This window comes from Nelumbo nucifera, chromosome 1, assembly GCF_055504915.1.
Source record: "Nelumbo nucifera cultivar China Antique chromosome 1, China Antique-T2T, whole genome shotgun sequence".
Lineage (NCBI taxonomy): Eukaryota > Viridiplantae > Streptophyta > Magnoliopsida > Proteales > Nelumbonaceae > Nelumbo > Nelumbo nucifera.
This window is the reverse complement of record NC_142649.1, coordinates 136765725-136837813: the sequence shown is the minus strand read 5'-3', so window position 1 is coordinate 136837813 and position 72089 is coordinate 136765725. Positions and strand designations below refer to the sequence as shown.

The following is a 72089-nucleotide window of genomic DNA, read 5'->3' as shown; positions in this document are numbered from 1 at the left end:
TTTTAATTTTTTTTGCTTTTTTTTTTAAATTTGGCATTTTTTGCATGTTTTGAATTTTTGTGCCTTGCTTCAAAAAGGCACATGCCTCACCCTGTGCCTTGGGAGCAAATTGCCCTTGCACTTTTAAAATACTGGATATAATGCAAAAACATTTTTTTTCCTGAGATGGTTGTTTTGTCTGTATTGATTAGTCTTCTTGGTTTTGGCTGTTTTTACAACACTAGTCGTAAACTGCTGGACTTAGTTTCTTTTCCTCTATCATAGTTTTCAAGATGCCAAGGTGAGGCTAGGTAGGGGGTGCCTTGTGTTCTAGGGTAGTTACCTAGGTTCCAATAGCAACTAGTGATCATATTTCATTAATAATTACCTATAATTTTCATAAGAAAAGTATTAAATTCAAGTTAAAGTATAGCAAAGTCAGCATATTCATGAGAAAGTAAAGAAGAAAGAAAAGAAATTTCAGAAAATATAGGGGATGAGTCCCTATTTTTGTCCTAGGAGAAGAAGAAAAGAAAAGGTGGAAGAAAAAGGAGAAGGAAAATGTGTTGATTGGACAAAATTTTATGTTCTTCTGTATTGGTTCAGGTTTTGAAGTCTTTGAGGGTTCAAGACAGCATACAACAGCATGTGTGTTGATTGAACCCTAACAATTAAGAAAATAAAAAAAAGCCTACTATACAAGCATGCAAGGGGAATGTTTTAGTTTAATAATGTATATTTTATAATTATAATCTCGACAAATTAAGAACACAAAGGTATTTCGTAGTGCCATGTACAAATTAGCTTGGCCATTAAGTGAGGCAACCCTCCAAGGCTGCCTCGTTGCCTAGGTGTCACCTTGACACTATGCCACCTATGTTCTTCATTGTTATGTGACAATCAACTCTTATGTTGTCTCACAATTTTGTTTTCCTATTACCTATCATGCAAGTTTCAAATATCATTTTCCTTTATTTTATTACTTTATAGATAATGCCCATCAATAGTTTGAAGATTATTTTGCCCGATGGAAATGTGGGTGTTGAAACCATTGTTGTTTTGATTATTGGCTTTTAAACTGTGAAGCGAACCGGTAGCCTCAACGTCCCTTGTTGTGTGTATGTGTATAGACATCTACTCAACTCAACAGACATAAGACCAATCACCAAACTGTGTGGGGTTGGCTTATATGCATAAATGTCACAACCTTAAATGTAGTTTGTAAATTCTTTTAGAAAAGGGAGGTCAGAATAGTGATCTTCAATTTGAGTTGGAAATTTCTAAATTGCAAGAGCTATGAGAAGCTGCAAGTACAGCTAAAGTTAACAAAGCCTTACTTCCAACTCATCTTCTCAAGGGTTTTGGAAAATCTTACTGTGACAGCTTTCAGTCTTTTTCCTTTCTTGGTATAGGCTGTGCAAGACAATCTCAACAATGGGGGTGTTCAGTTGTTAGTTGTTACTCAAACTTTTAGAATTGATATGTCAAGTACCTGATTTCCCTTGTCATGCTAGCAGGTTTAATCCAGCACTGATAGGCCTGAGATTATGAACGAGCTGAAAGCTGGAGGCTATTCTGCATTGTTTAGGATATGTTACAAGACTCATCATTCATAATCCAGTTAGATTAGGTCTGGAATTAGTTATTATTTTTATTTGTTTCCAACTAGTCATGAATCATTCTTGTGGATTCTCTCTACAACCGTACCAGAAATCTGTTAACTTGGCAGTCCCATAAGAGTTAGGACTATAATGATTTAACTTGATGATGGATAAAATTTCATTATGTGAGCCTGGATGCAGTAGTAGGAAACTGTGTTTTGAACTAGAGTTCTATTTTCACCAGGGTTGGGAGGGGGGGGGGGGGGTTAAGGGAGGGGGATGGGCTACCCCTTGTTGTGTAGTCCCATGAAGCAAAAAAAAAAAAAAAAAAATCTATTTTCATGTTGCTATACAAATTTGCTTATGAGAATTTTATATTAGGCATTTTGAGAGGATGGCGTGTAAGCCTATTGTCTTCATATAACCAGTTATAGGTTCGCAGTAGATGTAGTAGGAAACCATTGTTGCAGTTAGATGATTAATTGAATCTATTTTTAATCTATGACATAGTGGATTCCCAACTTACTATATTGCTCTTCTCGTCATGTTGGTTTTAGCTTTTCTCTCTTTTCTTTTTTTGATGTTATAATGTTTTGATAGTTGGTTAAAATTTGTTGTGTAACAGGATAATCAAACAAAGAATGGAGGATACCTCACACTCCATGCAAAGGTTGGGTTTTGAATTTGACAGAGACAAACCTGAACATACTACCACTACCAATGATTCAAATGAGGTAAATCCTTTACCCAACAGGGGAGAACCAGCCAAACCTATTGATGGTTTGCCTACTTCTGAAGAAACAAGAGGCTTTGATACAAGTATACAAAATAAACTCAAGGAAAAATCGAATCCTATTCCTGAAGAGTGGATCCCAAAGATTGGCATGATTTTTAATACGGTTGATGAAGCATACGAATTTTATAATACATATGCTGGAAGGGTGGGATTTAGTGCTCGAAAGGATAATAGGGTATTATGCAAGCGGACTTGCCAAATAAGATTCAGCAAGTTTTGTTGTTCTAGAGAAGGGAGGCGACGTGATACAGATAAACGTAGGCTCAATGTCAAGAATCGTCGAGCAGAGACAAGATGTGGTTGTATGGCAGCTATGAAGATAAGTCGTTGGAAGGATGGTTGTTATCGTGTCATTGATTTTAATGAGGCTCATAATCATATGATTACAACCCCTACTAAGTCACATGTGTTGAGATCACAAAAAATGACCGGCAAGGTAAAAGGTAGTCAAGCTAAAATGGCAAATGACGCATTAATAGCTTCAAAAGAATCAATGGAATTAATGGCCATTGAAGCTGGTGATTGTGAAAATATCGAGTTTACTTCTGTAGATTTAAATAATTACTTAAGTACATACCGGACTGGGAAAATGGAGAGGGGGGAGGCAGGTGGTATTCTACAATATTTTGAAGATAGGCAGTCACAAGATCCATCCTTCATTTATGCAATACAACTTGATCAAGCTGAGTTGATTACAAATGTGTTTTGGGCAGATGCACAAATGATAGCAGATTATGCTCATTTCGGTGACGTGGTATGTTTTGACACAACATTTAGAATTAATAAGGAGAATAGACCATTTGTAGTATTTGTGGGGGTGAATAATTATAAGAAAATGGTTATTTTTGGTGCTGCATTGTTGTATGATGAAACTACAGAGACATTTGAATGGTTGTTTAAGGTGTTTCTAAAAAAAATGGGGGGAAAAAAACCAAATACAATTCTAACTGATGATGATGCAACTATGGAAAAAGCGATTAATTTGGTGTTGCCAGAATCACATCATCGGTTGTGTGTTTGGCATATGTACCACAATGCTGTAAAACACCTTAGTGGTGTATTTGAGAAGTTCAAGACATTTTCTAAGGACTTTAGTAGTTGTCTATATGATTGTGAAGATGTTGATGAATTTGAAAATGCATGGGAGAGCATGTTCAATAGGTATGAACTTCAAGAGAATGATTGGTTACAAAGATTGTACAATAAAAGGCATAAATGGGCATTGGCATTTGAACGACAAACATTTTCTGCTGATATGAGCACAACACAAAGAAGCGAAAGTTTGAATGGTTGCCTCAAGAAATATCTCAATATCAGGTATGATTTGTCGAGATTCCTTCGCTATTTTGAGAGAGTGATTGCTGATAGGCGGTATGAGGAGTTAAAAGCTGAACTTGCAGCAACACAAAGCACCCCAACCATGGCAGCACATGTGGGAATATTAGATTTTGCCGCTCATGTGTATACACCACCCATTTTTTCAATGTTTCATAATGAAGTATTGCAACAGTTGAATTGCAGAATTGAAGATGATCATGTTGTGTCTGAAACAATAGTTGAATATACAATTTGTGCATATGGAGGGAATCATCGATTCAAGGTGATTTATGATTCAAAAAATGATTCAGTCAGTTGTAGTTGCAAAAGGTTTGAATTTGTTGGGATCTTATGTAGGCATGCATTGAAAATACTTGATTATAAACGCGTGGAGATGTTACCCTCGTGCTATATATTGAAAAGATGGACTATTGGTGCGAAAGCATCTAGAAGTGAAGCATCTCATGCCTCTAGTTGGTATTCTGATCAAGCTACAAAGATAGCAACATATAGGAAAGAGATGTCTCATTTGCTCATCCAGATAGTAAATAAAGCTGCACCTAGTGATGATGCTTATAAGATGGTTATGCAGGTAGGAGAAAAGCTTTTGGAAGATGTGACAAGGTGTTTAAAGCAGACAACATTTGATCAATCATCTGAGAGTATGCAAGTTGAAAATGATAACATTGGGTCTCCTTGCATAGATCTTAATGGAACACAAGTTGAAAATGATAGCATTGCTAGCGCTGGGGCTAGATTTGTGGAAGGTGGGTTTTCAAAACAAGTAAAAGGATTTAAAGACAAGGTTTCCATTGTACGCTCCTCAAAAAGGCCAAAAAATTCCTTTGCAAAAGCAACAACCAAGAGGAAAAGACAAGAGGACCAATATATTGATAAATGCTCTATACAGGTATTTTTTTTTAACTTATCTAAAACGTTTATTTATATAAGTATTAATTGATTTTTATGATTCAGGAATGTAGAGATGAGGGGAATCTAAATCTTGTGGGCAAGAAGGTGACAAACACAAACACACAAGAATTTGACCACTCTCTCACATACACACAGGTATTAAGGTTTGATAATTTTTGTATTAAATTTTGATATATTTTGTATTGAAACTCTTATAAAACTCCTATAACATAGGGTCCAAGATTTGGAGAAAATATTCAAACTATTACAAATAGAAGTGATCCACAGAACACCATTCCAAATCATGTTCATGTAAGTTATTCAGGCAACTCTGTTAGTTATTTGACAAACTGTACTTTTTCTTCTAATTTGATATTATAACAATCCTTAAAATTGAAACATATCTTCTAACATGGGCTACACTGAAGTTGGATTTGCAGAATTTTCACACCATTTCCCCACAATTCCAGGTAGTTGTTTCAAATTATAAATTTCTAAGAGAATTTACTTTTAAGATAACAACATTTCTAATATTTTTATTATGTGTTTGTGTCACAGCCACCATATTGTTTCATGTACAATTCCAGCTCATTTGTTACTAATCTTCACATACAAGTAAGTGGTAGTGGATGTGGATTTTTTGATACTTCATAAAATCCTTTGTGGTAAATTAACTGGCTGATACGATACTACATACTAGTAGTTTTAATTTATTTTAGTTAACTAATTCTGTTTCTTTTTTTTTTTTTAAATCTAAATGATTAAATAGCTGATTTGATATTTTCATCGAAAGCTCTGAAGATCAAGCATCAAGGGGGTGAAACCGTAAAACACTCCTTATAACATCAGCAATTTGATTTGCTTGTTATGATGTGCATTTAACTTTTTATGTCTTGCAATCAACCCAAGAATTCGTAGGAAATTCAACTTTCTTTCTGTGCCACCTTTGGATGTAACACTATTTGGTTGGCATGGAAAAAGGAACCTAGGTTGGCATCAAGGGGTATTTCAGAGTCGATTCCTTTAGTTGGTACTGCTTTGTCGAGTTTCACTCTTTGTGGATGCTTTTACCTGCAACACTTTGGCATGAAATCTCAAGTGATGAGTCCTGTATCTGTGAATTAATTCCCGGGCAACTACTTTGATCGTTTCAGGATACTGGAGATGGGCCTCCCACTTGAGCCATATCAATGGTACCTTGATCTAAGGCGTTATGGGACTGTCAAACACTGGATTTGCCTAGGCTTTGGGTGCATGGTTCTGTTTGTCACTGGCATTGACTTAGAATGTGATTCCTTTCCCTAGATATCCAGGGAGGGCAGATTTTTGACGTTCTCCTCAAGCATCTGAATGCAACATGCTTGAACAAGGTTCCTTTATTATTCAACCCCTTGTAATTCATCATTACTTATTGATGGAAAAGAAAGAAGTTAATTCCCAGCCTCGACTGTCCAAATTCCAAAATATTTCTAATGCTTCAGTTTATTGAACGACAGGACGACTGAACTGTAATGACTTCAAATTTGGGTCGGAGCTATATGAGTGGTTAAATGATTATCTGGCAAAACCTAGTCATCCAGATGATCATAACCACATAGAGGCATGCAGCCCTGGACATTAAGATGATTAACAGATTCTTTGCTGTTCTTAAATGGGAAATGTGAGGAAATATTTAACCAAACTGTATCTAATGAACAGAAGGCAAGATGGGGAATTCCATGAAGTTTCTAAGATATGAGATACTAATAACAAAGCACTTCAACTACTCCAGATGCAACCTCGAACGTGAAATTTCCTATAGACAGGATTGCATCGCCAGCAGCACAAAGAATCAGATGGTTGTCATTTGTCATTGTCAGAAAGCTAGGCGGGCATTGAGAACAATCACTTGGGTCGGTTCCAACTTCCAAGCATGTGTCTTGGCAAGCCCCAATGACAGATTTAACGTGTCTTGGGATAAGGGGCTAATACCCAGAACTATATGGATATTGAGAGGTGTGCGCTGCATATGGAACTCACCTTGGCAATTTTTTGCAAAAGTAGCTCACAGACTTGAACGATTTTATCACTTTATCAAGCAATGGGCCAATGGGCAATAATCCGTCAGGTTCTGCCCTGATATAGACTCGTTAAATAGCACGAACGAGCGCCCTTTTCCAAAACTCTCAGGTATTAAGGTATTAATGGGATCGAGCTTCAAGCATGTAGAAAAGAAAAGAACATTGGGAGTTTGAAACAATTAGAGAAAGAGCCAATAACATATTCATGGTGTTAATTGGCACATATTGTGAAAGCCATTCATTTATTGTCTCCTTTGGATAGGGTGAGAAAAAAAATTGAAAAATCAAATCGATCGAAACCAAACTGAAAAATCGGTTAACTGAATCGGTCGGTTCGGTTTCGGTTAACCAATATAAAAAATCGATAGTTAACTGAATCAACTGGTATACATATATTTATATATATTTATATATATTATATACATTATATATATGTATTTTATATATTATAAATTAATAAATATGCATTATATATAAAATATATATTTATAATATATTATATATTATTATTTAAAATATAATATTTTATATATTTATAATATTTTATTATATATTTATATATATATATATTTATAATATATATTGTAAAAACTAAAAAACCAAAAACCTGACAAACCGAAGTGACAGTTAACTGAACCGGTCAACCAATTAACCAATTGATTTCGGTTCGGTTCCGGTTACTAGTTTTCCAAAAACCGATACTACCAATTTGGTTCAAAAAAATGCCCCAACCGAGTCTTCCCATAGAGGAATCTCCAAGAATATTAAAGCATGACAAGACAACTATTGAAGAACTAAAAGGTTTTGGTGCTTCTCAAGAGGTTAACTGCTATAACAACTCATCAAGGAGGAAGACAACAACAAACTGTACTTGAAAGAGTTATTCTTTAGGATCCTGATGTAATCAGTTGCATAAGATGCATTCTCTATGATGTTCAACAAGATTGAAACTCGGTTTAGGCAACCTTAGAGACTAATGGCTAGAATAAGTTTGGTTCCCAAGCTTTCTTGGACTTAAACAAATGTTACAATTTTAAAAGGGCAAATTTCTTGAAATACCCCTATTGTTTAGCTAATTAACTAACTATACCCTTAATTTACATAGTCTTAAAGTACCCTTAAGTTTTATGACAATTGTCTAAAACCTCCTTTACTATTAACTTTCCATCATACTCCATTCACATGTAATGCCACGTGACTGTTTTTAAAAAGATCCTAAAATACCCTTTGTAACAATCTCCACGAGGTGTCATTCCTAAAATACCTTTTTATCATCACAAGGAACTCAATCTAACCAACACCACCATCAATTAAACACCGTTGAGATGTTATAGCATGAATTGATAGGAATGGCAAGTTAAACCATGTTTTAACATCTCACCAGCCACTATCATACAAAGAGTTACTACAATGGCGGGTCCTAGAATTGGTCGCATTGCGGGCAGAGTACTGATTTAGCAACCAATTTCAACATTGATAGCATTAATAAAAGAAGAGCAAGAAGTCTTTGTCCTCCACTCTGTGTTGCTACTCCACCAACATCTCCAGTAACAGAAGGCGAAGAGGAGGAGGTGGTGGAGAGGGAAGAGAATGTCCTCCAAGTTCTCATGGAGGGACCACTGGTACCTTGTCTCTTTGATAAAAAAAACAGAGCCAACAACAAGTAAGGAGGCAAACGGATCAGATCAGATTCAAATAAGGGTATATTCGAATCTGACTCGACACTGTTCATGTTGGATCCGGCATATATATGTATTATACACACACACATATATATTTATAAAATATATATCGGATCGAATCATGATCCGATCCATTTGCACCCCTAACGGCAAGTGGATTGCCTTTGACGACAAATGCCTCATCGATTCACCAGTGAGTGGATTGTTGTTCTTTGGAAAGACAACCATCGGTGAGTGGATTACCTTCGATGAGTTTGAATTTCAGGGTTTTTGGTAGTTTAAATTGCCTTCGATGAGTTTGGATTGTTGGTGATGACAAATGACTTTGACGAGTCTAATGGACCTCCCAAACTTTGAGGTGCATTTGCCATTAGCTCTGCATTTTTCTACTTAGGGACTCTTATCAACTCTCGTGGGATCAATGGAGATGTTGATGCCCATAGTCTTGGTGGAGGTTCCGATGCCGGTGATGGTGGTGGTGGCGGTGGTGCCTCTTCATATAGGAAACTGAGTTCTCCTAAGCTCCACCTGCTTTTGCTACTCTCCTATATTGGAAAATAGTAAAGAAAGTAGAATGGAACTTATTTATGATCGTTATTCAACCAAGAACTTGCAAATCTATAGCGGTGTAGAACTATGAAACTGAAAACTTGCAGAGAGAAGGAGGGATGAGTCATGCCACTTGGTCACTCTCCTTAAAACCGCATTTTCCCCATACGGTGCAGTCGGGTGATTGCAAATCGGTTGCCAAGATAAAACATCCCATAGGCCACTGGTAGGCATGCACTCGCTTACCAGACCTCTACAAACCACAAAGAATGATGCTTAGAGAAGAACAATTGACAGAGAAGAGAAAATTGTGTCGAGTGCACTGGCATGTGTTTTTGGATCGACCAACACTCTTTTTATAGAGTGTTCTCAGTCATCCGAATAGACACAGAAGTGTCCTTTTAAACAAAGGCCTTTTCAGAATAGTGCACATGTTCGAAGAGACACAAACAGATAAGAAAATATTTTTAAAAAATAAATTTTAAATTTTAAAGTCAAAAGTTTAATCTAGTCAAAAACAAAACTATCCGGTGTAGCGTGCGTACACGTACGCGTACGCGCCCATGCCCCAACCTAACTCGGCTCGGTGTGCGCGGGTGGAAAGCACCCCCAACCCCCCTTACATGCATGAGAACATTTATAGTGCTTTCATCCTATGGGTCCCTACCCATAAAGAGAGCAAATCTATAGATATACTCCAACTCAACTCCTTTCCCAAGCAATGTGGGACAAGGAGTCTTCTCATGCATTCAAAGGTGGGAAGAGGAAAAAGACAAAACTAAAAAGTACAAGGGAGGGAGGAGAGATTCTTGAAATTTTGAATCTCCCTCCAACAATCCCCCATAATATTCAAAATTACAAGATCAAACAATCTGCGCATCGTGGTGAGAAAAAGTATTCATGGTGATGTCCTTTGGACTTCAATCAACACTTAGGTATGACAAACTATGTTAAAGAGTACGGGTGGAGTTAGACTCATTCAACCTTTCCTTTTTGTCGTAACTAGCTAACCTGCCAACCAACTCAAATCACCAGTTCTTTAGTGGTTCTTTCGTTTTGGAACATTTCAGCCTTGTTCCCCTCTTAGAATCATGAGTGTTTTAGAGAGTCATCCCTAGATCTCTCTTAGAAATAGCCACACTTCACACTCACTTAGGTCAATTATTTAGTGTGCATTGCACACACTATTCTTAACCGATTATGAGCCTCATGCTCAACCTCCTTAAATGGCAGTGAGCACTATCTTACCTTTCCCAAGTCATCTAGCAATTCATTTTTATCCATTCAACCTAATTCCATGGATCTCTTTTCACATAAGTTGGGTGTCCATCACTAATGACTTATGTAACGGGTTTCAACCACATTCCTACCGATGCCTCATAAACCACCTTAGAAGTATGTGGTTTGGTCAACGAATCTATAAGGTTCTTTTCAGACCTCACAAAATCCAGAGCGCTTGTACCTTCGCTGAGGTATTGTTTTACCAAGTTATGCCTTAAGCGGATATGCCTTCTTTTACTGTTGTAAGTTTGGTTATTGGCTCTGGCTATTGTTGCTTGACTATCACAATGGAGAGATATAGATGGAACAAGCTGAGGCCAAAATGGCATATCTACCAATAAGTTCTTTAGCCACTCTGTTTTGGACCCTACCAATTCTAATGCATTGAATTCCTCCTCCATTGTTGAGCTGGTATTACAGGACTGCTTTACTGATTTCCACGACACTGCTCCTCCACATAGGGTAAATACATATCCACTGGTGAAAGTACTATTCTTTGAATATAAAATCTAATTTGCATCAGTAAAGCCTTCTAAAATAGGAGGAAAATCTGAGTAGTGTAAACCAAAATTTATAGTTCATTTTAAATATTTTAATAATCTTACTAGAGCTTCCCAATGTTTATTTCCGAGATTATGAGTATGTTGACTTAATTTTTCAACAACTATAACTATATTTCGTCTTGTGTAGTTCATTAAGTAAGACACAAATCCAATTATACTTGAATACTCCTTTTGTGAAACAAGTTCTCCTACATGTTTCCTTAAGTGAATATTATAGTCAAAAGGTGTTTTAATATGTTTGCAATCATAGTGTCCAAATTTTCTAAGAATACTCTCTATATAGTGTGATTGGGAGAGAATAAAGTTTCTTTATTGTTTATGGATTTTAATCCCCAAGATTACATCAATCTCACCCAAGTCATTGGTATCAAATTTGGACCTTAGAAATTGTTTTGTTTCTTTTACTACCTCCAGACTTGTTCCCATTATTAGTATATCATCAACATATAAGCAGATCATGACTCTTTTATCATTTACAAACTTGGTATAGACGCATCTATCAGAATCATTTCTGTTATATCCATTAGTTACTAAAACATTATCAAATTTTTCATGTCATTGTTTAGGAGCTTGTTCTAAGCCATACAAAGATTTAATTAATTTGCATACTTTATTTTCTTGTCCTGGCATTATGAGGCTTTCAGGTTGCTTAATATATATTTCTTCCTATAATTCCCCATTTAAGAAAGTTGCTTTTACATTTCTGTATAATAGATCGTATAATTTCTTTAATTCTTTTGTTAATTGTATACGATCTTACATGTAATATTTTATCAAATATGAGCCAGCCCGGATGTCTGGCCCAGCCTGTCCGGGACATGTATTATCAGCCCATGACCATCCCCAAACCCAACCCGTAAAAGCTCGAGTTGGGTTGGGCCCGCCCAAGTTCGGCCTTACCCAAACGGCCAAACCCTACTTATTTTTCCCTTCCCTCTTGCCTTTTCCCGCCATGAGAAGGTCTAGAACGACTAGAACTCTTTTCTCCCTTCCTTTTTTTCCGTTGAGTTTCTCCTTATTTAACTCATTGGCTTTCAACCATCCTTCCTTTCCATTGATTTTCTTTGAGTGTATAGTCGATTCATTATTGTTTCTTATCAAAGTCATGGAGTTGAGCAAGCGTAGAAAGAATAAGAAATGCCGAGAAAAGGAAGACAGGATAAGCAGATTTCCAGAGTCGGTTTTGCTTCAAATCTTGTCTTACTTGCCTACCACAGATGTGGTGAAGACCATGCTTTTTCGGAGATGGGGACGACACCTCTGGGCCACTGTACCTACCCTAGATTTCGATTACGACCCGTTCAAGGACAAATTTCCTGAGAAAGTACAACAAGCTCGGTTTTATTAGGTTCATCAACAACGTTCTAATTCAATATCAGCGTCCCTCCGTTCATAAATTCTCCCTCAATATCTAATGAAGGATATCTGATGAAGGGTGATTTGGCCCGACCTAGTAAACAGGGGACATGTGGACACGACATGATCAAGAGATGACAACTCAGCCAGACATGACCAGTCCGCAATAGATCAAGCTCGGATATCCAATTACCTCAGGATAAAGTGACCTCGCGACAAGGTCACCTTGGAACAAGGTCACCTCGGGACGAGATCGCAACAGGATCACCTCGATCCCAAGGCACTTTGGCATTCAACCCAATTCGGAACTTAGAGGCATCAGCTCGGGGATATCGACTCGAGACTACTATGTGGTGATCCCCGAAATCCCTCCAACGGATTTCGAACCTCACGGGATCACGCCGCGTAACAACTAGCATTATCTCCTCCCCGCCCAATTCGGGCGGAATTGATAAGCCTTATCGGTTGGCAAAGTTATCTTCCAATTAACGCGGAAACGGATCCCATCGTGATGAAGATTCTAGAACCGATCCGCAAAACCCGCGAGGACTTAACTATATAAAGGCTCCACCCCCGATGGCTCAAGGTACGCGTGACCTTCCAAGTTACTAGATTGCCACCAAGGAAGGTACAATACCCTGTGGTTGACCTTCTGTTTGACACAGATCCGGCCCAATCAGCATCTGTATATCCTTCTATCTCAAGAGTTCCTCTACTCTTGTATAACAGACCACGACCTGGAGAACTCTTCAGATACTTAACTATCCTTAAGACTGTTTCCCAATGTGGGACCCAAGGATGTTGCATAAACTAACTCACCAAACTTACAAGAAATGATATATCTGGTCATGTGATTGTCAGATAATTCAACTTTCCCACCAACCTCTTCTACTTTCCAGGATCATCAAACTCTTCACCTGCATCAACACTCAACTTAGCATTTGGTTCCATAGGTGTCTCGGCTGGTTTAGCACCTAACAGTCTTGTTTCTTCAAGTAGGTCAAGAATACATTTCCTTTAACATAAGTTAATTCCATGCCTTGACCTTGCAACTTCTATTCCCAGGAAGTACTTCAGCTTACCCAAATCTTTCGCATTGAAGTGGTCCTATAGGAATTTCTTCAACCTGTTAATCCCATTACTATCATTCCCAATTATCACAATATCGTCCGCATACACCACTAGCAAGATTTTCCCATCTTTTGAGTCATGGATGAACACAAAATGATCTACCTGACATTATTTCATCCCAAAGTACTTCACTACTTCACTGAATCTGCCAAACCACGCATGTGGAGATTGTTTCAGTTCATAAATTGCCTTTTTGAGTCTACAAACCTTACCGTCCTCCCTTTGAGCAACAAACCCTAGTGGTTGCTCCATATATACCTCTTCAATGAGATCACAATGCAGGAAGACATTCTTGATGTCAAGCTACAAGAGAGGCCAATCATACATAGCTGCTAATGAAATCAATACCCGAACTGAGCCAATTTTAGCCACATGAGAAAATGTCTCCATATAGTCCACACCATACAACTGAGAATAGCCCTTGACTACTAATCTGGTCTTTATTCGTTCCACACTACCATCTAGAAGATACTTCATTGTGTAGACCCACTTACACCCAACAACATGCTTACCAGGAGGGAGAGTAAGTTCTAACGTGTGATTCTGTTGTAAAATAGGAAATTCCTCTTCCATTGCTTATCGCCACCCTAGAGAGGTAAGGGCTTCTTGGATATTCTTGGGAGTGGAAACAAATGATAGCAAGGATAAAAATGGCGATGGGAAGAAGAAAGGTGAGTAACTGAAACATAATGAGAAATAGGGTCGGAAGGAGGAAGCGCAACCATAGGATCTGTCAACGATGACTAAATTGGAGCAGAGACCACTTGTATGATTGGTGGTCTCTTAGTATTAACCTGTATAGGTGAAGGTGGGGATGGAACAGAGACCACAAGAATGGGGTCCTCTACTGGAATAGGAAGTGGAACCACAGGAGCAAGAGAAGGAGCCTTAGTACTCGAGAAAAAAGGAACTGACTCAAAGAATGTGACATCTGAACACACAAAGGACTGATGAGAAATAAGGTTATAACACTTATACCATTTTTCGGTCCTGGAATATCCAAAGAAGATGCATTTGAAAGCACGTGCATCTAACTTATCTAAACCAGATCCTAAATTCTAAACCAAGCAAACACAACCAAAAACTCTAGGAGTAAGAGGGAATGGAGAAAGAGTAAGGAACATGATTGAGAAAGGTGATTGACTTCCAAGGATGGACATGGGCATCCGATTGATGAGGAAGCATGATATTAGGACAGTATCATTCCAAAAACACTTTGGAACATTCATTTCGAGCATAATGGACCTTGCGGTTTCAAGTAAGTGTTGATTTTTTCGTTTAGCCACTCCATTCTGTTGTGGGGTATAAGAACAAGAAGTTTGATGAATGATCCCATGGTTCTCTAAATATTCCTGAAATGGTGTTGAGGTGTATTCTTTTGCATTATCTGAGCGGAGAATTTTAACATGAACTCCAAATTGAGTATGTATTTCAGCATAAAATTTTTGGAAAATAGAGAACAATTCACTGCGATCTTTCATAAGATAATGTCATGTCATCCTTGAGAAGTCATCAACAAAAATTACAAAATATTTATAACCATTGTACAACATCACTTTGTTTGGACCCTAAACATTTGAATGAACTAAAGAAAAGGGACTCAAGACACGATTATCAACTCTTGGACTAAAGGAGACTCTATGGTGTTTTCCAAGCTAACACGACTCACAATCCAATAATGAAAGATGACTTAAGGACGGAATCAACAACTTCAGAGATTTGAGAGATGAATGACCAAGTCTACAATACCATTGGAGGGGAGTAAGAGATGACTGAAAGGCTACTGGTGGGCCACCACCACCAAGGTAATACAATCCACCTGCTTCATGTCCTCCATCAATCTTCATCCCCGTCTTAAGATCCTAAAATACACAAGAGTAGGGGTAAAAGGTTATAGAGCAATTAAGTGACTTGGTTAGTCTATTAATAGACATAAGATTAAAGGGAAACTTAGGTATATAAAATAGATGATAAAGATAAGGAGTTCAAATCAACATCACCAACACCACAGATGGGAGAGGTAGAACCATTAGCAAGTGTAACTGTTTGGGATGTAGAAGATGGGGGAAAAGAAGAAAATATATCTGAAGTCCCAGACATATGATTCGAGACTCCAGAGTCAATGATCCAGGATAAGGGTTTGGAAGCCAAGCAAGACATGCCTGAATGGGAAAGAGTAGTTGTATTTTGCTGAGGGGATGTCTGAAGGAACTTCTCATATACCTTACGTGGTACACTCACCATCTCCTTCCCAGAAGCACAAGTAGATGTGGAGGGAGTATGATCAGTTTGCTGATTTTCATTAACTGTACCACTGCCACCAGTCATAGCATGGTTAGCCTAAGTGTTGGGTGGACCATGTAAATCCTAGTTGCATTACTTATTCCTCTACCACGACCTCCCCTTAACTCTCAACCACCATTGTGACCACCAAACCGATTAACCATAGAACCACCTCGATTTCCTGAAAACCCACGGCCACCACCTCCACCTCTATTTTCACGACCTCCCCCTCTAGTTAGCACAAAACCAGATCTTTCCAAGAGAGGAGGAGACTCTGTAGGCTCAAAAGATATCCTCCGAAGACGGTTAAACACTTCTTCAAGGGAGGGAAGAGCTGAACCCCCCAATATTTGTGTTCAAACAGGTTCATATTCAACCTTCAGACCCACTAGGAACCTTGTCACATCAAGTTGCTCTCGCTGTTGTTGTTGAACCTGAACATCTTGAGTCAAAGGATGATATACATTAAACTCATTTATGATATTCCTCATGCTTGCATAGTATTCCTCCAAGTTTGGTTACCTTGCTTCAAATTAAAGTACTCTTGGTACAACTGATGTACCCTAGTAGTATTATCTTGGCCCGAGTAAAGTTTCTTAGCATGGTCCTAAATTTCTTTAGCTGTATTTAGGAACATAAAATTCACACTAATTTTAGGTTCCATGCTATTCCACAACTAGGTCATGATTTGTGCATCCTCTTGTTCCCAATCACTGAACCCTAGAGAATCAGAGGAGGGTTTCTCCTCTCTCACATGTTTTACCTTTTTCTTGGCTTTTAAAAACACTTCCACAGATTTTGCCCATGGCACATAGTTCTCATCATTCAACTTAATAGATGTCATTTGAACATTTAGGTAATATGGAGAAATCATAACACCTATTTTATTGTCATTCCCATCTCTAGTCGATGCCATCTTAACTAATCCACCTTACTTCACAAAGAAATTACTATTATAAGCAGAGTATTCACCTTCGAATATTCAGCACAACTTCACGCACCACCACAAAACCCTAACTCACTTTCAGCACCACCAACTTCTCCAAATACACATCACACATCTACCCCAACTCACTTTCAACACCACCAACTTCTTCAAATACACATCACACACCTAATACAATAGTTATAATCACTCAAGCCATTAAATCAAACACCTGTACTGCACACTACATAACCAATCACACACATAATACAAGAGCTGTAATCATTTAACCACTAAATCAAACACCTGCACTACACACTACAGAACCAACCTATACTTAACTGAACACTGTTCCACCCGAACCTGTTCTCTTCGTATCATCGAATAGAGAGCATCCTACCATTCACCACAAACAACCACTGCACCGCACACCAAAAGCATGAAGGCCTCCTACAGAGAAAAAATGATCACTCCTTAGCATCATTTCCCTTAATCTCCCAGTGATTCTTGAGAAATATGTGAAACTCTAGAAAAGAGTGCGGTAAAAAAAAAATGGGTAAACCAGAAAAAACAAGATGAGAAGATGTGAACTTGTTACATTCGCTCTGATACCATGTAAATTAATCTTATTCAGTTCAAACCTGAAGTATGAAAAGAAGAAGAAGAAGAAGAAGAAGAAGAAGAAGAAGGGTTCGGCTATTATGGAAAAGCCGCTCTCACCTAGCCGACCCACTTGTATGTATATTGCATATAATCTGAAATACAAAAGACTGAATTGTCCCTCATTAAGTATGGGACACATAACTTAAACTTAAACAGAATAGACTATTCACTCTCAACTAGATAGACAAATAACTAAAATGCCCTTGTACTATCGACTCTAACACAGATAACCCAATAATTAAAAGCCTTGGAAATGTCTATCCAAAGGTTTGAGACTTCTTCCATTGCATTTCAAAAATGAATTTTTAAAAAGAGCAACTTTCTTAAACTACCCCTACTATTTAGCTAATTGACTAACTATACCTTATTGTTTAAATATTGTCTTGCATTACCTTACTATTTGTAACAATTAACATTGTCATTAAGTGCTAACAGAAAAAATGAAATGTCAAATTTGCCATCCACTATTCCTCAAATGTTCAAAATAAAAGATAAGAAGCTAATCACTTCTCTGTCTCTGTCTCCATCGCCATTTTTGTCTTTGCTTCTATCTTCATCTTTCCTCTTTGTCTCCATTTTTTGTCTCTTGCCTCATGTCTTTGTTTTCTAGTGCAAAGTTGTAGTAAGTTGACAAATCTATGCCTCAACCTCAGCTCATTTTAGTAGCTTCTTACAAGGAGAAGAACCTAAACCACAGAAATCGATTGGAAATAGGGAGTGTTAGTAGCACCAGAAATTGGGCTAGATAATAGGTGTATCAAGCTAAATGTTGGTGGTAAGCTATTTGAAACCTTTGTTTCAACAATCCAAGCTAGTGGTCTCGATTCTACTCTTGCGGCACTAGCAACCCGAGAGTTGATGATTCAAACCCAGTTTTTATAGATCGAAACCCTGAAATCTTCTTAGTCCTTTTTGTTCTCATCTTTACTAGAGGGTCCTGAGGCATGTGTTGGTCGGTCTCCCAAAGTGTGCTCTACCAAACTCCCCACCCTTTTGCCTGAAACTTTGACAGGATATTGGAGGGAGATTCAAAATTTCAAGAATCTCTCCTTCCTCCCTTATACTTTTTAGTTTTGTCTTTTTCCTCTTCCCACCTTTGAATTCATGGGAAGACTCCTTGTCCCACATTACTTGGGAAAGGAGTTGAATTGGAGTATATCTATGGATTTGCTTTCTTTGTGAGTAGAGACCCATAGGAGAAAAACACTATAGATTTTCACATGCATGTGAGAGGGCGCGGTTTTAAGGAGAGTGACCAAGTAGCATGACTTAGCCCTCATTCTCTCTACAAGTTCTCAATTCCACAGTTTTGCACTGTTACATATTTACAAGTTCTCAGTTTGGAAAGCAATCATAGATAAGTTTGCCTTAGAGCAGTTAGGGGTAGCATTTGCTTTAACTAAACTGAACCCTTTAGTAGGCTTGATGTGGGTCTGGGCCAAGCAGGGTCATAAAACGATCATCACTAGTTGGATTTGAGTTTTCAGCCTCTTATTGGGCCTCAACCCAAAAAGTTGGGCCTATCCTAAACTCAAATTGGGTTTGGAATGAAACCTCAAGTAGTCCAAGTCTCGTCCAATTCAACCGGAATCTATCCAACGTTGTATGCCTTAGATGTATATATTGTGTATTTGCCAATTCGTTCTATTTAAAACCATATCCTCAAATTATTATATTTAATTATATTATTATAATTAATTTATTATATTTAAATCATATTTATATTATTATATTTATGAGTGAATACACCAATTTTCAATGCACATGGAACCTAAGTAGAAACATAGAACCCACATCATATATATTCAAAATATTGATGTAGTCATTCTTAATCAAGAATTAAAATATTAATACGATATATTCGATATTGTATCCATATCATCGCCATAGATGTGGGATATACCACTAATACATATTCCATAAATCGTATGTACCAGCACAATATGCCTCCGAATAGGTGACCACACGATATTATCGCAACCTTGGATTTCAAGACCATTCATTAATATCGCCATCTTGGATTGCTTATCGCTTTGGTGATGAGAGTACATCGCAATCTTTGATTGCTTGGCCGTTCTCTCTGGCCTCATCACATGTACTACCATTCTCGCCATAGCCTTGGGTAGTCCCACCACAGGTACTACCGTTTACATCATAGTCTTGGATAATTTCATCACATTCACTACCATTCTCTTTGCATTATATGGTCACATTACAGTTATTGATCTCATCGCATGCACAATTGTGTTCATCATAACTTTAGATACTTTGGGCTGCATCAATTGGATTTCAAGGATATAATCTCATTAAATTATATAGGACTTGTTCTATATTGATGATGCTCAACTGCACCGGTCTTTACTAGCGAGGTGAGTCGGATGAAGAGTTGGTAGGCAGGTCGGAACTCTAAGGGAGACAAAGTCAGAGAGCCCGGGTGGTGGATCCAGGTGAGGGAGTTCGGACGATCAAGTAAGTATCGAGCTACAACAGCTAAAGAGAGCTAAAGATAGCTAGAGTGCTGGTACGTATGAGAACGCACTGTCGGAGGGCGATAGTCTACCCTTATATTGTGGGATTGATCTAAACATCTTCAACATATTCGGAGATAATATGCCTCGACTAGGGGTGTCAACCGTATTCGAAAATCCGATTTCGAATTCGATATTCGACATAATCGAAAAGAATTTGGATAATTCGAATATTTAATCGGTCGAATTCGGATATCCTATTCTTATTGAATAGTTAATCGGATTCGAATTCAGATATGACCTGATTCAATTCCATAAATATCCAAATTCGACCGATTATTTAATTCATATATATAATATATAAAATATTTTATAATTTATATATAATAATTAAGTTATATAAATAATTTATATACTTTATATCAATAAAATATTTATTTTATATATTTATTAATTATCTAAAATAATTAATTAATCGAATTTGAATCAAATCAAATATTCGAATATTTAATTGGATTCGAATTCGAATATCGGATTTTCTAATCGGATTCGAATTCTGATATTGCTTGATCCAATTCGAATTCAACCCATTTACACCCCTAGCCTCGACCATTGAAACTTGGGGAACACTTGGAATGGTCACTAAGGTGCCGTTTGATTACACTTTTTAGAAGTCTGAATCTAAAAATGCTACTTTTTAGACGTCACCCTTGTTTGGTTGTACCTCTTAAATTGAGACTGAAAATGATTTTCAGACATGAAAATCATAAACCTTGGGCTGGCTCTTAACGCATTAAGACGCATTTCAAAACTGGCCCAATGTCCAAAATATCCTTACAATTTTTCGTAAATGACCCAAGTTACTGCTGATACCCCAAACCCAGAAAACCTAAACTTTCGACCTCTCTTTCTCTCCGACTCTCTCTCTCTCTAACTCTTTGTCCTGTCTTCCTACCACTTGCAGTGGCAACTCTCTCTCTCCCCCTGTCTTCTCTCTCTCTCTCTCTCTCTCTCTCTCTCTCTCTCTCTCTCGCTCGCTCTCTCGCTCTCTCGCTCTCACTCTCTTCGCCTTGTCTTCCCACCACCACCGCTGCAACTTGTAGTGGCGTCTCTCTCTCTCTCTTCGCCTTGTATTCCCACCACCACCGTTGCAACTTGCAGCGGCATCTCTCTCTCTCTCTCTCTCTCTCCCTTGTCTTCTCACCACCGCCACTACCGCTGTCTTCTCTCTTTCCCCCCGTCTTCTCTCTTGCTCTCGCTCTCTCCCCTTGTCTTCTCTCTCTCTCTCTCTGTCTGTCTGCCTCTCTCTCTCTCTCTCTCTCTCTCTCTCTCTCCCTCCCCTGTCTTCCCACCATCGCCACCGCCACTGCAGCAAGTAGTAGTGGTGGTTTGGTACTTCGATGAATAATAATAATACTTTTATTAATTATTTTTTATTAAATTTATTTTTGTTATTTATTAATTATTAAATTTTTTATTGACTAGTAATTTTTAATTATTTCATTAATTTTTAAAAATTATTTTAATTTTTATTTATGTAAATTATTAATTGTTTTAATATTTTTATAATCATTCATTATTTTTTAATTTTAATTGTTTCATTTATTAATTAGTAATTATTAATTTATTATTTTTTATTTGTATTATTTTAATATTATTTTGAGGTTGAAAATTATTTTTTATGAGATAATGTAAATTGAATTCAACATTTCCAAATTGTATGATTTAGGGGTAAAATAGTAAAATCAATAAATTTCAGATGGTAAAGGGTTGATCTAACACAAACAAACTTATGGATTCAGACCCTCTAAAAAGTAGAAAAACAAAGATGCCTCTTTTCAGATTTTAGACACATTTAATATCTTTTTTACTTTTTAGATCTTAACTTTCAGATTTATCAAACACCACCTAAGTCGATCACTTGCTATTTCCCCAAGAAACAAGAGAGATTAGGGTAACCGTCGCCACATGGGTGGCGTGCTCTACGTGTACCTTAGGGTCATTAAATGGCTCGAATGGATCAAAGTTGAATAGATTACGTAGGTCAGTATTCACGAGGTCGGGTAGCTCGCCAAGTTGCCAATTGTTTGGGTCATATGAGTGGTCCGAGGTGATTACCGTCATTCTAGGTTGGTTTTGCCGAGACACCTTCAAGAGAGGTCCTCTGTATTTGAACAACATAAACCAAACTGCTGGTGGATACTTACTCGAGGTGCTGCCAAATAAGGTGTCGAGGTGACCCTAGGTGGCCTTGCATGTCCACATAACGGTGAATAATTGGTGTGCCACTTTTACCCCTCATCATATACCATGGTTACAAAATTTGTGAGGTGCTTTAGCCTACTAGTCCCATCATGGTGTATTTTAAAATCATATATAGTTCTAGAACTTACCACACCCTTGGTGATGTTCTGCATGCTATAGTGTTGTGTGTTCTAAAACTCACCACCCTAAATCCAATCTTATTTTCTTAAAATGATCCCTTGCTTTAGACCTAACCCTCTTTCCAATAGATCTAGATTCTATAGATGATTCACTAGGCTATTAACACTTGATTCATCCATCCTTAATACAATAAGAAAGAAAATAAATTAATTTCCACACTAACATGAAATACAAGAAAGTTGAGTGAGATTCATATGATAAAACTTATGACTATCACTAATAAGTAATAAATAGTGATGTGGTGCGATCCGGGCACTCCTATCTGGCGGCTGACTGGCTCCTCGCTGGCAACGACCGGCACCTGAGAAGATGGAAGGAAGGATTCCCGGGGATTTGCCTGATGGGAATACTCCGATGCTTAAGTTAGTACTGTGTATGGGGAGTAAAGAGAGAAACGAAAGCTAAGAGTGGAGGTCGTGCTTTATCACTATATTCCCGAGATTAGAAGTCTCAAGAGAGCCTTTCTCTTCTGCCTTGGGGGGCTCTTATAGGAGTGCTCTTATGAGATCGGGCATAACCGCCACTGGGTCCCTGCCACACCCGTTACTTGCCAGGGCTGCGCAGGTGGCCGTTGGGACGTACTCCTTACTCGGGCGAGTGACACATCCCCAAAGTGACAGGCACGCCTCCGCCTACTGAGAGACGTGGGCACAGACTGTCGAAAGGACAGGGACTGCGCCGTCAGTTAGGGATGTGGCCCAGTCTGACAGGTACGGCTTATTTTGAATACTTCAGAAGTACCCTTAGTAGAATTGGTCATCGGAATATCCCTTGAGGTAGCTCGGGGAACTCGCAGCTCGCATTGTGGCAAGCCCCTCCTTTACCTCGCTACCACGTAGCGGGCTGCTTTATGGGCCTATCACTTAACCGTATCGGAACACGATGCTGAGCTATCGCTTATGCTGAGTCGGCGTCCACGTGTCGCCATTTCATAGGTCAGGTCAAATCATCCTTCATCAATTGCCCCCCACTCCTCGGGCTAAGAGTGTCGCCTTAGCGCGGGGAGTTTATGAAGCGCGATGGACTGATTTGACCGAAATTCAAAACTTGATTAACTGTCTTCAATAAATGTATTTGCGGGAATCAAGAGATTTTCTGACTTCTCTGAATTTTCGGTTTCGAAAACGTGCTGAGGTGGCCTTTAATTCCGAATGTTGTGCTGCTACGACTACCTTAATCGCAGAAGACGTGCCGCCAATCGCCTTCGGTTTTTAGAAGGCGTGCGGTCAGGGCGCCCACGGACCGTTGGATCTACTTTGATTCGGGCCATCGGTTTGAGAGGGTGAGGGCTATAAATGGGGAGCCCCCCCCCTTCGGCCCTACCTTCGTCCGCGCTATCTTGCCTTGGATTCTGAGGTCGCGTACTTCGCTTAGTCTACTCAAGTTTGTCAATCCGCTTCGTTCCGTCTACTCTGGTGAGTTCCAATCGCTGTCAGCCATGTCTGGGTACCCACGCCATACCTACCACAGGGACGATAGCCAAGATGGTGATGCTCCCTCGAGCTCGGGGGGAGCCTGGGAGCATATCCCGGAGGCTCGGGAGGCCTCTGGCGACATGGCGTCCACTTCTAGAGGGAGGGAGCTCGATACCTTTGGCCCTTCTTTAATGACAGCGGAGAGACTCAGGTCTCTAATCCGCTACTTTCGCCTTCCCGGGGACCTGGTTTACAGCCTCTCTACTGGCAACTTTCCTTGGGAGCATGGTCCCAATCACATAGTGATTTTCCAGGAACAGCTCGAGGCTAGCCTGCGTCTTCCCCTGCACCCCTTGATAGTGGAGGTGCTGAACCACTTCAACGTCACCATTGACCAGCTTCATCCTAACGCTGTTCGAAACATGGTTGGGACTATATCCCTATGTCACGAGTACTGCCTCCCCTTGGACCTTGATGTTTTCGCCTCTATCCTTTGTATAAAGAATGCTGCTCCTGGGGTTCCTCCGGAGAGGCGCTTTTACTACCTCTCCCCCCGTTGCAGCTACACGCTCTTATACGAGCTGCCGAATAAGATTCCCGCCTGGAAGCGAGACTACTTTGTGGTCCGTAACCCCGAGGGGTGGCCCTTTCCCACCTCTTGGAGGTGTGTTATCCAGGACCCGGGGGCCGAGCTGAACCCCGAGATTCGGAAAATGATGCTATCTTGGGCGTCGGTAGGCTTCCTCTGCTCGGACTACTTGGCCAAGGAGAAGCTCGTGCAGGCAGGCTTGAGCCCGGGTAGGTCGGTTTTTTAGGTCGCATAGCGTCTTGTGACTTGTGTACACATGCATTTTGCTTCCTGTTGGACTAATATCTTGTGGTCTTTTGGCAGCCATCATGTCTAGTGCCAATTCGCGCCGCCTACTCTCGGGCAGCCAGAGGCGCCAGGTGAAGAGGATGCGTCCCGAGCGGACTCCTCCTTCGGGAAGCACTGAGTTCGGGTCTTCCGAGTCGGTCCTGCCTTCTCCACCCGAGGTCCCGACGCCCCCTCTTGAGGGGACTAGTGGGATCAACCCTGGGGGAAGCGAGCTCCCTTAGCCGGGGGAGGTGCCCTTTAACCCCCTTCAGCCCCGACCTTACCCTCGATTCCCAGTGGAGAGCTGGGAGGGGGTAAATGATTATCTGGTAGCTCGTCGGAGGAGTCGGAAGGCAATCACCAATGATGAAATTGCTCAGTGGGGAAATATGGAGCTCGGGGATCTCTCCGCATTTGCCTATGCTCACTACATGGTGGTAAGTGGCCTTTTTTCCCCTTTTTTCTCTCTTGTTCTGCCCTTTTCCGCTGTCTTCTGATCTTTCATTTTTGCTGATAGGTAAACTCTGCCATCCATGCCATGGCTCTCTAGACACGTATCCATTGCGTCGACGCCGTCGACCAGCATGCAGCCAACCGGAAGCTCCAGTTCGAGCTCGACCGGATCCGGGGCGAGCTCCATCACACCTGCAAGGGGAGCGAGTCTCAAGAGCTGCTCGTTCATGACCAGGAGGCTCAAATCGCTCGGTTTACTGAAGAGAGTGCACGCTATAGGGAGGAATCGTTGAGGATGGCGGGAGAGAGGGAGCTCCTCAGGCAACAGGTGCGGGAACTGGAGTCTACTCTTCTGAATCAGACCCGAAACTTTGACCAGATGGTGGAGGCTGAGTGAGAGAAAGCAGTCTGGGATTTTAAAGACTCCCAGGAGTTCCATGACCTCCAGGCAGAGTATGGCTCGGGTTCGTACCGCTCTGGGTTCAAGCTTTGCCGGTGGCTGGTTCGGAAGAAGTTCTCCGGACTTAACCTCGACGGCATTACCATGAAGGGTCTGTCCCCTGAGATAGCAGACCAAGCGGACGAAGAGGAGTCCGACTCTCCGGAGGATGAGGAGGCGGATCCTTGAGGTGGCGTTTCTCTGGGCTTCTGTGGCTTCCGGGTGCCGTAAACCCGGTCTTTCACCAGTTTCTTCCTGTTGGGCAGTTGTGCCCCATGATGATCAAACCTTTCCCGAGCTGTTTAGCTCGGTTGCTGCACTTGTTATTTTTCTTTACTGCATTTGTTTGTTGTCTATTGTTTTTCTTTTTTTTTTTTGACAATGAAAGTCTCTCCCCTCTTCTTCTGAGTATGATGAACTCCTTTTATTTTGCTAAAGCGATCTCATCATTTGGGTTATTGAAGTTACCTACCCAAAGTAGGGCTCTTCAGTAGGCGTTCTCCCTATTGGTCACATTTAGGGCCTCCGTGGCATACTGTGAAGTGATTACTACGTACGTCTGAACTAAGCATTGGTTGGTTATCCCTTAGTTTAACCGACGTATCGAGACGAGCTATGCTTCGTAGGGTTTGAACCCGAGCTGCTTACTTCTTTAATATTTCATACTTTGCCTTCGCTATTGAGGTAGCTATCTTTCTTCATGCCGAGGTCTTTGTTAGCTTGGTGTTTTGGCCCTTAGGCTTAGGGAGGGACCCATAGTCCGCTCTTGGATTCTCCCAAGCCGAAGTGGCGATTGGGGTCTTCTTGTGCCGAGGTCATGTTAGCTCGGTGTTTTGGCCCTTAGGCTTTGGGAGTAGCTCGCGGCCTACTCGCTTCTTACAGATAATATTGCCTCAAATTGACAATACTCCATGCTCGAGGTACTTGTTTCCCTTCGAGGGTCTCGAACTCGTATGTTCCTTCCCCGAGCACTCATTTCACTCGGTAAGGACCTTCCCAGTTGGACCCGAGTTTGCCAGTGTCAGGTTCAGGTACCATAACTTTACGAAGGGCTAGCTCGCCAACGCAGAGGTTCCGCTTCTTGACCCTGGCGTTGTAGTACCGAGCTACTCTCTGCTGGTAGGCTGCGGTCCTAATGTACGCGAGGTCCCTCACTTCGTCGAGTAGGTCGAGGTTGGTGCGTAGCTCATCTTCGTTTATTTGGTCGTTGTATGCTTCCAGGTGCAACGTAGGTACTTCGATCTCCGCGGGGATCACTGCTTCGGTGCCGTAGGTGAGATTGAAAGGTGTTTCTCCCATGGCGGTTTTCTCCGTGGTTCGGTAGGCCCATAAAACACTGGGTAGTTCATCTGCCCACAATCCTTTAGGTCGATCCAGCCGTGCCTTTAGTCCGCGGAGGATGGCTCTGTTCGTAACTTCTGCTTGACCATTTTCCTGAGGGTGCGCGACTGAAGTAAAGTTTTGTTGAATCCCCATGTCTCGGCACCAGTCTTGAAATTTGATGTCCTTGAACTGTTTGCCGTTGTCGGAGATCAATACCCGAAGTAATCCGAAGTGGCATACGATGTTCTTCCAAAAGAAGTTTTGGACGTTTCGGGCTGTTATTGCTACGAGGGGTTCGGCTTCTACCCATTTAGTAAAATAGTCCATTGCTACCACTAAGAACTTTCTTCCACCCGTTGCTGGCGGGAATGGCCCGAGTAGATCAATGCCCCACTGTGCAAAAGGCCACGGACTGTGAGGTATTTGAGGTCGGCAGCGGGTTGGTGGTGAACATTGGCGTGTCTCTGGCATTTATCACATTTTCTGATGAGTTCAATGGCATCTGCCTTCATCGTTGGCCAGTAATACCTTTGTCGAAGCGCTTTCTGGGCGAGGGCCCTGCCCCCCAAGTGTCCGCCGCACAGACCTTCATGAATGTCACGGAGTATGAGTTTAGCTTCGGTAAGTCGCAAGCAACGCAGGTAGGGGATTGTGTAGGATCTCCTGTATAGCCGCTCGTCTATTATGACATATTTGGCTGGTTGACGTTGCACCCTTCTGGCTGCATTGCGCTCTGCAGGGAGGGTCCCGTACAACAAGAAGTTTGTGAGTGGGTCAATCCAGCTTGGCTCTGCTTGAACGATGGGAGCGACCTCCTCTGCCCCCCCCGAGAATGCTAGGCCGAGACAGGTCCTCTATGTATACGGTTCTCGTAATGATGTCGCTAGTGCTGGCTAACTTGGACAGGGCATCAGCCTCGGCGTTCTCCGACCTAGGAATCTGTCTGATAAAGTGTGACTGGAAGTTGAGCAGGGTCTCTCTGACTTTGGCTAAGTAGGCGACCATGGTCGGCTCGCGAGCTTCATACTCGCCCATGACCTGGTTGACCACGAGCTGTGAGTCACTGTAGATAATGATGTGCTTGGCTTTTACTTCTCTGGCTAAGGCTAGTCCGGATATCAACGTCTCGTACTCTGCTTCATTGTTAGACGCCTCAAACTTGAAGCGTAGCGTGTACTCCAGTTTCATGCCGCTTGGGCCATGCAGAACTATTCCGGCACCGCTGCCCTGTTGGTTCGAGGAGCCATCTATGTGAAGGATCCAGGGCTCCCCATCCCAGCTTGCGGTTGGCCGAGCTAGGAGAGGTGCCACACTGGCTACTACTTTGCAGGGTTTGGACTCGACTGACCCAGGAGCTTTGGGCTCACCCGAGGTGGGAGCCTTGCGCTCAACCCGCCTGGGAACCTCGGAGCTGAATGTGCATTCGGCTATGAAATCTGCTAAGGCTTGGGTCTTAATGTTAGACAGTTTTGTATGCCCTTAGCTTCAATCAGAATGATGTACTTTATGAGTTTATTGTAAATGAATAAAGATACATATTTGATTCATGTTCCCTTGGTATGTTTCTGTGTAATGCCCTTAAACTGGACACTTAATGAGACTCGTGTTAGTTTAGAATGTTCACAGCCAGTGGGTCGGTCTAGGGAGACCTATCCTGACAAGGCTGACACTGTAGTGCCACCAAGTCGGTTGGGGTGGCTTGTCTCAGCTGCCAGGGTGAGACCCTAGGCACATACAGTGTAGGATTAATTGAATCTTTGAACTGGACCAGATTTCCAGTATTGCCCTGGACCTTGGAGATTGATGGGCAAAACTGGAAAGTTACACCCGACCCCTAGACTCGATTATGATACTACACTAGGTGTCGGATTGGGCTGTCTTTGATGTACCAATCAGTGAGATCCTTAGAGGGGGTCAAAACCTGGGTATGTTGGGACAGTCCGAGAATTCATCTGAGTGGGTGATCATAGTGACAGGATCAGCCCCTTTGTCGGACAAAGGTAATGATCGGGGGTGCACTCTCACTGATGGAAACCAAGACTGCCGGCAGCCGATTTCAACCGTTGAGATTTGTTTTGCAAAATATATTTTATATAAGATATAAAAGTATATATGTATGGTTTCTAAATTGTTTGCAAGAAGGTTTTAATTCCCGGGATCCATATAAGTGGAGAGTGCAACACTGTTCCTTGCAGCCGAGGGAGAGGTCCTCTCTTGTCGGGCAGTGTATGATCATTATGGGCTGAGAGGTTAAGTGTAAGACCATTGAGGATAATGCCTGATGGGCTAATCTTGCATCTGCCCACAGTCCCTGGGTGTTACAAGGTGGCTTGGCCCAGGGACCACTTAGTGTAAGTGTTGGGCCCATAGAGCTCATTTGATGGGTTTCAAGGGGTACACTGTCTTCAGCAGTGCATTCGGCTAGGCCTTGTAACAAAGGCTGGGCTGAACCCTTGTGGCTGATGTGTAGATCAATGCTTGGGTCTCACGTCATACAAGGAAGCCCAACTGGGTAGCAATTTGGAAGGTTTTTTGAGTACATAACCTTAATGGGCCTTAAGCCCATTTCGAACTGGGCTGATTTGATCAGTCATTTAAAGGGGGCGAATTCTGAAGTGGGTCAGCTAAAAGGATTGGGCTTAGACCCTATCCACTCAGAGAGTCCAAGATCTAAATGGGATTTAGATCTGGAAACCTCCTAATTAGATTAGGAGATAGCTGATCTTATCTACAGATAAGATAAGGGTTATCCCTTATCACTAAGGGACTTCTAACCCAAATATGATTTGGATTAGCAGCTCCTAATCTGATTAGGAGCTGATCCCTTTTGAGATTATAAAAGGGGAAGGGGGCGGCAGCCTACTACACAACAATATCCATAGCATTCTTCTCTTTGAAGAAAGAGAGATTGAGAGATTTCCTGCATACTGCGAATTCTCTCCTGCCGCCACCTTCCTGCTTTTGCCATTCCTTCAGTTCGATCTCTAGTTCTTGGGAGCAATCAAGATTGGATCTTGATTTCAATCTTTTGTGAAAAGATTGGTTGGAGCTGTACTCAAGTCGTCCAGTTGATCCTTACGAAGGATCAAGTTCTTTTAAAGAACGTTGCTGATTCTGCTCCACCCTGCACTGCGCCATCTTCAGTGGGAGCAGATTTTGGATCCTTCCTTGGGCGTGAACACCTCCATTGGGAGATAGTATTTCTCCGTATCAGGTATAATCCTCTCCCACTCCTTTTGGTTCAGATCTGGTTCAGTTTATGGTTCAAGATTGATCCTTGAAAATATGATTTTCTAAATGGGGAATACGATTCCCAGTTGAAGGGAGAGATAAAATTTTTGAAATTCGCCCCTTATTCCGCAATCTTTGGGTGTCCATAGGATGGATCTCTCATCCCTTCACTTAATGGCAGTTTGCGGCTTGTACTGAAGGTCGTACTTGCTGAGCTCAATGGCCCACTTCGTCAACCGACCGGAGACCTCGAGCTTAAGCAATACTTGCCTCAGATGTTTGTCGGTAAGGACGATAATAGTATGAGCTTGGAAGTACGGGCGGAGCTTCCGAGCTGCAATTATCAATGCGTATGCTAGCTTTTCCATCTCTGGGTATCTTGTTTCTGCTCCCTGCAATACTTTACTAACATAATAGATGGGTCGTTGGACCCGATCTACTTCCTTTATTAGTACCGAACTAACCACCTCGTCGTCTGCTGAGAGGTAGAGTTCTAAAACATTGCCCTTGTCGGGCTGGGTTAGGGTTGGCACGCTAGTAAGGTATTCCTTGAGCTCGTCGAGCGCGAGCTGGCAATCTTGGGTCCACTCGAACCCTTTGCCCTTTACTGCCTTGAAGAACGGCAGGCAGCGGCCCGCCGACTTAGACATGAAACGGCTTAGGGCGGCTATGCGGCCGTTCAACCTCTGAACCTCCCTCGGTTTCCGGGGTGGTTTCATGTCCAAGATGGCCTTAACCTTATCTGGGTTGGCTTCAATGCCGCTTCGGTTAACGATGTATCCTAGGAACTTACCCAAGGTTACACCGAACACACACTTGTTTGGATTCAATCTCATATTAAACTTACGCAAAATTTCAAAAACAGAATGCAAGTCTTGTATTAATTCATGTGAGGATTGGGTTTTGACGACCATATCATCTACATAGCATTCTACTTTTCTGCCGATTGACGGCACAAACAATTTATTTACAAGCCTTTGAAAGGTTGCCCCTGCGTTTTTCAACCCGAAGGGCATAACCTTGTAACAGTACAGACCGAATTCAGTGATGAAGGCAGTCTTTTCTTTGTCTGTCGGGTCCATCTTGATCTGGTTATAGCCCGAGTAGGCATCCAAGAAACTTAGCAATTCATGCCCTGAGGTCGCGTCCACCAAACGGTCGATTCTGGGGAGTGGGAAGCAGTCTTTTGGGCAAGCCCGGTTCAGGTCGGTGTAGTCGACGCACATGCGCCACTTGCCGTTGGCCTTCTTTACCAGGACGGGGTTGGCTACTCAGCTCGGGTATTGGACTTCTCTTATGAAGTCCGCTGCGAGGAGCTTCTCGACTTCCTCGTCGACCGCTTTCCATCGTTCCGAGGCTAGATTGCGTTTCTTCTGTCTAATGGGCCTAACTACAGGATCAATGTTCAACTTGTGAGTTATGAGTTCGGGGTCTATGCTAGGCATTTCTGCCGCAGACCATGCAAAAATATCTAAATTTTGAAGTAAAAAACTTACCAGTTCGGATCGTAGGGGCTCCTGGACGGAAGCGCTGATCTGGAGTGTTCGAGCTGGGTCTGCTGTTGAGGTCGGGACCACGACTATTTCTTCTGTGGGCGCAGCTCGTTCTTCGCCTTGCTCCGTGGGTTGTTCCAGTTCAAGATCACCGGCCACCTTGGTCTTCCTCTTTAGGGCGGCAATGTAGCACTTGCGGGACTCAAGCTGGTCGCCCCGCGCTACCCCCACACCGAAGTCTGTTGGGAACTTCATAACCAAGTGGTAGGTGGAGACTACCACCCGTAGGACGTGAGTGATGGGTCGACCTACTATGGCATTGTAGGGAGAGGGGGTCGCTACCACTAGGAAGTTGTGTTCGAACCTGACCATGCAAGGCCATGTGCCGATCTCTATAGGTACTGTTATTTTCCCAAGGGGCCGGACTTCTTCTCCGCTGAAGCCTCCCAAAGGAGTGTTTGCGGGCTTCAGGTCGCTTCTCTGCAACTGGATTTGGTCAAATGCAACTTTGAAGAGTATGTCGGCAGAGCTGCCCGAGTCGACGAGTATACGCCTAACCTCAAAGTCGTTGATTCTCAGCTTTATTGCGAGCGCATTGTTGTGGGGGTAATGGACTCCTCGCGCATCGTCCTCTGTGAAGAAAATTGGTTCTTCCATTCTCGGCCGCTTCGGGGGGTTCTGCTCCTCCCGGGTGACCTCACGAATCGACATCTGAGCTGCCGCCGAAGTACAACCCGCGACGATTGAGTCTCCCACTATCATGTGAATGGTCCCCCGAACTGGCCTCTCCTTTGGAGGCTGCCTCTGCGGTTGTTCGGCCGGCCTGCTACCGGACTCGGGGGCGTCTTTACCATGCTTCCCTTGCCGACCTGTTCTATTACTATTATTATTATTATTATTATTATTATTATTATTATTTTGTACAAAGTTTCTCAAATATCCGTGACGGATGAGCTCCTCTATCTCGTCGCGGAGGTTTTTACAACTCTCGGTACTGTGACCGTGGTCCTTGTGCAAACTGCAATACAAACTCTTATTTCTTTCATTGGGATTCCCCCTCAGACGGGGCGACCACTTCACGTACGGGGCGTCCTTGATTGCCATCAGAATTTTGGCCCGCTTCGCGTTCAGTGGAGTGTAGTTTGCCCGGTCTGGTGCAGGAGCCCGGAACAACTGACCCGGCTTTGCACCCCGGACTATTTCCTTTTTTCTTCGTGTGTCCTCTTGACTGGGAGGTTCCCCTTCTCTCTTCCATTTTTCGGGTGCGCCCTCACCCTTCTGGTTGATCTCCTCTTCAGTGGCTATGAACTTATCCGCAAGCTTTAGGAACTCGTTTATGGTTGCGGGTTGGTTGACGACCATATGCCACTTGAACTCCTTGTGCTTCACGCCTTTCTTGGCCGCTGCTAGGCGTATGGCGGGGTCCAGGCGCGGTATCTGCATACAAGCGTCGTTGAACCGCTTGATATAACTTCGGATGGACTCTCCTTCTCTTTGGGCTACGTTGAAGATGCTTTCTTCAGTCTGCGGGCACCGCTTGCTGGTGACAAAGTGGGACGTGAAGGCTTGTGCGAACTGCGCCCAGCTTCTTATTGATCCAGGCGCCAAGTTCCGGTACCACGTGCATGCTGCTCCCCTGAAGGTAGTGGAGGAGGCCACGCACATGCATGACTCACTGGCTCGCGCCAAGTGCATCTGTGACTGAAAGGTGTCTACATGATCATTCGGGTCGAACGACCCGTTATACTTGTCAAGAGGGGGAAGCTTGAAATCCTTGGGCATTGGGACTGCCAAGAGTTCGGAGGACAGGGGGGGATGGAACCGAGAGGAGTGGAGCCTTGGCTTCGGCCGAGCCTACCTCTTCTTTGCCCATGAGCTCGGGCAAATCACGGGTGACAGATCGGCGAACTCGGCGGCGGCGTCTCTGCTTCTTGGTGGGCTCGACGTTAGTGCTGCTCACCTCCGCGCTGTCCAGAATGGTTTGCGCTGGGAGCAGCCCGGTCTGCTGGTGATGGCTGCGGACATAAGGGGCCTGCTTAGAGTCTGCTGCTAGGATCTCGAACCGATTTTCGAGGATTGGGGTTCCGAACTTCGATTGTCGGGGCGACGTTGACCTGCCTAGCTGGGGTCCCCCCGACCTATCCACCCGCGGCGAGATCGGGGTAGCCGGTCTCTCCCGTCTGCCAAGGGGGGAGGTCTGGTTTTTTGGGGGATTTTGGGGGGCTTCTCCTCGGCCGAAGTGCTCGCTCTGGCAGCGAGATCTGGCTTGCTGTGGGGCCAGGTGCTGAGGCTGGAGTTGAGGCTGTTGAAGCTGAGGTTGGGGCAGCTGGGGGAACTGCTGCTGGTACTGGTACTAGGAGACCTGGTGCAGCACGTACTGTTGATAGAGCTGAAGTTGCTGGAACTGTTGCATTTGAGCCTGCATGGCCCTCATGCACTGCATTAGGTCGTCCAGCTGGTTCGGCCTAGCCGCTGGGGGTACAATCGAGGGTTCAGTGAACGTTGTTCCGACTGTAGCGGGGAGTGGGGCGATGACAGGTGCCATTGTGAGAGGCACGTTCAAGCTGGGAATTCCGTCCGCTGAGAGGGGGATGGTGAACTGCCCGATACAGACAGTAGGAGACTGGGGTTGCTCCCTGGAGTTACCCATTTCTATGCTTCGTCCGACGTTGCTAGGGGAAGCCATGAGCGCTGAGTTGTGTTTAAGGAAGAAGAAGTAACTGAGAATTTAAAGGGGAAGGCCTTTTGAAGTGCGATCCGGGCACTCCTAGTTGGCGACTGACTGGCTCCTCGCTGGCAACGACCGGCACCTGAGAAGATGAAAGGAAGGATTCCCGGGGATTTGCCCGATGGGAATACTCCGATGCTTAAGTTAGTACTGTGTATGGGGAGTAAAGAGAGAAACGAAAGCTAAGAGTGGAGGTTGCGTTTTATCACTATATTCTCGAGATTAGAGGTCTCAAGAGAGCCATTCTCTTCTACCCTGGGGGGCTGTTATAGGAGTGCTCTTGCGAGATCGGGCATAACCGCCACTGGGTCCCTGCCACACCCGTTACTTGCCAGGGCTGCGCAGGTGGCTGTTGGGACGTACTCCTTACTCGGGAGAGTGACACATCCCAAAGTGACAGGCATGCCTCCGCCTACTGAGAGACGTGGGCGCAGATTGTCGAAAGGACAGGGACTGCGCCGTCAGTTAGGGACGTGGCCCAGTCTGACAGGTACGACTTATTAACTAGAAGCTTCCTAAGGGAAGCTTGTGCGGCCCGTTCGCGAGCTACTCTGTAACGAACTTTGAATACTTCAGAAGTACCCTTAGTAGAATTGGTCCTCGGAATATCCCTTGAGGTAGCTCGGGGAACTCGGAGCTTGCATTGTGGCGAGCCCCTCCTTTACCTCGCTACCACATAGCGGGCTGCTTTATGGGCCTATTACTTAACCGTATCGGAACACGATGCTGAGCTGTCGCTTACGCTGAGTCGACGTCCACCTGTCGCCATTTCATAGGTCGGGTCAAATCATCCTTCATCAAATAGTAAATAAGCTTAGTTGTTCGCATTGAATTTAAAAGAGATTAAACAAAACAAACAAATATAGTAATTGGGAAATAGTGATTCCATAAGGCAATGAGATTGTTTACAAATAGGGATGTCAATGGATTGGATATTGGTTCTGAAGGGAAGGGAGATCCATCATATGGATGGTCGAACCATGCAGGGTGGTTGGGCGAAATTTAAAAAAAAAAAAAATTCTCCCTTTTAGGAATCATATTCCCTATTTTAGAAAAATTGCATTTTTCAAGGTTCATTCTTGAAACAAATCGGACTAGACCTGTAACCAAGATTAAGGGAGGGATATACCTGATACGAAATCCATGAAAGTAGCTCCCAATGTAGGTGTTCACGCCTAAAGAGATCACCAAATCTCACCTCCACTAAATATGACACAGCTTAGGATAAGGCAGGATCAGTAAATCAATTCTTCAACAAGAATTGCAATCCTTCAGGAAGGATCATGCAAGGGATGTGAGCACAACTTCAGATCTGATTCTTCTAGCAAGAATTAGAATCAAGAACAATTCTTGATCAGTCCAAGACTATGGAGACCAAATTTGGTAGGGCGGCAAGAACAAAGAGAATAACTGGATATGCAAAAAGTGTTTAATAGAAGGATTTCACCTTCTATTTATAAACTCTATGGATTAGCCTCCTAATCCTATTAGGAAAGGGTTCTTTGATCCAAATTTTTATTTGGATCTGAACTCTTAAGTGGATAAGACATATCTTATCCTCTTGCTGATCCATAAGAAAATCTAATCTCAAATTTGCCCATATTTAATTAACTAAATTAACCTAGTTTGAAATGGGCTTTAGGCCCATTAAGTTATCAAGACCCTAACATTGATCTTCACAAAAGCCATATGGGTTCAGTTTAGCCTCTGTTACAAGGCCTGGCTAAATTCATTGCTGAATACAGTAAACCCCTGAGCCCATCAGTATGGGCTCTTAGAAAGCCCAACATTAACACTAATGGTCATTGGGTCCAGCCACCTTATGAAGGCCTAAGGAATATGGACTTAAGTGAGATTAGCCCATAAGGTAAAAGCCTTAAAAGGTCTTACGCTTAACCTCTTAACCCATAATGATCAAACACTACTCGACAAGAGAGGACCTCTCCCTCGATTGCAAGGTTCATTGTCACACTCTCTACTCAGGATGGATCATGGGAATTAAAACCTTTGCAAACCTTTTTTATATATTGCAAAACAAATTTCAAACACATTTGAAATCCATTGCCGGCAGTTTGGGTTTCCACCAAAGAGAGTGTTGTCCCCGATCATTCACTTTGTCCGACAAAGGGGCTGATTCTGTCACTATGATCACCCACTCAGGTGAATTCTTAGACTGCCCCAACATATCTAGGTTTTGACCCCCGCTAAGGATCTCACTGATTGGCATATCAAAGATAACTCAATCCAACACCTAGTGTAGTAGCATAATCGAGTCTAGGGGTTAGGTGTAACTTTTCAGTTTTTCCCATCTGTCTCCAAGGTCCAAGGCATAACTAGAAAACGGTCTGTTTAGAGTTTCAATCAAACCCATACTACATGTGCTTGAGTTCTCACCCTAACAACTGAGACAAGCCACTCCAACCGACTTGGCATCACATTAGTGTCATCCTTGGCAGAATAAACCTCCCCAGGTCTATCCAATGGCTTTGAAGATTCTAAACTAACACGAGTCTCATAAGTGTCCACTTTAAGGGTATTACACAGAAACACACCATATATAACACGAATCAATTATGTTTTATATTCATTTACAATAAATGCCAAAAGTATATCAATCTGATTGGAGCTGAGGGCATATCAATCTGATATGAGTCCATTACAGATGAACCAAATCCATTAAGTTTGAACTAGTCCAATTCAATATTATCTTATTGGACCATCCAACCCATCCAAATTGGTTTTGATTTGGATAGGGTCCAACCAAAACCATAAAAACACATTAGCCTCAACATCTCTTTATTGGCACAAAACTAGAGATGCAGTTAATCACTTAAGCCTACTAAACTAGAGTTGATTCTATTTTGTCAACAAGAATGAGATTAGTAACTAGATCAACTGAACATTTTTTATCATCTGAGAGACTAATATTAAATGTAATCAAGCATAAGATCAGTATCCAGATTCCTATTATTAGTGACAAATTCTAAAAAAAGGTCTAATTTAGTGTCTTATTCCATAATTAAAAAACAGAGAAATAAATGTGTTTGGAATATCTTATCCTGATGAAAATATCCTATTTTGATGTTGGCATTGGAAATAATATGAGCATAGAAACTGTACAATATAGAAAACAGAGCATCAAGAACTAGATTTGGTTCCATTGAAACCTATTCAAGTTTTCCCAGTTTAGGAACAAAAGCTAAAACCAAAACAAAAAACAATACAAAAACTAAAGTGTTTGGAATGATAAAGGAGAGAGGAAATACCTGAATGAGCGAGGAGTCTACTGCTAGATAGAGAGAGAGAGAGACGAGATAGATAATCACAGGAGAGACTGGGGAGTGGCGTCAGTCGCCCAATAACACTAGAATGATGGAATGATGATCACCATTGCTATTTGCTAGAGAGAGAGAGAGACGAGAGAAAACAACTAAATATAGACCACTGGAGAGAGGAGAATGTCATCGGAAGTATTGTCGGAATTCGAGGAATATTGGCCGCCAAAGAGAAACCTTTTGTAGAAAGTTCAAACGAAATGGAACCGGACCTTTTGATTCAGCAGCTTTGTCCAAATTCGGTCTACATTATATATGGTCCACTTAAATTTGGACTAGTCCGAGTTCATGCAACTATTTAGACCATACGGTCCATCCATAACACCTTTGGATTGGACGGGTCTAACCCAAAACCGGTCCATTGACACCCCTACTGGTGGATACTTACCCAAGGTGCTGCCATGTAAGGTGCCGAGGTGATCCTTTGTGGCCTTACATGTCCACATAACGATGAATAATTGGTGTAACACTTTTACCCTTCGTCATATATATGGCTACAAAAATTGTGAGGTCTAGCCCCACCATGGTGTGTTTTAAAATCATATATAGATCTAGAATTCACCAGTCACCACACCATTGGTGCTGTTCTGCATGTTATAGTGTTGTGTGTTCTAAAACTCCACCTAAAAGTCTTGTTCTTTAACATGTGCTGTGTTTAAAATAAAACCAAAAAAAAAAAATGTATAACTCATGTACATAGAACTTTATACATCATACGTACAATATCAAATGAAGTTCTTTATTATATAAATGAATTTGAACCCATTTTCACCTTTTGCCATGACCGATTTAATATGCCACTTAGACATGTACGTCATTATTTTTCCACGTAAATGTGATTAAAATATTGTATAAAACACAGGGGTGCTCAAAATTTAGTTAATAGAACCATAGGGTATTTTTCAAACTGAACTGGTACTACTGTATTTTGAAAAACTGGAAACCAAAACCGAACCAAACCCTAAAGCCTACGGGTTAGGTTTAGCAGTTTGATCTACATATTTTACATTGAGTTAACAAAATGTGTGAAATGAAGATATTCATACACCTTTAAAAAATGAAACTGCGCTATAGAACAACGGTTTGGATTGTTTTTGTTACACATAAGTAACAGAAGTATCCTATTGACGATATACAATAAGAGTTCATTTATCCATATAAGTACAAAAATGTCAACATTTCAGTTGATTAATTAATTAATAGTTCTGCAACCGGAGAGGCTTTTGGGCAATCTAGAATTTCTCTGCTAAGCCTTGAAGTCATTGAGTTAATCTCGTCCAAAGTGCTATCCTGACATATATGGATGATCATTTTTTTCAAGGCCATTGCATTCTTAACAATGTATCTTGCTAAACTTATCTCATTCTCCGCTCCTGTGAACCAATTTATTCTTACAAACTCGAGATGGTTTAGTATGCAGCCAAATGGTTGCTCCTCTGATTGCCAATAGTCGCCACCCACCAAAGACATGTCCATACGTGGTGGATTGTAGCCCTGGAAAATCAAGTTCATGCATTAAAGTTTTTAACAGGAAAATAATTATATGAAGAAAAACAGTGTGAAAATGAGCATTTATGACAATTATTAATGGTATATGTAATATGCTAGCTAGCAAGAAATGCACCTTGATCTCGCGCCCAAGTCCCAGTTCTATTGAGAGGCTCTGCAGTTTAGGGGAGCTCCTTAGCAAGAAACTGATGCCTGGGAGCTCATGGTTATCCAACATGGTGTTCAACGTCAAATGCCGGAGATTACACAGTGGAGTTGGTAGACATTGTCCCTCTGCAGGCAGAACCTTGAGACAATGTTGCATGAAAGAAGGGGGTTAGATGCAGTGATAATGCAGTCAAGAGAAGATGACGTTATCTTGAAAGAATCTAGCATTAATTTTCTATTCAATTTCATTGTTTTAGTAGTCATTAAGGAGTTCACAACCTCCCTAATTAATAACTTCTTCATTAAAAAGGCAAAACAATAAGTCATTCAGTTGAGCCACTTCACTTGGTGATAAACCTCATTCTAGCTAGTCCCTTATACGACAGTGAGAATTTCCATAAAGATAAACAGGAAAAAAGCAAGAAAGTTAAGTTACCTGAATCAAGTAAGAACAAACCGACATTACCCTCACATGATCCAGATGAAGTAGAAGTTTCCCCAGCTTCTGATCTTGGTCGTAAAGCAAAGTCTGAAGCCCAAAATCAAGGCTTACTTCATGCAGAGACAACATCTTCTCCGGTCCAAAGCGTACTATATGGCCAAAGTACTTGAATGACCGGAGCTTCGGGGCACAAATGTCAACACCCTGAGAAAGTGGCCTACAATCGTGTATTCTCAGGCTTTCAAGGCGCAAATTTGAATCGGAAATCTTGAGATGACTTAAACCATGGCACTTCTCAAGATGCAGAGTCTCCAAGACTGAGCAATTTGTCAGCACTCTAAGGAGCAGCTCTGAGCTCAATTCGATACGTATCAGGGATAGCATCCTGAGCAAAGAGAAAATCTTGAACGAGAATGGTTTGAATTGGCAAAAATTCAGCTTCAGAACACTACAGGATGTATAACAAAAGAGATAGTTGGGCAGCTCGTAACGACGGTACCCAGTTCGAGAGTCTTGCGCCAAGCCTGCCCCTGAGAAATCTAGATCAAGCTCTTGGACTTGTTTTGCGATTGCGAACCCAATCCACTGAGTGATATTGTTGACATGCTCACCGTCGTAACAAAATCGAAGTCTGAATCTGAATATCGTTTTACCTTTGTACAGGAGGAGCATCCGATGGACGAAAGCAACAAACCTTCTTCTTCCTTCATTCCTCACATGCATCAGCCATGGAAGTGACGTGATGCATGGAGGTGGAGGAATCTGGTTATCGATGAAGAGGCTCTCTTCGAAATCCAGATAAGGGATCTCGGCCCAAAGGTGTCTCCACCTCTTGGACAGCACGCTGGTTCTTACAGCATGCTTACTGGGCAGCGAAGAGAGAACTAAAACGAGGATGGGATCAATTAAGTCACTTATTCTGTCGACGTTCTCAGCCATTTCTTGGGTGTAGTGGTCAGTATGCATGCCGGCTGAACTGCAGCCTGGTGAGGGAGACGGCCGGAGACGGAAAGAGAGCTTTGATGGCGTCTGATATGGGCTGAGCTGCGGCGGTGGGAGAAGGTAGACGGTGACAACCTGATTTATAGACAGAGCTGGAGGATTTTTCATCTGTAACGGCTTCTTTTGGCAGAAAGATTAATTATTTTGTGTAAAAATATTAATTCATTATTCATAAGAAAACAGAATTACGGAGATGTAAGCTGGCGTTATGATTTTGTTTATAATTAACGTTCTGGCTAATAATAAATAGGGTTTTGTTGCAGAGAACACTTGCTTAGGAGCTTTGTAGGGTGGACACCATGAGTGAAAAAAGACATAATTATAGAGACAGCCATGCAGAGTAACTGCATGATGCAGCTCTCAACCATATATAATATGTTTGTTATTTTCATCGGAACCCTCCATTATTTTCAACCCTAATAACAGGGCTGTCAGTGATCCTACCCAAATACCAACCCCAATATGGGAAAAGATCGGACGGTTGAGAGCTCTTGGGGTAAGTGGCTTTGCTTGTGCAAGTGCTCTTAACAACATTGCTCCCCAATGAATTTCCACTTTCAGTTTTTGCCAGATCAAACCATAGCCACGTGGTAATTTGCTTTTAATTATCCTTATCCCAAGCAAGTGCCAGCTTGGAAAAATACAAGGGTGGACAACTTGAGGCACAAAAACCTAGAAAGATTTTGCTAATACACTCTATAGCAAACAGGATCCCACTACATACTGGTCAAATCTAAAAGTCTCTAGGAACAAATTAAGTTTCTTAAGTAGGAAGTTTATTTACAAGAACTTCACTATTTCTCTCACATAGAAAAGATTCTGTGGTCCATGCAAGCCATCTATCTGATAGGGCGGCTAACTGAATTTGCCACATGTTTACCTTACAATCCATATATTTTTATTTTGGGTTAATGGTCATATAAGTAATAAATAACCCCACCTTTTTATTTAGTGGTTTTCATCCATTAGCCCTTCAAATTTTCATTTTTAAAATTTTTAATTTATTTAGTTGTTTTGAATTTTAAAGATGGGAATTGTAAGGATCCTACATGCAATTTTTGAATAAAAGAAATAGAAAAAAAATGCTTGAGGTGTTAAGAGAATGAAATATCATCTTGGCCGAACTCACTCATTGTATGTGGAACTATTTTACATGGTTCCTCAACAAGTAATTATTATTGAAATAAAAGTAAAACAACAGAGGATGTAGGAAGAGATATATCATGAACTTTGTCAAATAGGGAAGAAATTTACTAGTTGATGATGCATCAATATATCAAAGTTTGGAAGTTGAAAAACCTCAACTCCTACAAAAGCTGGTGGTGAAATATCAAGAGGATTAGGGGTCCAATGGTGGTAAATATGAAAAGAAAACCATCTTGAATATCATATGCAAACAACATAAATGCCGTATATTTGTTTTAGTTTAGGAAATTTATTTTTCTTTTAAAAAAGTAATGTTATCAAACCCATGGTGAGAGTTTGACACTTGAGCTTAACATATTAGTTATGGAATTTAGCTTAACATATTAGTCATGGAAAACGTCGTTTAACATTTTTCATATGTAGACTGTTTCACCTCATCAAAACTTAGCTCTAAGAGTCAATCGCAACTTGGATAAATACACTCTATCAAAACTTAGTTCTAGGAACAATGATGGCAATTTTCTCCCCATTTCTCTTATTCCTGGGGGATCTGTCCCGAATGATCCAGGGTGGAGATGATTTTCCCCCCTCAAGGACAAGGAGAGTACTCCCCACCCCACGGCCCCTCGATCCCAGTTTGATGGGAATCCCTACTTATGTATGCATGTATCTATATATATATATATTAATATTTTTAAAAATATGATTGAATATATTTGAGTCTTTTTTATATAGGATTATAGATTTTAACTATTTTATTTATTTTTTTAAATGAAATAAAAAATGACAAAAAAATAATTAACATCATAAAAAAAATCACGAGTGAGGATCCCATGGGGACGGAGATAGAGATTTTCAAAGGGATGGTGATGGGAAGCCATTGCCACCCTGCCCCATTGCGATTCCTAATGGAGTCAGTGTTTTTAGGTCTGCAATGACTAATCCTAAATAATTACATGTTATATATCTTCTCTAAAGAAGACTTTCAGTTGGTAAGTTAGGGCAGCAAAGAACAAATTTTATAAAAAAAAAATGTGCCAGTAAAATTTTGTGATTCGGGCGGGGCCTTGGGGAACAAGATCAGTTGAAATTATGAAGCCAGATCAAGATAGAATTTCGTCTTTCGGTTTTTTCAGTTCTTGATTCTGCTTTGACAATTGGGGGGTACTCCACAAATTTCCTTTTTTTTCCTTCCCCCCCCCCCCCCCAAAAAAAAAAAAAAAAAGTCTGGATAATCACTATGTTTAGAATTTTTTGGTCCTATTTTACATGTCCCCTATCCCATCACTATTGAGCTGCTTTTACGTTCTTATAAATGTACATCATTTGTTTTTCCTGTTTCCACTTACTCATTTCATTGTAATTATCAATTTTTCTTTTTTAATTTGCTGGTTTGATATCTTAAAGATATGAATTGCAATTTTATTAATAGCAGAAAGATATCGTAAAGATACATTTCCCATTTTTATTACGATTATAAAAGGGAATTGGTACACTCAATCTACAATTCAACACCTCCCTCACTATATCTGCAATGCTAGAAACTCTAGTGTCATTAAATTATCTAGGCCCGTTGTTTGTTGCAGCATCTACATTAATGTTTTCTGTAGTTTGTGGCAACTGGTGGAGCAATCTTCTTGAGCTTATTTGACTAGTAAGTGTGGTAGGTGATTTTCACGTTGCAATTTTTTATGATGGTGATGACGATAGTATATATAATATGTTTTCAAATTATACTTTCTATGTTTTTGTCTATAAATTATTATTATTTATCACATTTATTTTTCTTTAGTATATATGGTTCATTAATATAAAATATTAGAGATATATCTAAATGTTTTCTACATAATAATTTATATACTTGTGGGTTAGTTTTGATTTTTGTATTTTATGGATTTGTTCAAATGTTTTCTATAGAGTTTCTATATTTTCATATTTTTATCTTTTTTTAATTTTTATTATTTATATGAGATCAATGGTTCACACATATGATCCAAAAGGTTGAACTGTTGACCCCCATCAGGAAAACAATTTCATTTTTGGGTTTGTTTGAAGTTTTATATTTTATTTCCAACATATATCAATAAGGCAACTATTATTTATCATACTTATTTTTCTAATATGATTAATATAAAATATTAGGTAGGTGTCTAAATGGTTTTTACATTTTTTTATTATATAATAGTTTTTTGTTTTTACCTTTTTTTATTTTTTATTTAATTATGATATCAAGGGTTGACACATTTGACTTCAAAGGTTGAATTTTTTGACCTACCACCACAAAAATAATTTTTATTTTTGGATTGGTTTTATCACACTTATTTTTTAATATGATTAATATATATATGTGTGTGTGTGTGTGTGTGTGTGTGTGTGCGTGTGTGTGTTTGTGTGTGTGTGTTCCCTATTTTTATATTTATTTATTTGTTTTTGTTTTAATTTTTTATTTTATTATAACATCATAGATTGACCTACTTAACCCAGATAATTGAATTACTTACTTGCCACCAGGATGGAAAAACGATTTCATTTTTTTGTCGATTTAAAAATTATTTATTTCATATCGATAAATGTATTGGATGTAGATCTAATTGATAGATTTTTTTTTATATATTTTGTTAAAAGAATAGTTTAAATATAAGATTAATTAAAGAATGGGAGTTAAAACCCTAAATATAAGATTTGATGAGGGAATTTAATGAAGAGAAATGTAATAGTTCAATTACATTTTATGCCCTCACAATTAGAGAGTAACCAAATTCAAAAATTGGGGTATTCTAGTCAAGAACAAAATTTAATAAATGTTAATGGGAGTTAATACCTTAAATATATATAAGAATTAATGAGAGGGATTTGAATAAGGAGAAAAGTGGTTATTCAAAGTACATTTCTGTCTTTACAATTAGACATGAACCAAATTCAAACATTGGGATATTTTAATTAATTAAAAGTTTCACACTCTCATTCACACTTTTATGACTTAATAATAATTCATAATGAGAGGGAATTGAGTGAAAATAAATGTAGTAGTTTTCAAATTAAACTTTGTGCTCTCACAATTATAGATGGACCAAACTAAAAAATAAGGGTATTTTACTCAAAAATATATTTCAATGAATGTTGGGAGTTAATGCCTTGAATATAAGAATTAATGAGAGGGATTTCAATAAGGAAAAAAGTGATTATTCAAATTACATTTATGTCCTTACAACTAGACAAAGACAATATTCAAAAATTGTAATTTAGTCAAACAAAAGTTCTACACTCTCACTCACACTTTTAATAGTAGTATAGATTATATAGCGTTTTTTTTTTTCTTGTAATGATTTGATTATAGAGTTGATTGAATATGAATATATACTCATTATATTTTCTCTGAAATGTTACAACTTTTGCTCTATACCTCACTTGCTTTTAAATATAATAAACACTTTATCAATCACTTGCTTTAGCTATTGGTTGACTATGTTGATGACAACACAAAATTCTAGGTCAAGTTACAGCACGGTAATTTCCCAATAATGGTTAGAGAGCTTCACACTTGAAACTGTAATCTGGAGCCATTATAGATATATCTAGCAGCTGCTATTGGTTGAGGTTTTGACCTGTTGTATTAAAGTTTTCCAAAATAAATAAGATGCATTTTTTTGGATACCATGTTATATAGGTCGTTCACATAGAACTTAAAAAAAGCATGGAAATTGCAAATTGAGATGGTTGATGCTTTTAATTTCCTGATTAAACTATTTCTGTGCAACTAAACAAATTTGAATCTTCATAATGTTCCACAGAGATCTTACAAGATAACAGGATTTATAGAAGGCCTTAACATTACTGAATAAATGGTTAGTCTACATTCAATCACAAGGCAACTAATTAATTAAATGGTCAGATTTCTCTTGCAAAAGCTATTGATATGATAGCAAAAGAAAGTAACAACCTCCAATTTTCATGAGAATTGATTGCCCAGATTCTCAACTCAGAGATCCTACTCTCAAATGCTGCAACAAGACAATAAATTCCATTCACGACCAGAGAATTAGAAACTACAATATGTGATATGATACTTTTGCTGTATCAAGCTTAGTGGCAACTCCATTATGATAGTGCAAGCATGATTATGAAGCTGAAAGCCAAAATTCAATTTCCTGAAGAACAAACAAACTCTGTGAGAGTGAGAAGAGCTCAAAATATATATGGGTAAATAGCTGCTAAGGAAGTCCCTAAAAGAAGCCTATACTACCTTGGTGTCTGGTTAACAGTTGAATGGTTTAAAAATTCAAATTTCTAAAGGAAATTCCAGAGGTTGTGTTTGATTGAGGTGTAAATATGAATCGACATAAAATTCAACTGCTAGTTCACATTTATACTCGTTTGTTTTCGGTGTAAAAGTGGGCCGGTGTAAAATTCTACACCCTATCCACTTTTGCAGCTGTTTGTTTTCCATGTAAAACTTACATAAAAAATCTATGTAATCATGTTTTTTTTTGCTAACTTTTACATTGATAATCGATGTAAATGATATATTGATAAAATTGATGTACTTTTACATTCATTCTCACTTAAAAATTCCCAATGGTCCAATAGTTTTAAATCAATGCACTTTTACACGATGGATTTTTTCATCAACTGACTTTTACATGGTGGATTTTTCCACTGCATTCAAATGCGGCCAGAAGGAAAATGGATAGTAGATAAACTCAAAGACAACAATTCTCTATCATTTCTGTGTCTTCTTTGACAACGTTCTTGCAACTTCGGTTGTGGTCAATGCAACTGCATTGAATTATAAGTTTCTGTTTGGTTTGTGGCAGTAGGGGTCTAGAATTCATTTTGATTCCAATTATTTGTTTGAGTGGAATAGGAATCCCATTTCTATTCTTGGTGGAATGGCATTCCTCCATATGAGGGAATGACCATTCCCTCCCCCTTCCCTAGGAATGAGAATCCATTCCAACCAATTCCAATTCTAAACTGAACCAAACATGTAAAAGGAATAAACCATTCTGATTCCGATTCCGATTCCAATTCCAATTCCAACTATGCTCCAATGAAGGCCTAGTTCTCCATGAATAGTTTTCGAAGAGTAACCATTGAGGTTCAGAAGTTTGAAGACTTTGGCTGGACCGTTGTTTATTATGTCCCCATCTTGAAGCAGCTACAACATTTAGACACTCGAAATTATTACTTCTCAGGAAACAATGATAATAAAAGACTCCAATCAAGTACCAGAACCCAAAATACTTGTCTATGCTTAACCACCTCAGGTTCAACTCCAATTACAAGTTTCATCCCTGATACATTAACATTTTGATCCTGATGCCTGTGGGTGGGCATTTGGAATGAACATTTTTTATTTGGTTGAGTAAAGGAAAAAGAATGTGTCTGACAGGAGAGAAATGCTGATATATAGGACATTATGGAAACTTTTTGGACGTTACCACCTGCATTATTAACTTTTTATGGGATACACAAACATTGATCCTTGATAGAGACGTTGGTTATGTTGCATTTTAAGAGACCTTTTTTTTGGGGATTTTGAGAGGGGAAACCAAGAAACCCGTATTCTTTATTTTATTTTTCTGGGTATCACTTATTTGGAGGAGGGGGGTTCTTAGGTATCACTTACCTGGAGGGGGGAAGTGATACCCATCTCCTATGTGGGTAAATAAATTTTCCAACTGGGGGAAAGTTTCCAATACTTGAACGGGACAAAAATCCCCCTTTTATTATTGGATTTTTATGGTTAAAATGGCCATTAGCTTATTTACATGAAAAATAAAAGGAAAGACTTAACCGTATAAGTGCATTTACCCGAATAAATAACATACTAAAAAACAAACGGACCTTAATGAAAACTCAAAACCTAAGTTAAAAATTGGGATTGAAAAGGACAAGCCATTCTGTAGTAAAAGTATTTCGTTGGTTACTCTTATCTTTTCTTGTAGCAGCGCAGTTTCCATTGATGTTTAATAGAGCTAGCCGGGGGTTTGATTTTTGACAAAGCAACCAAAATTTGGTTGTCCTGACCAAGTCCACAACTTGAAAATTAGTGAAACCACTAGTTTGTATTTGGTTGTCTGAATCGCTTGCCCAATCAGTGTTTGAAAATATAGGAAGAGTAAATAAAAAATTCTGGTACTCGTAGCAATATATCATAAGATAACATCTAGTGTAAGTAGCAAAAAGAATGTAGTGTAGAAGCATGGAGTTCAGTTAGAAACAGAAATTTAGAAAGGTTTTAATACATTCTATGGTTGAAACTTGAAGTGCGGTAAATTTGGGGTTAAGTTCTTTTGTCTATTTCACAGTGGATTATTTTATTTAGGTTCCGTTTGTTTTTTGGTAAATTATTTATCCGAATAAATACAATTATTTGGATAAGTTTTTTCTAGAAAATTCTTATTCGGTTAAGTGCACTCATTGAGTAGCCAAATCGTTATAGTGTAGTGGTGAGTATTCTTGCCTGTCATGCGGGCGACCCAGGTTTGATCCCCAGAAATGATGTTTTATTATGTATTCTTCTTTTTTTCATTTCCAAAACGAGAGCTTCAATGTATGTTTGTTAATATTTATAGATTAATTAATTGTAAAGAAAAAAATAGGCCAAAGAAAGAGGAAGATTTTTTTTTCCCAAGGACGTTCAAACTTGTAAAAAGATGATTCCAAAGTCACTTGCCGAATCCCGATTTGCTCCTCATAAATGTACATGTCTTTATTTTTTTTTGAAGCTCGAAGGCACAACTTCATTAAACTTTGCTCGGTGGATAAATTTGATACAATAGCCTGAGAGAGGAACTTAGGGATCAAAGATCAAGTACAGGAATGCCTCAAAGAGAGGCCGAACTAAAGGGCAGGCAAGATAATAAACCTCTGCAAGTGACAATCACATGGTAAGTCTCCACGGTGGGTCATTGCAATCCACCAACAGAAGGTTGACAACGAACAAAGCGTCGCCTTCAAAGATACAAAGAGAACAGTTTAACACAAAGGCAAAGGAAAGACCCTCAAGGAAAGCAGAGGCCTCTTCTAACGGAAGGTCACATTTGTTAATTTTTCAGGCTCGAGCAAAGAGGAAAGACCCTGAGTGATCTCTCACAACCAACCCAACAGAAGCCAATGAAGAATCAACAGTAGCATTAACATTTATCTTCAAGAAGCCAACTGGAGGTTTTGCCTAATGATGATTCAAGATGGGGGCTTGAATTGGATAGGAAACCGTGTGAGAGGTGGTTGTCGAGGCTGAGAGAACAAAATTTATATGAGAGTGAAATTATTGAATGAGGTTAACTGGGTTTAGCATTTTGTTGTTGAAAATCTGGGCATTCTTAGCTAACCAAATAAGACAAGCAAAAGGCAGCCTCGCAAGAGCGCAAACCACCATCAGGGCCATGTCCATCTCTATCTTTTTTCCACTAGAGATAAATGTAGTCTGCAATGTCATTGAACTGGTACTGAGTGGGCCTGAAGTGTAAACAAGAACCGAACCAGTTCGGTTGCACTAAGGGGCAAAGCAAAAGAGTGTGTGATGTTGTTTCTCTTGAAGGAGTGAGAGATCTATCATATGGATGGCCGAACCCTACAGTTAGGTTAGGCGAAATTTCAAAAATTTCTCTCTCTCCCATCTGGGAATTACATTCACTATTTTAGAAAAATTGCATTTTTTAAGGATCAATCTTGAACCAAGAACCGAATCAGATCTGAACCAAAATAGTTGGAAAGGGATATATCTGATACGAAGAAATAGTATCTCCCAACGAAGGTATTCACACCCAAAGAAAATCTCCAAAGCTACTCCCACTGAAGATGGCATAGTGTAGGGTGGAACAGAATCAGCAGTGTTCTTCCCAAGAACCGAATCCTTCAGCAAGAATTCGATGGAGGCTGTAGGCACGACTTCAGATCAGCCTTTCTCCAAAGACTGATATCAAGAACTGTTCTTGATCACTCCTACAAAACTGGAGATCGAACTGAAAGTAGGCGACAACTGGAGGAGAACACAGGGAGAAGATGGCGTAGTCACACTGTTGATGTTTTCTCTCTAGGTGATCTAAGATCTGATGTCTGGGATGGGCTGAATGGTTCGCCCCCTCCTCCTTTTATAGACTTAAAGAGTTCAGTTCCTAATCTTATTAGGAGTTTTCTCATTCAAATCTTTATTTGAATCTGGACTCTCTTTAAGTGATAAGGATAAATCCTTATCTTATCTGTAGATTAGATCAGCTCTCTCCTAATCTCATTAGGAGGCTTCCAGATCCAAATTCAGATTTGGACTCTCTGAGTAGATAGGGATAACTCCCTATCCGATCTGTTGATCCAATCCTAGATCCGTCCCTCTCTTTAATTAGTCCAACTAAACCATTTCGAAATGGACTTTAGGCCCAATAAGTCTTATGTGCTCAGTGGCCTTCCAAACTGCTGCCCAGTTGGGCTTCTTTGTATGGCGTGGGACCCAAACAATGATCTACACATTAGCCACATGGGTTCAGCCCAGCCTCTGTTACAATGCCTGGCCGAATTCACTAAAAAGATAGTGAACACCCTGAAGCCCATCACATGGGCTCCTAATGGGCCCAACACTTACACTAAGTGGTCCCTAGGCCAAGCCACCTTATAAAAACCCAGGGACTATGGACAGATGCAAGATTAGCCCATCAGGTATTACCCTCAATGGCCTTACACTTAACCTCTCAGCCCATAATGATCAAACACTGCCCGACAAGAGAGGACCTCTCCCTTGGCTACAAGGAACAATGCTGCACTCTCTACTCACATGGATCCCGAGAATTAAAACATTTCGGAAACATTTTGAAACCATAATATATATATATATATGTATATTCGTATATAAATATATTTTACAAAACAAATTTCAATGATTGAAATCGGCTGTCGATAGTCTTGGTTTCCATCAAAGAGAGTGCATCATCGATCATTACCTTTGTCCGATAAAGGGGCTGATCCTGTCACTATGATCACCCACTCAGATGAATTCCCGGACTATTCCAACATACCCAGGTTTTGACCCCCTCCAAGGATCTCACTGATTGGCGTATCAAAGACAGTCCAATCCGACACCTAGTGCAGTATCATAATCGAGTCTAGGGGTCAGGTGTAACATTTCAATTTTGCCCACTAATCACCAAGGTCCAGGGCAATACTGGAATTCTGGTCTAGTTTAGAGTTTCAAGTAAACCTACACTACATGTACCTCGGGTCTCACCCTGGCAGCTGAGACAGGCCACCCCAACACTTGGCGACACATCAATGTCAGCCTTAGCAGGATAAATCTCCCCAAACTTATCCAACGGCTGTGAACATTCTAAATTAACACGAGTCTCATAAGTGTCCAATTTAAGGGTATTACACAGAAACACACCACAATAACATGAATCAAATATGTACTTTATTCATTTACAATAAATGTCATAATGTACATCAATCTCATTAGAGCTAAAGGCATACACTGTTTAACATCTCTATGTTCTGAACAGAGGAGACAAGAGGTGTCCTCCAAAATGGAATGTGCAAGATTGTTTTTTGTGGGCAGCATGTTAAATAAGGATTTCCATATGAACATTTTAGTCAGGGGGAGATATTTGTTCTTCCATAATTGTTTCCAATTCATGCCAATATGAAGGTAACTTGACATGGACCACTCGGATTGTTTTGAGTAAGAAGATTACTACACGAAGATGTGGTAAATGTGCTAGAAGGTGTGTGAACCCAGACCAACCTGTCTTCAACCCAAATTTCTGGATTAAGAAGATGAACTTTCTAAACCAAATTCCTGGTAGGAGTGGGAATGTGCTGGAGAATGGGATCTAGATTCCAGTTTTTGGTGGTGGGCTCGATATAATTTGCCACTCTTCCTAAGTCATCTGAATTTAAAAGAACATCAGATAGAATTAAACCTTTTTCCAGCCATGGATCATGTAAGAAATCCACAAACCAACCATCTCTAATGATCCAGGATGCACCTTATTTTACTACATCTTTGCACTTGAGAACACCAGCCCAAATACAAGAAGTATTCTTTGTTGTAGAGACTGTCCATAAGGAATTGCCATGCAAATATTTAGCATCCCAAACACGAGCTTGCAAGGAGTTTCTGTTGGATAAGACCATAAGAGCTTAGAGAGATAAGCCTTGTTTATAACTTCAGCTTTGTAGAATCCCAACCCCCCTTCAAGTTTAGTTTTAGTGAGAATACTATAGGATTTATGATAGAATGAAGCAAGCTCAAGTTTGAATGAAAAATGACTCCGTACTCACTCTGATTTCTGATTTACATATTTATATACATATTATGTTGGTGGTGTGATAACCACTTGCCAATTTGCTTGCCACATGGGCAAGATTAGTTACAATGGACAAGTTTTTCCTTTCCTAACACCCTCCCCTCAAGTTGGCGTATGGGTAATGCCCAACTTGCCTGAAAGAGATCAGAATTGATCTGCTCCCAATGCCTTTGTTAACAAGTTAGTAGGTTGTTAACATGTTCGTGAATGAAGTGACAGTCGAGGTCGATATGTTTGGTTCATTCATGGAAAACAGGATTGGTAGCAATGTGAATGACTGCTTGACTGTCACAGAATAGCTGAACTGGTTGTGAATGTTGAATTCCAAGGTCTTGAAGTATTCGCATCAACCAAGGTTCAAAGTATCGATACGCTACTACGTATCGGCGGTATCGTATCAGTACTTAGAAACACACAAAAAACTTATTTTTTTACTTTTTTTTCAAATCTTGGTTTTTGGGAAGCTAAAAATAGGTTCTTTTTATTAAAAAAGTGGGGTTCCCGAAGCACCTATAACAAGTTTTTCGGGGGTGTATCTTTTTCAAAATATATGATACGATACTTTAAACCATGGCATCAACCAAATGACTTTGCTTGTGGCAAGGGCCATGGCACGATACTCGGCCTTTATAGAAGATCTTGCTATTGTGACTTGTTTCTTTGTTTTCCATGAGATAAGAGAATGCCCTAACATGGTGAGCTAACCTGTGGTTAAGCATCTAGTGATGGGGCAAGTCACCCAGTATGAGTCACTAAAGGCCTGAAGTTAGATATCATTTAAGGTAGAAAAAAAATTCCTTGATGTGGTGCATTCTTGATGTAGCGGATGACGCGCTTGGCAGCTTGCATATGTTCTTCCTTGGGAGCACTGAGGTGTTGAGTGAGAACATGAATATGGTAGTTTAATTCGGGTTGAGTGATGGTTAGATAGACTAATCGGCCCACCAATCTTCTATATTGAGTTGGATCTTTAAGTAAGGGACTGGATTCATCATTAAATCATTGTTGTTGTTCCATGGGATGTGAGACTGGTTTACAATCGAGCAATACCCATTTTAATCATTATATCAATAGCATACTTGTGTTCGCAAACAAAAATGCCTGAGGAATTCCTTGTGATTGTCATGCCTAAGAAGTAGTGGATAAATTCAAGGTCTTTGATGCAGAAGCATCCATGTAAATAGGATTTGATAGCTTGAATTCGAGAAGTGTCATTACCAGTGATGACTAGATCATCAACATACACGGGTATGGCTACAAAGGAACCATTTTGATTGGATGTAAAGAGGGAATAGTCCGAAGTGGACTGTGTAAAGCCAATTCCTTTGAGGGCGGAGCCAAATTTCTCAAACCAGCAATGAGAAGCTTGTTTCAATCCATATCTTATGAAGTTTGCAAACTTTGTCTTTACCATACTTGGAAAACCCTAGTGGAATACTCATGTAAACTTCTTCAGATAAGTCACCATGTAAGAAGGCATTGTTGACATCAAGTGAAGCAATTCCCACCCTTTGACAGCTGAAATGGCAAGGAGGCATCTAAGAGTAACCAACTTTGCTACGGGTGCATATGTATCATGGTAGTCATAACCTTTAGTTTGAGTATACCTTTTGGCAACTAGGCACACCTTGTAGCAATCAATAGTACCATCAACTTTATATTTGAGCTGAAACCCATTTGGAGCCAATTGGGTGTTTACCTGGAGGAAGGTCAACAATAGACCATGTATGATTACGTTCTAGAGCATCAATCTCTTCTTGCATGGCCTGACACCGATTTGGGTCTTTACAAGCCTAAGTGTATGATGTGGGTTCTGTGGTAGAAGAAGTTGTGTGCCATTAGACTGGTGTGTCGGGCCATGACATATGTAATCTCGAAGATAGCATGGTAACCTTCGAGTTCAAGTGGGCTTGATCTGAGTTGGCAAACTGGATTCATTTGACTCTTGAGCAGCAGTAGTATTAAAGTCATCATAGGCAGAGTTGATATCAGGTCTGTCTATGGTTGTTTCAACCATAATAATAGGCTCAACTTCAAATTATTGATTTTGTTTGTCATCAATGCCATCATCATTTTGTGGGAGGGGTATGACCAAGTCATTAGAATTATCCGTTGACTTTGGTAGATCAGAAGATGCAAATGGGAATGCACTAAAAGAAAGTGACATCTCGAGAGGTAAATACCCATCCTATGGCCAAATTATATACACAGTAGCCCTTTTGACCATGTGGATAGCCAATAAAGAGACACTTAACTGCTCTTGGTGCAAATTTGTCATTGGAAAGAGGTCGTTCTTGGGCATAACATAGGCATCCAAATGTTTGAAAATGATCATATGTTGGTTTTTTGCCAAAGAGTAACTCAAAGGGAGTTTTGCCATGCAATGGTGTAGATGGTATGTAATTGATGATGTATGTTGCTGTCAACACACATTCACCCCAGAACGAAATGGGTAGGGAAGCATGGAAATGTAAAGCTTGGGCCACCTCTAAAAGATAGCAATGCTTTCTCTCTACAATTACATTTTGTTGGGGAGAATCAACACAAGAATGATTTTGATCAATGCCATGTACAGAAAAAAGTTTGTAGAAATGGACTAGAGAAAAATTCTTTACCATTGTCCGATCTAACCTTTTTAATCTTGTAGTTGAACTGTGTAGATACCATGTTGTAAAATGATACAAGTATCTGGTATGTCTCAAATTTGTTTTTCATGAGAAATAGCCAAGTACAGCGACTGAAATCATCAACGATGGTGAGAAAGAACCTAGCATCAGACAAGGATGGTGTGTTGTGTGCTCCCCATATGTCATAGTGTATGAGGTCGAATGGTGCTGATGCTCAGGAGGAGCTTATCGGAAACGGAACACGTACATGCTTGTCCTGTTCACAAGCATCCTTTATTGCAGGTAAGAGTTTGTCAAGAACAAGACTCAGTTTTTGAGCAAAAGCATGCCCAAGGTGGTTGTGCCATGTCTGATAGTCTCCACTAGTACAAGAAGAAAAGACAGTAATAGGAAACTTGCGATGAGGTATCTGCAAGAAGTAGATGCCGTTATGCAGTTCCCCTTTACTCATCACATTGTGGGAGACTGGGTCATGTATCACACAATATTCAAAAGAGAATGATACTATGCAATGTAGTTGAGATACTAATTTGCTGACAAATAACAAATTGTATTTGAATTTTGGCACATAAAGAACATCCATGATGATCAATCCGGGTCAAAGAAGCAGAGAACCTTTGTGAATAGGATTCAAGATTGATCCATCAGGTAAATGTATTAAATGTTACATACTCAGTGGTTTAGGATTTAATAGTAGATCCTTGTTGGAGGTCATATGATCGCTCCACTATCCAATATCCATGTGTTCGAACAGTTGAGGGAGGAATTCTTACCAGCCATATTAACCAAGGCTAGATGTGCCTTGGCGGAGTTATCGGTGAGAATTCTTAAAAGTTGAGCATATTGTTCCTGAAGGAGATCTGCTATTAAGGTTGACTCTGTGCATGTGAAAGGGTCAGATTGCACATAGTTTGCTGTAGACTGGTTCTTGGACGCTATGCCTTTGTTCCATTCTTCCGGGTAACCAATTAACTTGTAGCAATGTTCTTTGGTGTGACCATGTTTCTTATAGTGGTCACATTTATACTTTGACTTGGAATTATTCCGAGTATTCGGTCGTTGCAATGAAGTGTGGAAGGCAACAACATTGGGAATCATGGATCCCTTCTGTGAGAGCAGTGCTTGGTGTTTTTTCTTCCAGGATTACCAAGGCATATGCACGAGTTGGGAATTATTTCTTCCAGGATTGTCTCTTTCGCGATCTGCAATTATTTCTTTAACAACGCCGCAGGTATAGTTGGGAATTGGTGCCAGAGTTGCGAGCTCGTCCTAGAGCCCCTTCAGCTTTATAAAGTAAGATGCAATTGAATCCTCCCCTTGGTGGAGGAATGAAAGATTCATTTTCAACTCATAGATTTGCAGAGCATTGCTCTGAGTGAATCTTTCTTGAAGGTCAGGTTAGATCTCTTTCACGAGTTCAGTGTAGGCCACACTCTGGTGTAATTTGCGAGCAAGAGAGTTAAAGATCTAGGAAACGACCATGGAGTTGCATTTTGACCATGATCGATCTTCAACTAAGCTAGGCACAGGTCTCTAGAGTGATCTATCCATGAAACCGTACTCGTTCTTTGCCTTCAAAGCATTTCTCACGGCTCGTTGCCATGTGGAATAATTATCCCCTATTAAGGGACAGGACACCAGAATTGCCCCAGGAATGTTTGAGGAATGCAGATAGTATGATGAACTTGGATCTTGATGATCAGACATGATCAAAGATTCAAGTAGGAGTATGAAGCAAAGAAGTGAAAACCAAACAGGTGATAGTTCTTGTAGGAAGAAGGTGAGAAACTTGGACGTGTAACGAATTCTTGAAATGTAGAAATTGCGATGGATTTGGCACCACCACAAAGTGCGATGAACTTGGCTTGGCACGGAGTGCAATCACAAATCAATTTGTGCGGAAGTGCGATGAGGTGAGGATCTCTCGCTCTGATACCATGGCAGAACGACGCAAGCCTCTGACAGAATGACGCAAGCTCAAGTTTGAATGAAAAATGACTTCGTACTCTCTCTGATTTCTGATTTACATATTTATATATATATATTATGTTGGTAGTGTGATAACCACTTGCCAATTTGCTTATCACGTGAGCAAGATTAATTATAACAGACAGGTTTGTCCTTTCCTAACAATTTAAAATGTACTTTTCTTGAATCTGATTTGTGGTTCCACCCCGAAGTCACCACAAACCTTGTCTATTTGATTGCAGATTTGTTTTTGCATGGCGTGACATTGCATGTGATATGTGGGAATGGCCTCAAGGGTGGATTTAATGAGAACTAAGCGCCTCGACTGAGAAAGGAGATGAATCGTATATCCATCCAACTTTTGTCATTTACTACGGTAGAGAAATAATGGATTCCCTAAATACCTTTCATTGAGAAGCATGGCCCGAACTCCTAAAAGGGAAGCAATTCTTTGACGTAGCCATCGAGGGGTATTTGGACTGAAATGAATAGATAATTTTTGGAAGTTAATTTCTTGACCTGACCAAGAACTGAAAGCTAAAAGTTGGTCTTGAATACAATGTATTTCCTTCAGAGAACATTTATCAACAAGAAGCATGTCTTCAGCAAAGAAAAGATGATTTTCAAAGCGAATACCACAAAGATTTCCAATATGAAGCTATGAGGAGAGCATTCGTGACAAAACTTCTACAAAGGATAAACAAGCAAGGAGAGAGCGGGCAACCTTACTGAAGGCCACGAGATGTAGAAAAAGCTGTGCTAGGTCTCCCATTAACTAGAACTTGCATCGATAAGAAATTGTAAATAATGCCACAAAAAAAATGGTGCAAATCCCAGAGAGGATAAAACTTTCATCACTCCAGCAATTTTGGGTGGATATAACCAGCAGTCTTGTAACTCCTGAGTCCTGACCCAAAGTAGTGTGCATTGTGTTCCAACATTGTTGGCAAACAAAAGCTTGTACTTCGTCAGGGCCAGGGGCTTTAGAGGATCCCATACTAAGAAGAGCATGGTGAACTTCTTCAATAGTTGGAACTGCACAAAGTGAACCATTAGTATCAACAGAAACAATTGGGTTAATCCCCTCAAATTAACAAATTTACATGTCTCACACCAACTTCATAGTGATTTCGGCCGTGCATTGAGAACATCACCCTTATTCTTTATGTTGTCTTAGAGTTAGTAGGACTGTTAGATCAAATCAGTGAAATCGACCAATCCAATCAGAGTTGGTCGGTTTTTTAATTATTTCGGATGGTTTTGGTTTAGTTTTTATGTTAAATTCGAGAGGTCAGGTCAGTTTCGGTTTGATCATTTGTAAATCAACCAAAATCGAATTGATCTAACTGTAAATATATATTAATATTTTATATTTTAAATTTATTTTTTTTAATATAAGAAAGAGAAAATTCTCATGTTTTTTAGTTTAAAATATTTTATATTGTAATTTTTTATATTTTAATTTAACTTTTAAAATTATTTTTTAATTTAAATTTTTTAACTGATCGATCAAACCGAAAATTAACCCAAACCAATACAACCCGAATTGACAAATTTTCATCAGTTGGTTTTGGATGACTAATTCCCCAACCTTTTCTTTGTCTTCCTTTTCCCCCTCTTCAAACCATTCCGTGGTTGAAGGGAATATCTCCTCCCAATTGCTTCTGTACACAGAATTGTATATACAATTAATTCTCATCCTATCATCTATACATTTTAAACGAGTTAACTTTGGCTATTAGGGCCAACAGCCTATCTTGTTGACAGTGCTTTTAGGCTAGACACATTCACCAATTCACACCCATGTCTATGATTATGGTTAAAAAGAAATGGAGGACAATTACTATTTTACCCCACTGATAACGTGATATTTCCAAAAATGTTCACAGCAGATACTGTTGATCCCAACAACCAAAAATTTTCCGTTTTAAACAGAATGGGATGGTACTTCCCGCACATACCCCTAGATTGGGCTGGGCCAGGGGTTTGAAGCTCACAGACCAGGCCGTGCCGGCATGGCTCACATGCCTAGCAAGGCATAGCCCACACGTATATTTTCCTTTATAAAGAATGTCATGCCGGATCGGCCCAGCCCAACCCACATTAAATATGATTTGAGCCTTTGAGAATCATCCGCATTCAATTCTTCATCATCACAAATGTTCAGAAAGTATGGCTTGGGCCTTGGGTGGAAAAAGTTACCATCCTTCCAATATAGGCCGATGCAAGTGGAAAGGCAGAGTTTTAGCTACATGTCGATTACCTTCAAAACTGATACAACTTATGGAATTGTGGTATAATTTTCAACCCAAAAGATGGTTGCTGAAGGTGATGGCTTTCAATGCCTAAAGGCCCTAAACTGAAATTCAAACATTTCACCTATTCGTGTAGGGCCTCATTTTTATAGGGAAAATTGTCATCCCTATAATTTTAATAATTTTTTATAATTAATTAACTAACAAAAAATTAAATAATAATAAATTATAATATTATATTTTGCAAATAATTATTGAAATTACTATTAAATAGCAGTAGTGTATAGTAAATTAATTATTTATAATAACAATAAATTATTTACTTTTAATCCTAAATTATTTGTTATTAATCAAAACAAATGTAATTATAGTAAATTAATGTAATTATGGTAGATTATATTAATTTTAATTAAAAGTAAACCATTTGCTGTTAATTAATGTAAAACCAGGTATGACTGAAGTCAACCAAGTGGTCTAGAACGGTGTGGATAGATTTAATAAATTTTCTAAATTATTTAATAAGTATTTATTGAAATAATAATAATGGGCTGTTATTTAAATAATTATGAAACAGTTTCTGATAGATTATTTTCCTAAATTTTTATTAATTATTTAGTTGAATAATAATAATGGATTATTATTTAAATAGTTTTAGAGAGTATTTTTTATAGATTAATTTCTTAATTTTTTAATTACTTATTTAAAAGTAATTATGCATTATTAGTTAAAGAGTTTCCCTAAATTATTTGATGATTGTTAACTATAATTATTGATTTTATAGAAATTAGTAAATTATGCTAATTAGTAATATCTTTTATCAATAAATAATTATTGTAAAATTAAATGAAAAATTATTAAATTACAATGATTAATGTAAATTAACTAAATGCTGAAATTTTGAACATTTATTAGTAACCAAAAATTATTAAGTAATGGATTGTTTATTAATTTTTGGTAGATTGTTAAATTATTTAATATTTGTTAAATAATGGATTATTTCTTAAATAATTATTTCATTATTTTTGGTAGAACAATTTTTAGAAACTTTTAATAATTTTAATAACTAATGGATTATTTAACAATAGATTTTTATTTAAAAATAGATTATGTAATAGTAATGGAAGATGCCATGAATATATGGGAAAAATCGAATTCCCCTTATTCCCCTCTCTTTGCTTGAGATCACGTCTATAGATATAAATATTGTTTGATTTGGAAAACCAAATCTTAATAAATATGGACTTATTCTTATGGAAAAGTGGAGAGAATAGAGGGGACTTAGAGTTAGAAGTGAAGGAGAGGATAAAACATATCAATGCTTTAAATAACAATCTAGAACCGTTATGGCCATCGGTTTCAGGTTGATGGTTCGACTGTCTAATTCAAACAAAAGGCTCATTCTGATAAAAAAATAAAAAAAAATAAAGACTGACCAAAACCATTGAATGACTCAAATGGGTGAACAGTTTGACCACCCAGGTCAACGGGTCATTGATTGATTCAACGGTTTTTGGCCAGGGACTGGGTTTGGGGTAAAATGGAACAAGTTACCTAGACAATTCCCAGGCCGAACGGTCCAATTGTATGGGTCAATGACAGTTCAAAAACCATGAAACATATATTGAGCTAATTAAGGAGAAAAGTTAGGTTGATATAGAAAGTGAGAGACATGAGTTGTGGGGGAGAGAGAGAACCCAATGGGAAGGGAGAAGAATGAAGAGAGAGGGTGCTAAGATGGCAAATTGGGAGTATGGGAAGGGGGAAAGGAGAGAATCAAGGAGAATGTAGTAGGAATTTTCTCCTTTTTGAATTTTTATTTTTTTTAATTCCATGTCACTTTTAAAATAATCAATGAGATGCTCTTCTTCCCCATAAAAAATATCTAAAATCTCTCTCTCTTCCCCCATACACACGTTCCCAATATCTTATTTTTTGAGGTGCTTATCAGATGCACCTTTAATTATCAGTCAAGTGCCTCTATAACATTTAGAGGCTAGACATTTAGAAGCAATCACCCAAGTGATTCTAATTCTTTTTAGAGGCATTTTTTGTTGCCTCTATAGGTGACTTTTCTAGTAGTGTCTCCTAAAGTTTCTCCTAAATTACCTCCCCCCACTATCCCCTACTTTCTCCTATATTATCTCTAATTCCTATTTATTTTCTAAATTATCTCTAATTTAGTAGAGAGTTTCTCTCTTAAATTATTTATAATTCCTATTTATCCTCTCCCCCACTATATATATATTAATAATATTCATATTATTAATAAATTTATATGTTTACAAAATTCATCACGAAGTTATGTACTAGCAATATAAATTATGATTTCCAAATTATTCAATTTAAATGTTATTAAATTAATAAAAATTCAACATTAAAAAATAAAATATTATTTAAATATTTTAATAACTAAAAATATTAAATAGAAAAAGATTAAAAATAGTTAAACAATTATATAACAAAATATTTAATATTATGTAATATATTTAAAATAAATAAAATTCAAATAAAAAATTATAAGTATTTTACATAATATTTAAATATTTATATAACTAAATATTTTAAATAATGAAATATTTAACATAACTTGAGTTTAAATAGTTAAAATAATGGAATTATGTAATAAATTAAAAAATATTAAAAGTAGAAAAATAATTATAAAAATATATTGAAATTAATAATAATTTAACATTTACAAAATTAATAATGAAATTATGTAATAATAGTATAAATTATAATTTTATGGATTATTAAATTCAATTAATAAATTAGTAATTTAAAATTTAAATAATGATATTATTTAAATAACTAAATAATATTGTAAATAACTAATTTCACTTATATCAATTAATAATTCGAGAAAATAACTTTGAAAAAATTAATATTTATGAATAATAATTTTAAACTCTTAATCTATATTTATTATATAATTATATACACTAAAATTAATATTTATTTATTTCAGTAATTATGTATTTTCTCTATAAACTTTTAATAATTATTGGTGATTAAACTATTGCTATTTATTAGAGATTAGACTATTAATTTAATTGAAATTAGGAGTGTTCATGGGTTGCTTTGGTTTGGTTGTAGGTTGTTTACTCAACCAAATTGACCTAGTGAGGTTGGGGAGTTGGTCACTCGAAACCGAATGACTCAATGACCATTTGTGAAAACCGGCCCACTCAGGTTGTATCATTCTGGGCCAGTTTTTGGTTTGGTCAATCGGTTTAAAAGATTTAAACATAAAAAATTAAATTGAAATTTAATAAATTACAGTTGCATTATCGAAAATTTTTTGATAAAAAATATGTGAAAACCAATTTTCACATATGTGAAATTGATATATACTAAAATTTTAAAAAATATATTTAAATATATATATATATATATATATATTTCTGGTTGGCTTTGCTTCAATATTTCTTTCTTTTATTTTTTCGGCCTTCTACACGCGCATTTCAGTCAGTCATGCTTTCCTTCTTTAGGTTCTCCGGGGAGCAGAATGTGAGGATCCATCTCCTTCTCTGTGCTCTGTGAGGAAGTGAATCAGAATCCACAGCTATTGAAGACAGTCTTCTTGGCTTTCACTTTCCTGGGATCTCTCCTTAGCTTACTTTCTTTCCTGTTGCTGGAATAACTGGTGTTGATGGAATAGAAATTGCCGTTGCAAATCTGATTGTAGAAGTTGTGATTAAATCAGTAACCGATGTTATTAGTTGGTTTACAAATGGTCAAAGCAAAACTGGTCCAACCTATTCGTGTTAGAAAATTATTGAAGCAAAGTTGATGCCGTGCAATCCAGGCACTCCTAGCTGGCAGCTGACTAGCTCCTGGCTGACGATGAACGGTACCTGAGAAGAAGACGGTGAAGGATTCCCGGGGGACTTGCCCGGTGGGAATACTATGATGCTTAAGTTAGAACGCTGGGTAAAGTAATAAAGAGTGCAAAGAAGGCTAAGAGTGCAGGTCGCGCTAGATCACTGAATGTTCCAGATTAGCTCGAGAGAGAGTTCAGATATATTCAAGATGTTCAAGATGTTCAAGATACCTTTTCCCCTTCGACCATGGGGCTCTTAAATATGAGCGTTCTTGTCAAATCGGGCATAACCGCCATTGGACCTTTGTCGCAGCCGTTATCTGCCAGGGCTGCGCAGGTAACCGTTGCAGAGTACTACCCAATCGGATGGGTGACACGTCCCGGGAGGACAAGCACACCACCATCTGTCGAGAGATGTGGGTGCAGTCTGTCGGGTTGGCAGGAACTGCGCCGTCAGTCAGGAGACATGGTGCAGTCTGACGGGTACGGTCTTGTCAGATAGAAACTTCTTGAAAACATCGCGTCGTTTAGCAGTGAGTTGCCTTATAGCAAGCTATCCCGTAGCGAGCTGCCTTGTAGAGAGCTATTCTGTTGCGAGCTACCTTGTAGCGAGCTCCCAAGGATACTTCGAGGTGATTCCTCTTGAGGTTTCCCTTAGGGCAGTTTTTCTGCCTAAGTATTGAAGCGAGCTGGTTATCTTAGCTCGCGAGCTGGGATAGACTTATCTTGGAGTATTCCCTTTCAGTACATCGGGGGTCCTCGAGCTCGCGCTATAGCGAGCTCACCCTATGGCGAGCTGTGACGTAGCAAGCTGTCCTGCGGGCTCGTTACTTAGTCGCGGTCAGGCTATGGTGCTGAGTTGTTACTTGTGCTGAGTCATGTCCACGTGTCACCGTCTCAGGGGGTCGGGTCAAATCACCCTCCATCAATTGCCCCCCACTCCTCGGGCTAAGGGTGCTACTTTAGCGTGAGGAGTTCATGAAGTGTGATGGGTGGATTTGACCCGAAGTTCAAACTTGATTCACTGATCGCATTAAATACGTGCACAGAAGTCAGGGGGTCTCTAGACCTTTTGAATGCCAAAAGACGTGCCGAAGCGGCTTTCAGTTCCGAAAGACGTGCAACTGTCATTACCTTAATCATGGGAGACGTGCAGCCAATCACGTTTCAGCTTTAGGAGGCGTGCGGTTAGCTTGACTGTGAACTATCAGATCCATTTTAATCTGAGCCGTTGATTTGAGGGCACGGTAGCTATAAATAGGAGGGCCCCATGCCTCATTTCTTTTACGCTAACTTGCCTTGCCTCCGGATTCTGAGGTCGTGTCTTCATCTAGCTGCCCGAGCTCTTCTTTTGTTCACACCGTCTTTTCGGTTCATCTCTTCCCTGGTGAGTCTTATCATTTTGTCAGTATGTCTGGGTATCCGTACAACGTCTTTTCCCGGGGTGATGACCAAGATGACGCTCCCTCGAGCTCAAGGGGAGCCTAGGGGCAGGCTCCGGAAGCTCAGGAGGCTTCTGGCGAAACTGCTTCTACCTCTCGGGGCAGGGAGCCAGAGATAGCTTTGGTCCTTCCTCCATGTCAATGGAGAGACTTAGGACCTTGGTTCTTCAATTTAACCTCCCCAGAGACCTTGTCTATAATTTCCCCTCTGGTGACTATCCCTGGGAGCACGGTCCTAATGAGATAGTGATCTTCCAAGAGCACCTCATCATTGGCCTCCGTCTTCCTCTGCATCCTCTGATAGTGGAGGTTTTGAATCACTTCAACGTCACTGTTGACTAGCTTCACCCCAACTCCATCCAAAATGTAGTTGGGAATATCTCTTTATTTTATGTGTAGTTTTCCCCTTAACCTTGGCATCCTTTCCACCATTTTGTGCATTAAGAACGCTTCTCCCGGAGCGCCTCCAGAAAGGCATTCCTACTATTTTTCTCCCCGCCGCGGTTTCAAGCTCTTATACAAGCTGTCGAACAAGATCTCGACCTGGAAGCGGGACTATTTTGTAGTTCGTAACCCCGAAGGGTGGCCCTTCCCAACTCACTGGAGGGCCGCCATCCAAGATTCGGAGGTTGACTTGGACCGCAAAGTTTGGGAACGTTGTAGTCCTAGGCAGAAGTTGGCTTTCATTGGTCGGACTACTTGACCGAGGACAAGCTTGCGAGGCCGGCCTGAGCCTGGGTAGGTTGCCTTTTAAGTCGCATAGTGCCTTGTAAATTTTTTTTTACTGAACTAATACCTTGTGATTTTTGAAAGCCATCATGTCTAGTGTAGACGCACGCCGCCTTCTATCCAGCAACCAGAAGTGCAAGGCAAAGAGGTCGCGTCCTGAACGAGCTTCCACTTCTAGGGGTGCTGAGTTCGAGTCTGCTGACCCGGTCTTCACTTCTCCACCGCCTGAGGTCCCACCAGTCCCATCCAAGGGAGTTGCCACAGAAGGTGGCCTTGAGGAGGGCAAGCTCCCGGGGCATGGACTGTTCCCTCCGTCTGGGTCATCCCGCCCCTTCCCCTTCTCGTAGTTCCCTACCGGGAACTGGGAGGGTGTTAATGACTACATCGTGGCTGCACGAAAGAGCCGAAGGGCGATCTGCCACGAGGAGGTCGCCTGCTGGGGAGAGATGGACCCCAAAGAGCTCGCCAAGCTAGCCTCCGCTCACTGCATGGTGGTAAGTGTCCTTTCTCTTCCTTCTCTTTCTTTTCTTTCCTTTCCTTTTTTCTGACCTTAGTCTCTTGTTGGTAGGTGAACTCCGCCATCCAAGCCATGGCCCTCCAGACCAACATTCACTCCGGTGATGCTCGTGCTCAGAGGTCAACCATGTAGAAGCTCCAGGGCGAGCTCGACTGGGCCCGAGGTGAAGCCCTTCAGGCCTGAAAGGGGAGCGAGGCCCAGGAGGCACAGATCGCCGACTATCTGAGGAGAGTACTCGCTACCAGGAGGAGTCGTCGAGGGTGGCAATGGAGAGGGAGCTTCTTCGCCAGCAGGTTCGGGACTTGGAGTCCATGCTTCAGGACCGAAATCGGAGTTTCGACTCCATCGTGGAGGCTGAGCGGGCTAAGGCGGTGTGGGACTTCAAGGACTCCCAGGAGTACCACGACCTCCAGGTGGAGTATGGCTTGAGCTCCTACCGCTATGGATTCAAACTCTACCGCTGGCTAGTCCGAAAGAAGTTCTCTGGGCTCAACCTCGACGGCATAACCATGAAGAGTCTGGATCTTGAGACGGCGGACCTAGCGGAGGAGGAGGAGCCTGACTCTCCGGAGGATGATGATGATGTGGAGGCGATGGATCCCTGAGGCCGGTTGCTCTTTTGTTTTCTTCTCTGAATAGATTTTGGTGGTTCCCGGGTATTAGAACCCGGTTTTAAATATCTTTCTCTTGGGTGGTTAGGCCCTACTTTGTTTTTGTTGAACTCTTCCCGAGCTGTTAAGCCCGATTTTTTATTCATATAAAATAGTAATGGAATTTTTTATCTTTTTTTGTTAAGTATGTTGTGCTCTTTACTTTCTGCCAAAGCGATTTTATCACTCGAGCTGTTATAGCTAGATACCCGAAGTAGGATTTTTCGATAATTGTTACCCTGAGTTGTCCCTTGGTGCTTGAGGTATTTTTATAATATACCCCGAAGTAGTTACCATGTATGCCAGATTTGTATGTTCACAGGTCGTTCCTTGTTGGGTTCAACCAGTATACCGAGACGAGCTACGCTTCATAGGGTTCACACCCAAGCTGCATACGCCTCCGGTACTAATACTTAGCCTTTGCTAATGAAGCGGTTGGCTCTTTCACAGTGCCGAGATCTTAGTTAGCTCGGCGCTTTAACCCTCAGTTTGAGGGAGTAACTTATAGTCCACTCTTGGAGTTTGCCCATGCCATGGAGGCGACTGGGTCTTATTGCGCCGAGGTTTAGCTCGGCATTTTGGCCCTTAGGCTCTGAGAGTGACTCGTGGTCTACTCAATAGTTCTCCCATGCCATAGAGGCGACTGGGTCTTATCGCGTCGAGGTCTGCGTTAGCTCGGCATTCTGGCCCTTAGGCTCTGAGAGTGACTCGTGGTCTACTCAGTAGTTACAGGTAATACTGCCTTAAGTTGACAATATTCCACGCCCGAGGTACTTGTTTCCCTTCCAGGGTTTTGAGCTCGTATGTTCCTTCCCCGAGCACCCGTTTCACTCGGTAGGGACCTTCCCAATTCGGCCCGAGCTTGCCAACACTGGGCTCAGGTACCATAACTTTACAAAGGACCAGGTCGCCGACACAGAGGTTCCGCTTCTTGACCCTAGCGTTATAGTACTAAACTACTCTTTGCTGGTAGGCTGCGGTCCTGATATATGCGAGGTCCCTTACTTCATCAAGTAGGTTGAGGTTGGTATGCAGCTCGTCTTCATTTGCCTTGTTGTCATATGCTTCTAGTCGTACCGAGGGAACCTCGATCTCAGCTGGGATGACTACTTCAGTGCCGTAGGTGAGGTTGAAGGGGGTCTCTCTTGTGGCGGTCTTCGTTGTGGTTCGATAAGCCCATAGAACATTGGGTAGCTCATCTGCCCATAGTCCTTTAGCTCAGTCTAACCGTGCCTTCAGTCCACGGAGGATAGCTTTGTTCGTGACTTCTGCTTGACCGTTTGCTTGGGGGTGTGCGATTGAAGTGAAGTTCTGTCGGATCCCATGTCTTGGCACCAATTCTAGAACTTAATGTCTTCGAACTGCTTACCGTTATCAGAAATCAGTACCCGAGGTAACCCGAAGTGGCATACTATATTTTTCCAAAAGAAGTTTTGTACGTTTCGAGCTGTGATTGCCACGAGAGGTTCAACTTCTACCCACTTGGTGAAATAATCCACTGCTACCACTAAGAATTTCCTCTGGCCTGTTACTGGTGGAAATGGTCTGAGTATATCGATGCCCCATTGTGCGAAAGGCCATGGGCTGGTGAGATACTTGAGGCCGGTAGCGGGCTGATGGTGGATATTGACATGGTTCTGGCACTTGCCACACATTCTGATGAGCTCAATAGTGTCGTGGAGGCCTTGTCGTAGCACTTTTTGGGCAAGGGACCTGCCCCCCAAGTGTTCGCCGCACAGGCCCTCATGAGTGTCGCGGAGCACGAGCTCGGCTTCAGAAGGTCGCAAGCAGTGCAGGTAGGGGAGTGTGTAGGATCTTTGGTACAGCCGTTCGTCTATCATGACGTATTTGGCCACCTGACGCTCTACCCTTCTGGCGGCGTTGCGGTCTGCAGGGAGGGTCCCATGTAGCAGGAAGCTCGCAAGCGGGTCAATCCAGCTTGGCTCTGCTTGAACGACAGGAGCGACCTCCTCTGCCCCCCCCCCCCCCCCCCCCCCGAGAATGCTAGGCCGAGGCAGGTTCTCTATGTACACGGTGAAGGGATGAGAGATCCATCCTACGGACGCCCAAAAGATTGCGGAATAAGGGGCGAATTTCAAAAATTTTTCTCTCCCTTCAACTGGAAATCGTATTCCCCATTTAGAAAATCATATTTTCAAGGATCAATTCTGAACCATAAACTGAACCAGATCTGAACCAAAAAGGAGTGGGAAGGATTATACCTGATACGGAGAAGTAATATCTCCCAACGAAGGTGTTCACGCCCAAGGAAGGATCCAAAGAGTGCTCCCACTGAAGATGGCGCAGTGCAGGTGGAGCAGAATCAGCAGTGTTCTTTTCCAAGAACTCTGTCCTTCGCAAGAATCAGCAAGATGGTACGTGAGCACAGCTTCCTTTCAATCCTTTCTCAAAGGACTGATGTCAAGATCCAATCTTGACTTCTCCCACAAGTGGAGATCGAACTGGCAAACAAGGCGGCGAGAACAGGGAGGCGGCAAGAGAGTATTTGCAGGGAGCAGAATTCTCTCTTCTTGATTTCAGCACTAAAGAAAACCTGATGATCTGTGTGTTATCTGTCTAAAGGCTGCCGCCCCCTTCTTCTTTTATAATCTTAAAGGGATCAGCTCCTAATCAGATTAGGAGTTGCTAATCCAAATCACATTTGGGTTAGAAGTCCCTTTAAGTGATAAGGGATAATCCTTATCTTATCTGGAGATCAGATCAGCCATCTCCTAATCTGATTAGGAGGTTTCCAGATCTAAATCTTATTTAGATCTTGGACTCTCTAAGTGGATAGGGTCTAAGCCCAATCCTATTAGCTAATCCACTTCAGATTTCGCCCCTTTATTAACTAAATAAACAACCCAGTTCGAAATGGCCTTTAGGCCCATTAAGCTTATGTACTCACTTAACCCTCTTAACTACTGCCCAGTTGGGCTTCCTTGTATGGCGTGGGACCCAAGCATTGATCTACACATCAGCCACATGAGTTCGGCCCAGCCTTTGTTACAAGGCCTGGCCGAATACACTGTAAAAGACAGTGCACCCCCAGAAACCCATCAAATGGGCTCTACGGGCCCAACACTTACCCTAAGAGGCCCCTGGGCCAAGCCACCTTGTAACACCCAGGGACTATGGGCAGATGCAAGATTAGCCCATCAGGTATTATCCTCAATGGTCTTACACTTAACCTCTCAGCCCATAATGATCATACACTGCCCGACAAGAAAGGACCTCTCCCTCAGCTGCAAGGAACAGTGTTGCACTCTCCACTCATATGGATCCCGGGAATTAAAACCTTCTTGCAAACATTTTAGAAACCATATATATATATACTTTTATATCTTATATAAAATATATTTTGCAAAACAAATCTCAACGGTTGAAATCGGCTGCCGGCAGTCTTGGTTTCCATCAGTGAGAGTGCATCCCCGATCATTACCTTTGTCCGACAAAGGGGCTAATCCTGTCACTATGATCACCCACTCAGATGAATTCTCGGATTGTCCCAACATACCCAAGTTTTGACCCCAGCTAAGGATCTCACTGATTGGTACATCAAAGATAGCCCAATTCGACACCTAGTGCAGTATCATAATCGAGTCTAGGGGTCGGGTGTAACTTTCCAGTTTTGCCCATCAATCTCCAAGGTCCAGGGCAATACTGGAAATCTGGTCCAGTTCAAAGATTCAATTAATCCTACACTGTATGTGCCTAGGGTCTCACCCTGGCAGCTGAGACAGGCCACCCCAACCGACTTGGTGGCACCACAGTGTTAGCCTTGTCAGGATAGGTCTCCCCAGACTGACCCACTGGCTGTGAACATTCTAAATTAACACGAGTCTCATTAAGTGTCCAGTTTAAGGGTATTACACAGAAACATACCAAGGGAACATGAATCAAATATGTATCTTTATTCATTTACAATAAACTCATAAAGTACATCATTCTGATTGAAGGTAAGGGCATACAAAACTGTCTAACAGCTCCCACTTGCACTTAGGTCCAATCAGGTACTAGCCGGAGTCCCTTGCTTTCCACGTGTTTCTCAAACACTTTCTGTGATAGTGGCTTTGTCAATGGGTCTGCTACATTTTCCGCTGACGCTACCTTCTGAATCAGGGCATCCCCTCTACCAACAATCTCCCGCAGTACGTGGTACTTCCTCTCGATGTGCTTCGACTTCGAGTGGGCTCGTGGCTCCTTAGCCTGAGCAATGGCTCCATTGTTGTCACACAACAATGGGATGGGTGATGTGCTGGACGGAACAACTCCTAACTCGTGAACAAACTTCTTCATCCACACAGCTTCTTTGGCAGCCTCACTTGCGGCAATGTATTCGGCCTCGGTCATGGAGTGTGCAGTGGACCCCTGTTCGCTGCTTTTCCAGCAAACAGCACACGATCCTATCGTGAAAACATATCCAGATGTAGACTTTCTATCATCTGGGTCTGACTGGAAATCGGCATCTGTATACCCTTGGATCTGTAGTGAGCTACCATCGAATACTAGTCAAAACTCTTTTGTCCTTCGAAGGTACTTTAGTATGTTTTTCATAGCAGTCCAATGCTCTTGCCCTGGGTTGGCCTGAAATATGCTTACTACACTCACTGCCTGAGCAATGTCAGGACGAGTGCACAGCATGGCATACATGATGCTCCCTACGGCAGAGGCATAGGGAACGTCTTTCATGCCATCAATCTCCTCAGAAGTCTTGGGAGACATCTTCTTGGAGAGAGTGACTCCGTGCCTGAAAGGAACATTTCCTTTCTTGGAGTTTTCCATGCTGTATCTCTTGACTATTTTATCAATGTAAGCAGATTGGGATAATCCTATTATCCGCTTCGATCTATCTCTATAGAGTCGAAGACCCAGTATATAGGAGGCTTCTCCAAGATCTTGAAGGGATGAGAGATCCATCCTATGGACGCCCAAAGATTGCGGAATAAGGGGCGAATTTCAAAAATTTTATCTCTCCCTTCAATTGGGAATCGTATTTCCTATTTAGAAAATCATATTTTCAAGGATCAATCTTGAACCATAAACTGAACCAGATCTGAACCAAAAGGAGTGGGAGAGGATTATACCTGATAAGGAGAAATACTATCTCCCAATGGAGGTGTTCACGCCCAAGGAATGATCCAAAATCTGCTCCCACTGAAGATGGCGCAGTGAAGGATGGAGCAGAATCAGCAATGTTCTTCAAAAGAACTTGACCCTTCGCAAGAATCAACTGGACGGCTTGTGAGTACAGCTCCAATCAATCTTTTCCAAAAGATTGAAATCAAGATCCAATCTTGATTGCTCCCAAGAACTGGAGATCAAACTGAAGGAATGGCAATGGCAGGAAGGTGGCGGCAGGAGAGAATTCGCAGTATGCAGGAAATCTCTCAATCTCTCTTTCTTTAAGAGAAGAATGCTGTTGATGATGTTGTGTGCTTCAAGGCTGCCGCCCCCTTCCCCTTTTATAATCTCAAAGGGATCAGCTCCTAATCAGATTAGGAGTTGCTAATCCAAATCATATTTGGGTTAGAAGTCCCTTAGTGATAAGGGATAATCCTTATCTTATCTGCAAATCAGATCAGCTGTCTCCTAATCTAATTAGGAGGTTTCCAGATCTAAATCTTATTTAGATCTTGGACTCTCTGAGTGGATAGGGTCTAAGCCCAATCCTTTTAGCTGACCCACTTCAGAATTTGCCCCCTTTAAATGACTGATCAAATCAGCCCAGTTCGAAATGGGCTTAAGGCCCATTAAGGTTATGTACTCAAAAAACCTTCCAAATTACTGCCCAGTTGGGCTTCCTTGTATGGTGTGGGACCCAAGCATTGATCTACACATCAGCCACATGGGTTCAGCCCAGCCTTTGTTACAAGGCCTGGCCGAATGCACTGCTAAAGACAGTGTACCCCCTGAAACCCATCAAATGAGCTCTATGGGCCCAACACTTACACTAAGTGGTCCCTGGGCCAAGCCACCTTGTAACACCCAGGGACTGTGGGCAGATGCAAGATTAGCCCATCAGGCATTATCCTCAATGGTCTTACACTTAACCTCTCAGCCCATAATGATCATACACTGCCCGACAAGAGAGGACCTCTCCCTCGGCTGCAACGAACAGTGTTGCACTCTCCACTTATATGGATCCCGGGAATTAAAACCTTCTTGCAAACAATTTAGAAACCATATATATATACTTTTATATCTTATATAAAATATATTTTGCAAAACAAATCTCAACGGTTGAAAT

The 72089-nt window shown here is 40.7% G+C and overlaps 2 protein-coding genes and 1 pseudogene across 5 annotated transcripts in view; 2 read left to right on the top strand and 1 right to left on the bottom strand.

Moving 5' to 3' along the window:
- The window catches only part of LOC104612284 (protein FAR1-RELATED SEQUENCE 5-like), a 10187-nt gene extending 4142 nt beyond the window's left edge, over positions 1-6045 (top strand). Inside the window, exons 2-8 of one of the 4 annotated variants that reach the window (XM_088894418.1) lie at positions 2206-3976; positions 4286-4603; positions 4669-4761; positions 4840-4917; positions 5034-5075; positions 5164-5220; positions 5760-6045. In XM_088894418.1, coding sequence (XP_088750544.1) covers positions 2222-3976; positions 4286-4603; positions 4669-4761; positions 4840-4917; positions 5034-5075; positions 5164-5220; positions 5760-5786 — 2370 coding nt within the window. In that variant the 5' untranslated portion in view covers positions 2206-2221 and the 3' untranslated portion in view covers positions 5787-6045. Of the gene's footprint in view, positions 1-1501; positions 1610-2205; positions 4604-4668; positions 4762-4839; positions 4918-5033; positions 5076-5163; positions 5221-5759 lie in introns of those variants that run through there. The other 3 variants (XM_088894417.1, XM_010279666.3, XM_010279664.3) reach the window with 3 other exon arrangements.
- Positions 6046-38381: 32336 nt separating this feature from the next.
- LOC104612298 (putative F-box protein At1g49610) lies at positions 38382-40492 on the bottom strand. Its single transcript, XM_010279680.1, has 4 exons — positions 39377-40492; positions 38909-39079; positions 38497-38778; positions 38382-38405 (listed from the first exon to the last, which is right to left on the bottom strand). Exons 1-4 carry the CDS (start codon positions 40490-40492, stop codon positions 38382-38384), a joined length of 1593 nt encoding a protein of 530 aa, XP_010277982.1.
- A 4509-nt stretch (positions 40493-45001) lies between these two features.
- Positions 45002-47012, top strand: LOC104612299 (putative galacturonosyltransferase 10; annotated as a pseudogene).
- The last annotated feature ends 25077 nt before the right edge of the window (positions 47013-72089 follow it).

Excerpts from the sequence above, each read along its gene's own strand:
- LOC104612298 (XM_010279680.1), bottom strand. The coding sequence starts at position 40,492 with ATGAAAAATCCTCCAGCTCTGTCTATAAATCAGGTTGTCACCGTCTAC. Across the intron at positions 38,779-38,908 it reads GACTTGGGCGCGAGATCAAG|GGCTACAATCCACCACGTAT; the intron begins GTGCATTTCTTG and ends TTGATTTTCCAG. Across the intron at positions 38,406-38,496 it reads ATTGCCCAAAAGCCTCTCCG|GATACTTCTGTTACTTATGT; the intron begins GTTGCAGAACTA and ends TATCGTCAATAG.